Genomic DNA, 72089 nt, shown 5'->3' on the forward strand with positions numbered 1-72089 from the left:
GACAAGTGTTTCCTGATGTGGGTCTTAGTCATATGATAACCTGCAGTTGTAGCTTTTGGTTATCTGACCGAGGCCGTCCACTGGCTTACAGCTACACCCTTTTAAAAATTGTGGCTATAATTAAACGTGAATAGCCTTCAGATATACAAATTATGAAGGAGAAAAAGCTGTTGAAGGGCATACGATATATTAAAACTTGAATACGCAGTGTTAATATGGTGTCCACACATAAAAAAAAACAGAGAGAAATAGAAAAGGTTAAAGGACATAGGACGAAATGCTTTTCAATGTAGTATGAGTTACGAAAATAGATAAAATACTAGCAATGTTGTCGTGGGTTAATTGTAGGAAAAAATAGAGGACAAATATATGATACTCACATACGAAATCATAAATTAATATTAAAATTTAGACAATGAAGTTTTGTAACATCAACAGGGAGAACAAGAGACCACATTGTATCAATCGCATCTGCTAGAAAAATGACAGGATGGATAATGAGAACCTTCAAAACTAGGGATGCCAAGCCCATGATGACACTCTTCAGGTCGCTTGTTCTATCTAGGCTGGAATATTGCTGCACATTAACAGCACCTTTCAAGGCAGGTGAAACTGCTGACCTAGAAAATGTACAGAGAACCTTCACGGAGCGCATAACGGAGATAAAACACCTCAATTACTGGGAGCGCTTGAGGTTCCTGAACCTGTACTCCCTGGAACGCAGGCGGGAGAGATACATGATTATATACACCTGGAAAATCCTAGAGGGACTAGTACCGAACTTGCACACGAAAATCACTCACAACGAAAGCAGAAGACTCGGCAGACAATGCAACATCCCCCACTGAAAAGCAGGGGTGTCACTAGCACGTTGAGACAAGACAATAAGTGTCAGGGGCCCGAGACTGTTCAACTGCCTCCCAGCATACATAAGGGGGGTTACCAATAGACCCCTGGCTGTCTTCAAGCAGTCACTGGACAAGCACCTAAAGTCGGTACCTGATCAGCCGGGCTGTGGCTTGTACGTTGGATTGCGTGCAGGCAGCAGTAACAGCCTGGTTGATCAGGCTCTGATCCACCAGGAGGCCTGGTCACAGACCGGGCCGCCGGGGCGTTGACCCCCGGAACTCTCTCCAGGTAAACTCCAGGTAAACAGATGAGAAAAAAAACGGTACTGAAAGGTTGCTATGTTTCTTCACAAATAGAGTGGTAGACCGTTGAAATGGCAATGTGTACTACAACCATTGAAACTAGCAACCACTTCCTGTTAATCTTCCATACCTCCTCTAGCATACTTCCTCCTAACTACCCCCGACACCTCTTTCACACAAAATTCATTCTCCTCAACTGACCCTTCTCTCCAGACGCCATTCCACACCATGCTCCACATCACTATCATCCCCACTCCTTTTTCCAATAGCTCTAACCACCCATTTCAGACCCATTTTCCAAGCTTTTCTGACCCTACAGTCACTATCCACCTACTCCAAATAGTTTCCTTCCCAAACTTCTCATGCCTCATCTATTTCCCAACTAATCCAGACATCCCATTAGCTGTTTTAGGAAACTGGTCAGAGTCGCAGCTCTCGTTAAACTGGCCAGGGTTTCGATCTTGGCTGTTAAAAAAAATTACAATACCTTCCTATCCCTTTTCCTTATCCTCTCCTCCCACAGTGCATCCCATTCACTAGTTGCACTTTCACCCAATCTTCTTCCGTACCAACAATAATCCAAAGATTCGTTAAGTTATCCCATAGGAGAGAAAAACTTGCTATACCACTCGCCTGCCAACACCAACAGCCAGACCCAAAACAAGATGATTATAATAATTATAATTATAATCATGGGGGAGCGCTAAACCCGTAGGATTATACAGCGCACGTGGGTGGAGGGGGGGATGGAAGGTATTCAGGCTCAATTCAGAGAACCGAAGCACAGATCCAATTCCCGAGATCAAGAGCCCCTCACCAGAGTCAAGGAACCTCCCTTATAGGGCCAAAACAAGATGAGAGAAATAAACATTAGTTTCTTGTCCAAATGCAAGTGGAATCTCAAGCAAAAGTAGCAGACTAAAACATCGGTTAAGGGAAGCATTACCAGAAATCTTAACATTTATGGAGAAAAGGCTAACAGGTATGAACAATGCAATATTCCCATAGGGATATCAAATAATGCAAATAGGAGGGTAGCTTTGTTGGTCAGGAATCATTGAATCTATGAAGACATAGGTGGGATAAACAAGTAATTCTATGACAGCTTAGTAAGATCACTCACAGCTGGAGGAATGAGAGTAGGCCCAAGGTAATTATAAGGCCAATAGCAGCACCATGATAAGCATCATAAAAAAGGGACAAGTAAAGCAGAGAAAAAACTGGAACAACTAATTATGCATGACAAAAACACACACGCGCGCGCATGCATACACACTCGTTCTCTCGCACGCACGCATTTATGTTAAAAATAATGAGCCAGTGGCTTAACCAAAGACACAGAAGGGGGTAGGGGGAACAAGACATGCTAGAGCACAGAAAGAAATATAGAAAGTAAAGGACAGAAGAAAACAGAGATGCGAGTGGAACACCTCCCTCCACCTCAATATATATGCAAAAAAAAAAAAAATAGTAGAGTGCAGCATAAGTTTCTAATGAAGTTAAATATCATCACTGAAGATATGAAGCCAACTAGAAGTGACATTCAAAAGTTACCATATGGAAGCTAATCTCGAAATTTCTTCAATAAAAAACAAAACCAATTCGGACCTTAAACTAAGAAACACCAGCTTTGAATGTTTAAAGTCAACTTTATGTAGCTAGTGCAGGGACCAATATCCTATAAAACACCTAAATTTGCATTATCCCTTTATCACCGTTGAAGGATGAAGCCAGTCAGGCGAATTCACATATAATCGCTTGAAAACCACTATTTCGATTTTCCCAATTCTATTAAATGGGTAAATTGGCATCTACATAATCCAAAATCAGTTCCAACTTTTCTCCATTGTGCTAAAACCAAATTAAAAAATGCAAATCATAATTTACACATTCGAAACTACCGTCACGCTTCATTTAAGGAAAACACACCTGCACTAAAACTTTGAAACTGATCCGAAAGTGTATTTTCGATTTATCTAACAGAATCCAACAATTCCAAGTTTAATAAATGTCAGTAAACTGTCAGTTTACATTTACACATCCTAAACCCAAACGGCATTATCCTCTTCTGAAAATTCATCAGCCATTAAAGAATCAAGTTGTTCAAAACAGGCATGCTTAAATTATTATACTAAAAAACATCATACAATTTAAAAAAAAATATCAAACATGTACCAATACTCAAATAACAATACTAAGATCACTTCAAAGTAGGATACACTTTTGCTAATAATAATAAAGCTGATCAGATTAATTTTCTTAAGTTATCATTCAGAAACCAAAACTGCATCGACACGATGCCTAACCCTTCTAGGGTAGGGTAGGTGCCTGAGTCCGAGCCTTTAGCTCATAAGACTGTCATTCCCATTTGCTCCCTTGGGGCGGGGATGGCAGACCAGAGAGGCCTAGCTTGTGGCTAGGCCTGGGGACAGTTGGTCCCAAAGATGAGGAGGTACTTGTGCCTCCTCCCATGGGAGACTTAGGTCTCAGACACTCCCTAAAGAGGGAGCCAAGGCCGGGCCACCACTTGGAAAAGGCCCGGGCCGGGAGAATACCGGCTAATCTTTAATAATAATAATAATAACCAAAACTGATTTTTTTTATATAAATTGGCTAGGAGGCACCAGCACATACCTATAGTTTCATTAACCTTCCCCTACTTATAGCTGACCAGCGTTGAATATTTGATAATCAGATGCGGTCTTCTCAAGCTCTAACTGAAAACCTTGGAAGAAAAGAACACTACCTGAGTATACGACCGACTCTTGGAATAAAATTTTAAAGCGCCATAAAAGCAAGAGTTTTCACCGTTTCTTAGTTTTATTTTCTCAATTTCTATTTCAGTTTCTCTACAGTTCTATAAGAAAAAAATATTTTTGTCGTTTTGTCCTACGACAGTGATGGGTAAGGGATCGAAGTAAAGTTTTATAAACTGGGACCTACACAGCCCAAGGTCAAACCAAAAGCGTGTCTAATTAAGATATAAGGTATTAAGAATTTCATCAGAAAAAGAGATCCAATTATTCCATGTAAACTAAATTGTTTAATAAACATGGCGAATTAAAACTTAAAACAAACCATAATCGATGGGAGCCTTCCTTGGAGCAAAGCAGCTATCGCTGAAATTCTTTGAAGCTGATTATAAGAGGCGTTCTCCACTTATTGCTCAGAATCCAACAATCTGAAGTTTAACCAGTATTGTAGAATTAGATTTGAGACACTTACTACACTTAGCTATGTTAGGAAATTGACAAATTTCGATTAATATAGCCTAAATTTATTCAGTATTATCTTGTCCATGATATTCATCAGCTATTAAATATTGATTCTAAGTAGGATATAGGAGTGTTGAAATTTTTAATCTAGTTAGAAAATGCTTTCTCAAGTAATCGGACGAAAACCAGATCCGGGAATAATATGTATAAGAGACCAGCACATGTCGAAAGCTGTAAATTCATTTAGGGCAAAATTGACGTGTTGTGTTGTGTGAAAAAGTGAATAAGAGACTGTCCGGATTCCGTATGTTAACCCGTGTAAATATGACATGAAAATGCCGCAATTAAACACCCGCACACAGACAGTCATGGCGACCAAAAACCCGGACACTAAGGGTCGCAACCATAAAACACCCAAATCCAAGGGAAACGGAAGAGGAGGAGGAGAACGCAGAGCAATCAAACCCCCGAACACAGACACTTGGAAAGGGTAGGTCACGGTGACCAAAGACCCAGAGAAGAGAAGGGGAACTCACGGCGACCAACGACCCGGACACAGGGGGTCACGGCTGAGAAACACTCAACCAGCAGTGATAACTCCTCCCTGCCCCCGCACCAGTCTCTAGCTTGTCTCGCGCTATCTTCCGCCTCGATCCCAACTATTCACGCCAGGGATCGTGACATATCGTTCAAAATCCAATAGTTCTTGTTGGTTGGTTAATGGGGTTTTAAGCCTGTCAACTACATATATCCTTTGATGTAGTGGAGGGAGGATCCATACATAGCTTTAAGAAGAGGTATGATAAAGCTCATGGAGCAGGAAGAGCGACCGAGTAGCGGCTAGTGAAGAGGCGGGGCCTGGAGCTGTGAATCGACCCCTGCAACCACAACTAGGTGAGTATAACTAGGTGAGTTCACACACACGCCAGGAGCTGTAACTCGACCCCTGCATCCACAACTAGGTGAGTACACACACGCACACAGTGTGAGAAATACACCTCTCGGGAAATACACCTCTCGGTTATTGTAAAAGAATTTCAGAATATATGAAAAAATTAAATTAACACCCAATTCATCCAGGTTATATCTTAGAAAGTTTCAAAATCAGTAGATATACATTACTATATATTCTTTATAGTTTCCAGCTTTAGGCTTGTCAAAAACAAAATTTATGTGTAGAAGGGGCCTCTCAAATGTAACTTTGATTGGGTGGTTTGCTAGGTCTAATGCCTATGGCATGCACAAGGGTCATTAAGGCTACAAATTACATGTAAACCGCCAATTAAGAATACTGCAATGCCTAAAATACTAGCGTCAGCATTCTTCAAATATATTAGTTCGTCAGGACTCTTGAAACATTATGGTTCCCTTTCTCACAGGATGAGCATGGAATACACAATAAACTAGTTGCTCAGGCGAGCCAACTGAAACTTCCAGTTTCCCCGCACTCTTTAAACATAATAGTTTCCACCAGCACTCATCAAACATAATATTTCCCTCAGCACTCTTCAAACATAATAGTTCCCCAAACACTCTTTATATATAATAGTTCCTCAGCCCTCTTCAAACGTAATGGTTCCCCCAGAACTCTTCAAACATATCAGTTCCCCCAGAACTCTTCAAACGTAATGGTTGCCCCAGAACTCTTCAAACATATCAGTTCCCCCAGAACTCTTCAAACGTAATGGTTGCCCCAGAACTCTTCAAACATAACAGCTCCCCAAGAGCTCTTCAAACGTAATGGTTGCCCCAGAACTCTTCAAACATAACAGCTCCCCAAGAATTCTTCAAACGTAATGGTTGCCCCAGAACTCTTCAAACATAACGGTTACCCAAGAACTCTTCAGAACGTAATAGTTCCCCCAGAACTCTTCAAACAACAGTTACGTAACCAAGAACTCTTCAGAACGTAATGGTTCCCACAGAACTCTTCAAACATAACAGTTACCCAAGAACTCTTCAGAACGTAATCGGTACCCCAGCACACTTCAAACACTATTAATAATTAAAAAGATTTCTATTCAACATACACTCACCAGCACCAAACATGTATCAAGTGCTGAAACATATGTCAATGCTTTTCTGTACTTGATAAAGCCCCTTATAGGTGACGTACAGGATATATACCCTGAGAGGTGCATTTCTCTCAGCATGTGTAAGCTGAGAGTTGACTTTAATACCTATTTTAGATATTAAAGTATTCTTCCCAATGGAAATGAGTCACTTTGACTTTTTGGGGTTATCCTAGGTAATTTGGACATATGTTACTATGTATGATAGCTGCACTTATGTACGTAAATAAACTTAGGTGCAAAATTGATGACCTTAGAGCTGTTGATAGGCTTTAAACCCCACTAATCAGCCAAGCAACTTGTAAGTAAATTTATTCAGGTATAGGTATACAAAAGTACAGTTACATACATTATCATACATAACAGCATATGTACAGATTACTAAAGATAACCCAAAAAAAATGTCGAAGTGACTTATTTTGGGGTCTTTGTAATATCTTATTGAAACCCTAAAAGTTAAAATATCAAAGTAACTGTGGTAACATAATATATAATCTTTACTGTAAGTGCCTTCCACCACCTTAGTAACTAAAAAAAGTTAGTGAAATCACTGCATGAATGAGCATCCTCTGCAAGGCTGGGTTTGGTAAACAGTTCTTGGTATAATCTAGGAAAATGTTATATAGATTAGGGAAGTAGCACAATGCTCTTGCCATGATCTCTATGACAGATTATCAACCGTAATATAAATTACAACAACTTGTTGTTGATGATGATGATGATGATGATGGAAAGAAACAGAAATAATAATAATAATAACAGTGATGATAAGGAAGAATGAGAAAATTAAATAGCAAATCAGAGAAACAGCAATATTTACAAAAGAAACAAAATAGCATAACAATTATAACATCTTCATAACTACCAAAAACAGAAAATTATACTTATACAACAATTGTTATTATTGTTGGGAAGCGCTAAGCCCGTAGGGACTATACTCATTTGTGCTTTATAGTTATCTGTTTACAATAATGTTTTATCACTGATTTCATCATTGCTTAGTTAATCCTAAGTTAATTTTAAGCCAGCCCGTAATGCTATGCACATAAGTGGCTTTGGCATGCTGCTCTTACCTGTATTTTTTTGTACCTCTGTATGTATGCTAAAATTACTAAATAAATAAATAAATAAATAAATAAATACAGCCGTCCGGGGAACGGAAGTCAACTTGGTTTAATCCACAGAAAGGGAGAGCAGCTGTCTGCATCCTCCCTTGAAGGTCATCCATGACACAGCAAGAAAGAATTGTTGATGATAACAGATTCAAACAGCACTGATTACGACAATTTTTGCCACTGAGTGCATAGCGATAAGAGATAAACTTGAAGATGAACAAGACCACGCCATTTGTAACTAAACTCAAGTTGTCTATCACCAAAAAAAAAAAAAAGTACCTTCCTTAATCTTATCGCTAGTGTACAAATAATAATAATAATAATAATAATAATAATAATAATAATAATAATAATAATAATAATAATAATAATAATAATAATAATAATAATAAAAGGCTTGCAATCTTTCTCTCGCGCGCACAGCCAGTGCGATATGTAGTGTTTCACGCATTCCTAAATGTATATCGTGAATTTTTTCCTGCATTAATAAATACTGCTCTTGGAAATTTACGGGAGTTTTGGCTACATATGTATTTGCCTGATATTTATAATACGTCTGATGTTTGTTAACTGTTTTATATATATTGCAATTATAAGTCAGATTTATTTGATTGCATACAATTAACGTCAATCTTAGCAAGAAATGCGCTGAAGTATTGTACAAGACTATCTGTGCAAAATTGCGCCAATGTGGCGCGAATTCTCACTAGGTTGGCTATACTGTGGCTGAGTAGGTGATTGTGAGCCAGGGAAGACCTCTATACGCTCAGCTATAGGTGGCGGGGAGCAGCAACAAGGGAGCATCGCGCACCTTCAACAGCTTCCCTTAAAGCTGTGCAATCCTTTATGTATCTCATTTTCTGATTCAATCCCAAAATCTCTGTATCAAATGGATGTAACTTTATATATATACATACATACATACATATATATATATATATATATATATATATATATATATATATATATATATATATATATATATATATATATATATATATATATATATAATATATATATATATATAATTATATATATATATATATATATATATATATATATATATATATATATATATATATATATATATATATATATATATATATATATATATATAAATGTGCCGAATAGGTAAAATTGGTCAACTGGCAAGAACTCATTTAAAATTTTCTCTTATACGTTTAAAGATACAGTTTTTTCAATTATGTTAATGTAAAAATTACTAATTTTATAACAAAAGAACCTTAGAAAAACTTACCTAACCTTATTATAACAAATGCAATTTAATTTAACCTAATCCAACTAAATATATTTTAGATAAGTTTACAATAATTTAATAATAAACGAACACAGTTAAATATATTTTTTCGCTAGGTTCAGAATGATTTTTGCGAAATTATTGCATTCACAAATTTTCGCTTGCCTTATTCGGCAAGAAAAGCGTTGCTATGTAAGCCAAAATCGCAAGTTTTACCTATTCGGCACGACACACACACACACACACACACACACACACACACACACACACACACACACACACACACGACACCTACAACCACAAATAGGTGAGTACAAATAGAAGGTAGGTTACTGAAAGCAGTGAAGAGTTTTTACGAGGATAGTGAGGCTCAAGTTAGAGTATGTAGGAAAGAGGGAAATTATTTCCCAGTAAAAGTAGGCCTTAGACAAGGATGTGTGATGTCACCGTGGTTGTTTAATAAATTTATAGATGGGGTTGTAAGAGAAGTAAATGCGAGGGTCTTGACAAGAGGCGTGGAGTTAAAAGATAAAGAATCACACATAAAGTGGGAGTTGTCACAGTTGCTCTTTGCTGATGACACTGTGCTCTTGGGAGATTCTGAAGAGAAGTTGCAGAGATTGGTGTATGAATTTGGTAGGGTGTGCAAAAGAAGAAAATTAAAAGTGAATACAGGAAAGAGTAAAGTTATGAGGATAACAAAAAGATTAGGTGATGAAAGATTGGATATCAGATTGGAGGGAGAGAGTATGGAGGAGGTAAATGTATTCAGATATTTGGGAGTGGACGTGTCAGCGGATGGGTCTATGAAAGATGAGGTGAATCATAGAATTGATGAGGGGAAAAGGGTGAGTGGTGCACTTAGGAGTCTGTGGAGACAAAGAACTTTGTCCTTGGAGGCAAAGAGGGGAATGTATGAGAGTATAGTTTTACCAACGCTCTTATATGGGTGTGAAGCATGGGTGATGAATGTCGCAGCGAGGAGAAGGCTGGAGGCAGTGGAGATGTCATGTCTGAGGGCAATGTGTGGTGTGAATATAATGCAGAGAATTCGTAGTTTGGAAGTTAGGAGGAGGTGCGGGATTACCAAAACTGTTGTCCAGAGGGCTGAGGAAGGGTTGTTGAGGTGGTTCGGACATGTAGAGAGAATGGAGCGAAACAGTGACTTCAAGAGTGTATCAGTCTGTAGTGGAAGGAAGGCGGGGTAGGGGTCGGCCTAGGAAAGGTTGGAGGGAGGGGGTAAAGGAAGTTTTGTGTGCGAGGGGCTTGGACTTCCAGCAGGCATGCGTGAGCGTGTTTGATAGGAGTGAATGGAGACAAATGGTTTTTAATACTTGACGTGCTGTTGGAGTGTGAGCAAAGTAACATTTATGAAGGGGTTCAGGGAAACCGGCAGGACGGACTTGAGTCCTGGAAATGGAAAGTATAGTGCCTGCACTCTGAAGGAGGGGTGTTAATGTTGCAGTTTAAAAACTGTAGTGTAAAGCACCCTGTTGTTAGGTAAGACACATATGCAACAGTTAGGTATCTTTATTATGAAACGTTTCGCCTACACAGTAGGCTTCTTCAGTCAAGTACAGAAAAGTTGATAGAAGCAGAAGATACTTGAAGACGATGTAATCAGTCCATCACCCTTAAAGTTTTGAGGTGGTCAGTCCCTCAGTCAGGAGAAGAGCATTGTTCCATAGTATGAAACAATATGGAGAAGAAGTGACAGGATGGAGCTTTTATAGCGCCAGGAGGTGAGACGTAGGCCACTAGGAGAGGTAAGAACTCAGATGTTGAAAGGTTAGGTCCCTCTCAAACCAAGCCCCTCTCACTAGTGGAAGTTGTCGAAGTTGATCTGTACCAAGATACCCTTGTGTTGCAGTGTCTGACAGATTGAACATTAAAATGGTATAAAATACCGACAGGTTGTTAGGTAAGACACATATGCAAGACAGTGATGGAGTGAATGATGGTGAAAGTTTTTCTTTTTCGGGCCACCCTGCCTTGGTGGGAGTGTGATAATAATAATAATAATAATAATAATAATAATAATAATAATATATATATATATATATATATATATATATATATATATATATATATAATATTGTGTAGTATACTACATTGAGGATCATAAACAACATACCAAAACAGTGACATCAACACCGATATGCAAGTATCTCTCGGTGTATATAATGCTGAGTTTACTTTAATTCATTCTAGGAATTAGATAAGATTAGATAAATGATCCTTGACTGACGTTAAAGAAGTTAGATGCAGCCTCAACGGCCCTCATGTAGTCTACAGGCTTTTAATACTAATTTACCAATCCATGGTGTACCGTAGCTTGACTGGTAGCGTACTCAGCTCGCACTTTGAGGTCCGTGGCTCGATCCCCGGTAAGGGTTGAAACAATGTGACATATTTCCCTAAAACACCTGCTGTCCCTGCTCACCTATCAGTGAAATAGGTACCTGAGTGCTAGTCGACTAGTGTGGGTCCCATCCTAGAGAGGGAGAGAGAGAGATCTGATTGAACGCCCAAGAGCTTAAACAAGAGCAAATAAGTAACTCAAAAAAGTCAGTGACATTTCCATTGGGGTCCTTGACAACATGCCGAATCTAGATATTTGACACGAATAGAAATAAGCTACATTGCTTGCGTACACTCTATTAGTATACTATATTAACGATGATTGGAATGCAGTACTAACAATTACGAGCAATAAGCAATAATAACACATAAACGGAGTTTCTTGCACGTTTCCTTTATAGTTACAAAACAACTTCGCCCTTTAAAGGAGAAATGTTGCAAAACCATGGCTGGATTAATATTATTACTATTGCTGCTGTTGTTGCTATTATTATTATTATTATTATTATTATTATTATTATTATTATTATTTGGAAGCGCTAAAACTGTTGGAAAAATAGTGTCTAGGAATCAGACTTGTTCCAAGGAAGGGAACAGTACCTGGAACAGTTCACTACTAACTCACAAATTAAATTCGTCTCCTCAATATCCTGACTTATTTTTGAGGGTTTTCTTTCCCATTCTCTCTCCCTTGAGAGATGATGATGGTCCAAGACTGACTGAAACGTCCAATTTATGGGTTAGTTATGAGTATATATTCCTTTCAAGCAAATTTTCCTCCTCTTGGCGACCGCCTGAAAATATCAATATCCGGACAGTATTTTGTTCTCTATATTATTATTATTATAATCAAAAAGAAGCGCTAAACCACAAGGGCTATACAGCTTTGCTCTCTATAAAGATGTTCAAAATAAATAAACTAGTAACAATGGAATATGTAACCTGAATCCACATCTAACAAAGATGTTATATAGCTTAGGTCGTGGCCAATTAAGTTAGGAAATCCATTGTGGGACAACAGATAAAAATCAGGTGATAACATCAGTGTACATCCATATATCTTCCCCTGTTCCATTCTTCGTTCCTCGCCTAATGTTCGCTTTCTTTTATTTTTCAACTGTTGTGCATATAGTTTTAGCTGTCACATTCAACATTATATGTAATTTCTTGTTTGTATTTTTTGAAGGAGGGGTATTAATGTTGTAGTTTTATAACTGTAGTGTAAGCGCGCCTCTGGCAAGACAGTGATAGAGGGAATGATGATGAAAGTTTCTCTTTTTCGGGCCACCCTGCCTTGGTGGGAGATGGCCGATGTGTTAATAAAAAAAAATAATTTTTGCCACAATTGAGTCTCTTACCCTTCTACTTGAGCTATCCTGCTCTTCGATATTCAGCAACTGGTAACTAAACAGGCATCTAGTGCCTAGTACCGTGTACCTCGCTCACCTTACATCTATTTGGATTAATTTAAGCTATTAAATATTACAAAATAAAGATCTTGTACGTCATATCACATAAACAATGTAACACCTGTAACTTCCCCTTTGTTATCCTAAGTAATCTATACATATGCTGCTATGTATGATAATTTATGCAACTGTAAAAACTTACTTAGTAGGCACTTTACACTCCTATGTACAATGTGTCCATATAACTGAAATATATATACGCTTTAAATTGAATATAAAAGATATTTCGTTTAATTTTAAAAGAATAACAAAATATGAAGGAACATTGCAGTAGGCATATTGGTCAATGTTAAGCAGGTCTAACTCACTCACCCACACCCCATCATATACCTGTCTAACCTATATTTAAAGCTGCCCAAAGTTCTGTTCTCAATTACGCGAATACCTTAATAGAAAAAAAAACAGGTTAGTAAATTCGTCAAGCAAGAACACCCCTCTGTAAAACTATTTAGATTCAATTATCAAATTGGCTTCGAATTGCATCCTCAATTATTGATTCCATCAACTTTCCCACAATTGAGGTTATGCCGATAGTTTTGAATTTGACACTTGGGACCCATTTCTCACCTTGTAGTAAATAGGTATCACATTTGCCATTTACCACGTACCCGGTGCAATACTCAGTTGTAGTGATCCATTGCTAAGTTCCTCTTTGCATTACTTAAGAACCCTTGAAAACAGCTCATCAGGGTCGGGTGAGTTATTTAGTTTCAATGTACCAAGTTCTCTGAGGACCATGTCACGAGCAACTTTGATCTTGTGATTTTGGAATTTCATTTCTATTCTTTTGTGAAAATCAGAGAAAATAAATGGCAAAAAATGATACACATTTCTTTATCACTAACAGTAAGCTGACCTGATATATATATATATATATATATATATATATATATATATATATATATATATATATATATATATATATATATATATATATATAATATATATATATATATATATACACATATATATATATATATATATATATATATATATATATATATATATATATATATATATATATATATACAGTTTGTCTTTTATTCCCTCGCAACCTTTATTTCATATTCTTTTGACGTTTCTTATTCCTTTTCTGATATTTCTCTCCTAAAGTTATTATCTTGGTCAACAAGGCCACCCTCTCGTCATTTGCGGTAGTTTATTGTATTGCTCACCCCATTCAGGTCCTTTATGTTTTATCTCATTTCTTTTGGGAATAGATGCAGTTCGGGGGTGCTACATTATTATTATTATTATAATCAAAAAGAAGCGCTTAACCACAAGGGTTATACAGCAGGGGGGGGGGGGGTGCTACGCTTTGGAAAAAAATTAAACTGACATTTCTCACCACCGTCTCCCCTGCCTCCCTTTTCTTTTGTGTGGGAAATAACAGCTAAATAAGACTTTTAGCTTTCATATATTTATGATTCACAGTCTTTCTTGAATTAGATAAACCAAGATAAGAGAAAGTAAAAGTATATGCAAATGTACTCCCCTCGCTTCTCGGAGACACTCTGGAGTTACTAATCTCTCCAGGGATGTTTTTGACACCGGTGAGAGGCTCTTAATCCAAGGAACTGGACCTACTCTCCCTTACGATAGATCGAATTTGAATGACTCGCATTCCCCCAGGCACTATAGGATCCCTACGGTTTTAGTGGCCCCATGACTAAAAATAATATGGGGCCAGTGAGTGTCGAAGCACGACGATGACAGTAACAATGGTAGGTTATGTAGACGTGCCGAGAAAGTTACCGTCTAGAGCTTCCTGTATATCAAGTGGATTGTGAACCAGCTCCCGCGTGCATCTCCAGTGTGTCTGCAGTCCTCACCATCGCCACGACGCCTCCGCCACATACACCATCACTCGAGTCCAGGATGAATGCGGCCATATTGGTGCTACTAGTATTCGCTGCCAGTGTTTCTGCTGAGAAGGTAAAAACAGTCTAAAAAAAAAAAAGCCTCGCATTTTGACATTCATTAGTTAATATGAGTCCATGTATTACACATCAGTCAAACTTCAATGAATGTTCAGAATTGTATGACTAATACTTTTAATATGAACAGTAATTCAGCCAGGGTCAAAGTTGTCTTGGAAATCTGTATTAAAGTGAATTTGAGCAAGACTGGGGCGTTACGCTCCTGAATATGTGTACATATATTTGTTTATCTTTTTTTTTTACATATCCCCGAAGGGGAATCCTTAAGTGATTGCCTGATTTTTTTCCCTACAAGGTTTTCATTTAAAACTCGAGAACGCTTCATCCAATCAACTTCCAATTTTCAAGACACACACACACACACACACACACACACACACACACACACACACACAGCCAAGCACGTAAAGAAACTAGAGAAAGTGCAAAGATTTGCAACAAGATTAGTCCCAGAGCTAAGGGGTATGTCCTACGAGGAGAGGTTAAGGAAAATCGACCTGACGATACTAGAGGACAGGAGAGATAGGGGAGACATGATAACGACATATAAAATACTGAGAGGAATTGACAAGGTGGACAGAGACAGAATGTTCCAGAGATGGGACACAGAAACAAGGGGGCACAGTTGGAAGTTGAAGACACAGATGAATTACAGGTATGTTAGGAAGTATTTCTTCAGTCACAGAGTAGTCAGGAAGTGGAATAGTTTGGGAAGCGATGTAGTGGAGACAGGATCCATTCATAGCTATAAGCAGAGGTATGATAAAGCTCACGGAGCAGGGAGGGTGACCTAGTAGCGGCCCGTGAAGAGGCGGGGCCAGGAGCTATGAATCGACCCCTGCAACCACAACTAGGTGAGTATACACATACATTGGTTTAGAAAGACACGTAAGCAAACACTATGACATATTTATTAGAAAACGTTTCGGTCCTGGGACCTTGATCACCGAAACGTTTTCTAATATACATGTCATAGTGTTTGCTTACGTGTCTTTCTAAACCAACTTGTCGGTATTTATTACCAAGGTTTATACTATACACACACATACACACATTAACTAAAACACACACACAAACTAAAACAAACACACTAAAACACACACACACACACTAAAAGGGAGAGTGACCTAGTAGCGATCAGTGAAGAGGCGGGGCCAGGAGCTCGGACTCGACCCCCGCAACCTCAACTAGGTGAGTACAACTAGGTGAGTACAACTAGGTGAGTACACACACAAACACACACACACACACACAAACACACACACACACAAACACACACACACACAAACACACACACACACACATACTAAAACACACACACACACACACACACACTAAAACACACACACACACACATACACACGTGCTCATATACAACAGGCCTAGTGTCTAATCGACATGTGCCTAGGACAAAATGGTAACACACACACACACACACACACACACACACACACACACACACACACACACACACACACACACACACACACACACACACACACACACACACACGCACACACACACACACACACACACACACACACACACACACACACACACACACACACACACACACAGCACGCTAAGTGTCACTCGACAAATGCCTTTGACAACTAGTAAACTACTACTACTACTGCACAGCTGTGAATCGATCCCCCTGCAACCGCACACATATAACAGGAAGGTCGGTGCCGTTGTATAATGTATCAAGCAGTTTCCTTGTATAATCAAGCTAGGTAGACTCTAGAAACCACATAACCTACTGTCGGAAAGCCTCGGATATTAACAAGATCGGCATCTAAAATTAAATTGAAGTGAAGGCTCATCTGCACCAGACGATTAGCTTGAAAACGAAGACAACTTGGTGCACTTACCAGACACACTATGATCTGAATGAATATCAAAATGGTATACAATACCGACAGGTTCGTAGGTAAGACACATGGGCAACATTTAGGCATCTTTATTCCGAAACGTTTCGCCTACACAGTAGGCTTCTTCAGTCGAGTACAGAAAGTAGACAGGAGCAGTAGAGATGTGAAGACGATGTAATTAGTCCATCACCCTTGAAGTCGTAGATTTGAGGTTGTCAGTCCCTCAGCCTGGAGGGACTACTCTGCACCTCTCCTTCGACAATGTTTAAGTCTCAGCACTGTCGCTTGATCTTCAGTTAGTTCCAGACTTTGGAACAGAACTTCTCCAGGCTGGGGGACTGACAACCTCAAATCTACGACTTCATGGGTGATGGACTGATTACATCATCTTCACATCTCTACTGCTCCCGCCTACTTTCTGTACTCGACTGAAGAAGCCTACTGTGTAGGCGAAACGTTTCTGAATAAAGTTGCCTAAATGTTGCCCATGTGTCTTACCTACCACACTATGATCTATACGGTATATGTTGACATGAGTTTCATAAATACACAGGAGTATACAGAGAGATGTGTATTCCTCACTGTATGTACACTGAATGCTTAATTCATGTTTTGGGACTTAAAGTATTCTTGATATTAATGTGCAGTGAATTTTGGCATTAATGACCTTTGTGCAGTCGATAGGTTTTAAACAGCAAACTAACTAACATTTCCATGCCAACAGCATTCGACCAGTGATGTGGACTTCAAAACCCAACATGGTGCGAGGGACCTTACACTTGGCTTGCCAGTCTCTCCTTTCCTTGCCTCTCCATACCATCAGCTGGTGTTGCCAGGATACAACCCTCTCCTCTCTCTGCTACAACTATCCTTGGCAGGAGGCCTGGGAACACAAGGACTGCCATTTTCATTTCTACAGAGCTTGAATGAACTAGGATTTCCAGCTACTCAGTTGCAAGGCTTAGGACACGGACTGCCAGGTACGCAGTTTCAGGGTTTAGGACAAGGCCTACACGGAACACAGTTTCAGGGTCTGGGGCAGGGACTAACGGGCGCTCAGTTGCAAGGTCTAGGACAAGGACTGCCTGGAACACAGTTGCAAGGTCTGGGACAAGGGCTACCTGGAACACAGTTTCCGGGTCTAGGTCAAGGACTACCTGGAACACAGTTTCAGGGTCTAGGTCAAGGGCTACCTGGAACACAGTTTCAGGGTCTGGGACAAGGACTACCTGGAACACAGTTTCAGGGTCTAGGTCAAGGGCTACCTGGAACACAGTTTCAGGGTGTGGGTCAAGGACTACCTGGAACACAGTTTCAGGGTCTAGGACAAGGACTACCTGGAGCACAGTTTCAGGGTCTAGGGCAAGGGCTACCTGGAACACAGTTTCAGGGTCTGGGACAAGGGCTACCTGGAACACAGTTTCTGGGTCTAGGTCAAGGACTACCTGGAACACAGTTTCAGGGTCTAGATCAAGGGCTACCTGGAACACAGTTTCAGGGTCTGGGACAAGGACTACCTGGAACACAGTTTCAGGGTCTAGGTCAAGGGCTACCTGGAACACAGTTTCAGAGTCTGGGACAAGGACTGCCTGGAACACAGTTTCAGGGTCTGGGACAAGGACTGCCTGGAGCACAGTTTCAGGGTCTGGGACAAGGACTGCCTGGAACACAGTTTCAGGGTCTGGGACAAGGACTACCTGGTGCTCAGTTTCAGGATCTGGGACAAGGACTACCTGGTTCGCAACTACATGACCAAGAGTTACATGGTACACCGTTACAAGACCCGAGAGGCCAAGAACTGCTGGGCTACCGAAGAGGACTCAACGGGCAGGAAAGACGGGGCAATGGCTTAGCAAGGCATAACAGACGTTACAACCGGGGTGTGGGCCAACTATCCAGTAGCTTTGGCATTTCTCCTTTGTTGGAGCAAAACGATGATCAGCAAGAGTCGATGGAGGATATATTCCAGTTAATAAATCTACTTCAGGACTTAGAGTCTAGAAACTCCATACCTCGACGTCCAGAAGACCAAGGAAGGCTCGTACAGCAGAAAAACGACAAAGACCTGACTCTTCTCTTGCAAAAACTAAATCCTTTGCATTCATTACCACTAAATAGCCGTTCTCCGGTTGCTCCCTTAGTAAGTGACCCTCCTCAGATCTTAGGTCTCAAGCCCTTTGGCCTCGGCCACACGCCAGGTGTCTCGAGGGTAGCGGCGGATCGGACTGTGGAATATAAAAAAATTCTGCCAGATACTGACGGTGCAGTCGATCTCCGGGCCTCACGAAATGTCCCATTTCGAGAGCCCTTGGGAACCAGAGTTCTGGATCACAAGGATCAGTTCAGATTTCCAAATTATCGCTAACATGTGCATTATGTAAAAATAATTACCTAAAGAAACACAATGGCAAAATTGTAAAGATTACATAATTTCGCAGCACCCCTACTTGTTCTGGCTTACAATAATAATGATTATAATAATAATCATTGATTACTATTATAATCAAAGGGAAGCGCTAAACCCGTAGGATTATACAGCGCCTGTGGGAGGGGTGGAATGTGTTCGGGCTTAATTCAGGGAACGAGCACAAATCCAATTCCCTAGATCAAGAGCCCCTCACCAGCATCAAGGAACTTTCCTTGAGGGGTCTGGTTTATTGAACAACGCAAAACGAAGCGATGAGGATAATCCCAAATACGGGAGAGAGAGGTCAGGTGAAACCCGAAAAAAAAAAAAAAACAGGTAGTAGTGAGATCATTTGTGAGAGGCGAGTGAGCCGGGCCGTGTACTGTAAGAGTGAGAAGGGTTGGACATACTTGCAGCCGTGATTTGAACAGTGCAGGTGTCCAACACCATAGCATACAGGGCCACATTATGAGTTGGGAGAGAGCAGAACTACTTATCAGAGGGTGATTTACTTAGAAGTAGATGACTGGAAGCCTTTATGACTTCCATTTCAAACACTGCTACACAAAACTCAGGGAGCTTTAGCCAAATTGATTCTACCCAACCAAAATTGCAATCAGAACACGTTTGAATGAGCACTGGAGGGCCTACCGGACCTGCCCAGGCTAGGAAGGTGCTCAACGACCAACTCTTTTCACTCTTGCGATACACCTGTCTTCTGAGTTGCAGCTATTATGACTCGAGAAATCGTAATGACACGATTGGAAACAAACCACGGTACGGGCGGGAAGTTTTACGACTCACCGCGGGTTAAAGCCCCGCCCGTACCGTGGTTTGCAGCTATTATTAGCTGAAACCATTGACACAACGTCTTCAATAAATTTCTTGATTGTGCATATGTATCTTATACCAACACTACTAAAATTAAATCCATTATTCTTGTAAAATTATTATTATTAGCAGTACCAGTAGTAGTAATTATAGTAATGGGAAGCGCTAAACTCGTAGAGTTCATAAAGCACATGATAAATTGAAGGTAATCATTATGAATGTATGAAGAGTAAGTATGGAGTCTATGGTAGAACTCCTAATTCTGTACCCAAACTAACTAGGGGACAAATAAAAATTCAGGTCTCTAAACACTGCACTAATGTCAACCATACACTCCGGTATCCAGTAATTTGTAAGTGTTGCTGGATGAACGAACTATCGTTCTATAATGGATGGATCCCTTACCGATACACCTGGCTTTGTTTTTGTTTTTTTTAACTAGGAGGATTAATCAATCTTCCACTGAAAGGATTATTGCATATTTGTGAGAGAAGTGCTAACTAGCTGGGGATGAAGATAAACTCGGGGGAAGTTTCTGTATTTATTCCAGTAAACGAGTGTAAGCACTGAGTGTTTCCTAACATGTGTTGTCCCTATTCACCTAGAAGTAGGTTCCTGGGTGTTAGTCGATCGGTTTGGGTGGCATCCTGGGGGATATTAAAATAACCCGTGGAAATAAGACAGACAATCCCTTATGACGCACTGACTTTATTGGGTTATCCTAGGTGGATAACAATACCCCCCCCACCTGGAGTTAAAAATCCGAACAAATCTTTTCTTTAACATTTAATGCACTAAATCTCAACCAAGGAGAGCATACGTAACCCAAGATCCAAAGTCAGAAGAGATGTTATATATGTAAATGTTATTGGGACGGCATATTATTATTATCATTGGGAACGTTAAACCCGTAGGATTATACAGCGCTTGTGGGGGGGGGGGGAAGTATTCAGGCTCAATTCAGGTAACTGGAGCACAACTCTAATTCCCTAGATCAAGAACCCCTCACCAGAGTCAAGGAACCTCCCTTAAGTAAGTAAGTAAGTTTATTCAGGTATACACAAATACAGTTACATAGAATTATCATACATAGCAGCATGTGTGTAGAGAACCTAGGATAACCCAAAAAAGTCAGACAGAGTGACTTATTTCCATTGGGGTCCTTTTACCTTATTATTATAATATAAAGGTTATAATATTTTCTTATTATTCTACAATGAAGATAACATCTTATTATCATACTAAAAAGACTATCTACTACACCAAGGTCATTAAGACTATCTACGATACGAGGGTCATTACTAGGAATAAGGTAAAATTTACACGTATGTTAGCTAAAAAATAGAAAATCATTCCCCTCCCTTTCTGTAGCTACATTCATCAGACACCTTTTGGCACTCTTCTTGAACTGGTTCATGCTATGACTGGCTTTGACATGTGCGGGTAGTCTGTTCCATTCCTTTATTGCTGTACAATAAAAGGTGTTTGACGCCTGGCCACTGACTGTGGGTACTACAAAGTTGTGGTCTCTCCCCCTAGTACTATGATTGCTTTGGTTCCCATTATTATAATTATGGGGGAGCGCTAAACCCGTAGGATTATACAGCGCATGGCTTTGGTTCCCAACCTTGACAAAATTGACAGCAAGATATTCTGGACATTGTGAGCAATTTTATGAACATGATTTAGCTTCAGTTGTTTTACTCTGTCTTCAACATTCAGCATATCCAACTGCTGTAATTCATCCTGGCCTACATGTTCTCTTGAGGGGCTCTTGGGACGGCATAGGGACACATGGTATTCATTATATACGACATTATTACATAGAAACTTCCATGCTCACCCAGCATCAACTGCCAGTGCTCCACCTTGTGTTGGTTGGGTCTAAGGATCGCAACGGCCTGATGAGTTGGTAATGGTTCCATACTCTGATATCAACTGAACACTCTATACCGTCCCAATCATTAGATCTCATTACATACGCCCTGTATGATCCATAAAGCTTTAGCACCGAAAAGGTATGTAATAATAATAATAATAATAATAATAATAATAATAATAATAATAATAATAATAATAATAATAATAATAATAATAATAATAATAATGGTCCACTGTTCTCCTTGAGCGCTTATGACTCACGAAATCGTAATGACACGATTGCAAACAAACCATACCACGGGTGGGATTTGAACCCGCGGTCAGAGAGTCTCTCTGACCGCGGGTTCAAATCCCGCCCGTGGTATGGCTTGAGCGCTTATATTTACTGTACTTCAACATACCTGTATACCTTGTACATGTACTTGTGGAAATAAAGATAATAATATAATATAATATCTTTATTTACTACAAGTACCTGTACAAGGTATACAGGCCTAGCTGACATCAATATAACAAAAAAGGCACAATACCGTGACTGGAACAATACACAAATAACCCGCACATAGAGGAGAGGAGCTTACGACGACCGAAACGTCGTCTCTTAGCACTAAACCCGCAGAGTTCATACAGTGCCTAGGAAATGGGAGTCAATCAGTTTCTATCAAAAAGGAGGACAAATCCGATTCCTGGGATCATGAGTCCCTCGCCAGCATTAAGGAACCTACCTAGAGGCAACAGGAAGTCAAATTCATTGGATCAAGAGCCCCACACAAGCAATAAGGACATTATTATTATAATCAAGGGGGAGTGCTAAACCCGTAGGATTATACAGCACTTGTAGGGGGGGATGGAAGGTAGACTCGATTCAGGGAACTGGGGCACAGATCCAACTCCTTAGATCAAGAGCCCCTCACCAGCGTCAAGGAACCTCCCTTGAGGGGCAAGTTCACGTGAATGTTGCATGCCTTTTTATTTTGGTTTACTGTCTCTGGAGTATCGTTTACATATTTAACTTATTACAATCAAAACTAAGCACTAAACCCACAAGGGTCATATATTATGATCAACGGGGAGCGCTAAACCAGTAGGATTATGCAGCAAGTCATACAGCACTGATGGATTAGTCAGGTGGCCTATTTAAGAGCAGTTGTCTCTAGTAATTTGCTAGTGATCAGGCAAGCTCTTATTACATTCATGGAGAAGCACTAAACCCATAAGCTCTAGAGTGACAGCTCCATCCCATCTGTTGGAAGCATTCATATTTTTCACCAAATTTAAATTAGTACTTTTAACATTGTCAGTTAGAACAGAGTCGCTGTATGAGTACAAAATATTCTATTATTATCAAAAAGGAAGTGCTAAACCACAAGGGCTATACAGCGCTAAAAATTTCTAAAATCAATCCCTACCCACCTTTGAACCCAACAACAGAAGCTTCCTGGCCCAAGGCTGATGGAAATATAACTACAGTGGACCCCCGCATAACAATATTAATCCGTTCCTGAGAGCTCATTGTTATGCGAAATTATCGTTATGCGAATTAATTTTCCCCATAAGAAATAATGGAAATCAAATTAATCCGTGCAAGACACCCAAAAGTATGAAAAAAAAAATTTTGCCACATGAAATATACATTTTCCTACACACAAAGAGAAGGATACATGCACAATAGTAGAGTAGTACATGCACAATATATATTGTGCATGTACTACTCTACTAAATGAAGAATAAATGACACTTACCTTTATTGAAGATGCAGCAATGACTGATGAGACACTGTGTCCTGGGAGTGCCTTTTCCTCCTGAGTACTGTAGGTCCTGTTTGGTATTTTCTTCCAGAACAGGCCTTATCACACTGTGTATGCCACTACGATTCTTAAATCTCTCAAACCAACCTTTGCTGGCTTTAAATTCACCAATATGAGCACTAGTTCCAGGCATTTTTCCCTGTTCACCTGGGTGTTAGTCGACTGGTGTGGGTTGCATCCTGGGAGACAAGATTAAGGACCCCAATGGAAATAAGTTAGACAGTCTTCGATGACACTGACTTTTATGGGTTATCCTGGGTGGCTAACCGTCTGGGGTTAATTGTTTCTTGGTATTCTCAATAAGCCACACCAACAACGGTGCTACAGCAGCAGCAGCAGCTGACAGTGCTACAGCAGCAGCTGACAGTGCTACAGCAGCAGCAGACGGTGCTACAGCAGCAGCAGATGGTACTACAGCAGCAGCAGCAGCTGACGGTGGTACAGTAGCAGCAGCAGCTGACGGTGCTACAGCAGCAGCAGCAAACAGTGCTACAGCAGCAGCAGCAGCAGCTGACAGTGCTACAGCAGCAGCTGACAGTGCTACAGCAGCAGCAGACGGTGGTACAGCAGCAGCAGACAGTACTACAGCAGCAGCAGCAGCAGCTGACAGTGGTACAGCAGCAGCAGCAGCTGACATGCTACAGCAGCAGCAGCTGACAGTGCTACAGCAGCAGCAGCTGACAGTGCTACAGCAGCAGCAGCAGCAGCTAACAGTGCTACAGCAGCAGCAGCTGACAGTGCTACAGCAGCAGCAGCAGCAGCTGACAGTGCTACAGCAGCAGCAGCAGCAGCAGCTGACAGTGCTACAGCAGCAGCAGCAGCAGCTGACAGTGCTACAGCAGCAGCAGCAGCAGCTGACAGTGCTACAGCAGCAGCAGCAGCAGCTGACAGTGCTACAGCAGCAGCAGCAGCAGTGCTACAGCAGCAGCAGCTGACAGTGCTACAGCAGCAGCAGCAGCAGACAGTGCTACAGCAGCAGCTGACAAGTGCTACAGCAGCAGCAGACGGTGCTACAGCAGCAGCAGACGGAACTACAGCAGCAGCTGATGGTGGTACAGCAGCAGCAGCAGCAGACGGTGCTACAGCAGCAGCTGACAGTGCTACAGCAGCAGCTGACAGTGCTACAGCAGCAGCAGACGGTGCTACAGCAGCAGCTGACGGTGGTACAGCAGCAGCAGCAGACGGTGCTACAGCAGCAGCAACAGCTGACAGTGCTACAGCAGCAGCAGTGCTACAGCAGCAGCTGACAGTGCTACAGCAGCAGCAGATGGTGCTACAGCAGCAGCAGACGGTACTACAGCAGCAGCAGCTGATGGTGGTACAGCAGCAGCAGCAGCTGACAGTGCTACAGCAGCAGCAGCTGACAGTGCTACAGCAGCAGCAGCTGACAGTGCTACAGCAGCTGACAGTGCTACAGCAGCAGCAGCTGACAGTGCTCCAGCAGCAGCAGCTGACAGTGCTACAGCAGCAGCAGCTGACAGTGCTACAGCAGCAGCAGCAGCAGCTGACAGTGCTACAGCAGCAGCAGCAGCAGCTGACAGTGCTACAGCAGCAGCAGCAGCAGCTGACAGTGCTACAGCAGCAGCTGACAGTGCTACAGCAGCAGCAGACAGTGCTACAGCAGCAGCAGACAGTGCTACAGCAGCAGCTGACAAGTGCTACAGCAGCAGCAGACAGTGCTACAGCAGCAGCTGACAGTGCTACAGCAGCAGCAGACGGTGCTACAGCAGCAGCAGACGGTGCTACAGCAGCAGCAGACGGAACTACAGCAGCAGCTGATGGTGGTACAGCAGCAGCAGCAGACGGTGCTACAGCAGCAGCTGACAGTGCTACAGCAGCAGCTGACAGTGCTACAGCAGCAGCTGACAGTGCTACAGCAGCAGCAGCAGACGGTGCTACAGCAGCAGCTGACAGTGCTACAGCAGCAGCAGACAGTACTACAGCAGCAGCAGCTGACAGTGGTACAGCAGCAGCAGCAGACGGTGCTACAGCAGCAGCAGCAGCTGACAGTGCTACAGCAGCAGCAGTGCTACAGCAGCAGCAGACAGTACTACAGCAGCAGCAGCAGCTGACGGTGGTACAGCAGCAGCAGCAGATGGTGCTACAGCAGCAGCAGCAGCTGACAGTGCTACAGCAGCAGCAGACAGTGCTACAGCAGCAGCAGACGGTGCTACAGCAGCAGCAGACGGTACTACAGCAGCAGCTGACAGTGCTACAGCAGCAGCAGCATCAGCAGTTGACCATGGTACCACAGTATTTCGATAATATTTCTCACCCTTTTTACCACAGGGTTGGCACTAGAAGCTTTCTTGGGGCCCATGGTCACTTATTTTGCAGATAAAATCACCAAAAACACTGTAATAATACGAAATGTTCCGATTGTATGCTTGGATGTTACCGCGGAGGCTGGCTGGTAAACAATGCCACCGGCGGAACATGTGAGGCTGGCTCAGGCCGCACATTAGACGCGTCTCGGACGAATAGCGTTGAGCGGTTTTAGCAGTATGCGAGGCAAAATCTTAGCGATAAAATGTATCGGTATGCGGATTTAACGTTATGTGATGCCAACGGTATGCGGGGGTCCACTGTATTGTATTAATATATTCAAAAAATGCTAAGCATAAATATGCAAAAGGTTTTTAGTAGACCTAGCAGCAGTTGTTGGATCAAAATATCGAGTTCGCGCTAATACCCAGCTAGCAATCGTATTAACAAAGGTAACAGTTGAAAACATGCTACTTAAAAAATGATGGGTTGAAAACTTGTACCTCAACAAAGACTGAAGTGTTTGTTTTCTCGCTATAGTATATTCATCTCTTACAATGGTAATACTGTAGTTCATTATTTTAAATAAATATTCCAAGCAACTGGCAAATTTCTGAATTTGGCATTGATTGATTATTTGACTAGTTCTTTCCCTGTACATATTCAATTTAACATATTTTAATAATTAAATGGTTAGAAAAAAAAATTAATTTGTCCAAATTTAAATGTTATTTCTATACAACTTATGATTTTCATGACCATATTGAAATTGGAGCCAAAGCTGGATGGTGGGTTTTAAAAACAAATAGGGTTGAAACATAATTCTTAGAAATATTTTATTGAAAAATCTTATTTAGAAACTTGTAGAAAAATACAAGAAATCTAACAGAATAGGAGTCTACAGATTAGTCCCTGTGACACATAGATACTTCAGATTCTGGCCATATTTTTGTAGAAAACTAAGTCAACTGATGGTGTCCACTGGAGAGCACTGTTACAGATAACAATATCTGGATCTTTTTTCATATTTTATAATTATAATTTATCTATGTATAAGCACACACACAATACTTGGAATACCCTATGTAAAAAAAAAAAAAACTATGTGTGGGGATGGGTTAAGATAGGGGGTCATCTGAACTCATGTCAGTGCACTTCTGGCAAGACAATAACTGAATGAATGTTTTATTTTTTAGGGAGCCATCCTATCTTAGTGGAAGCCATTGTATTATGAAACACAAATGCGCACACACACACACATACATATGCAGAGACAAAGTGTCTATCAACAAGAATCATTGACAATTGATAACTAATACACAGTGGTAAAGTGCACCACTGAGTGCTAGACACAAATGCAAATGACAGAACAGGTGAAGAAACTATTGTGTGAGCCAGATACCTTGAAAGCAGCTAGACCAAACAATCTCTCTCCCCAGGTCCTGAGAGGATAGGAAGCACTATATGAGCCACAAGCAACAATTTTCAACAATTCATTCAACATGGAGTAACTGCCAAAGGTCTGGAAGACAGCAAATGTGATACCAATATTCAAGAAAGAACAGACAAGTTGCATTAAACTACAGGCCAATATCACTGACATGCATAGCAAGTAAAGCTATGGAGAAAATTATCAGAAGAGTGGTGGAGCACCTAGAAAGAAGTGGGTTCAGAGATAACAATTAGGGCAGCTGTAGAGATAGCAAATCCTGTCTCACAAACCTACTAGTTTTTACGGCGCTGTAACAGATATGATGGAGACGTTACATATTTTTGGACTGTAAGAAGGCTTTCGACAGTATTGTACAAGAGACAAACAAAAACTACGAGCAGGCAGGAATAACAGGGAAGGCACTACAATGGATCAAAGAATTTTTTACAGGAAGGAAACTAAAGTTATTATCCTAGGTGTTGGAATGGGTGTGAGTAACAAGTGGGGGTTCAACGAGATTCAGTATTATGACTGGTACTATATTTTATACATGTGAATGACATGATGGAAGGTATAGAGTAAGCGATATCCCTGTTTTGCAGATGATGTTAAACTAATGAGAATACAAACAGGTGAAGAGCAGGAAAGACTGAATGAACCTGGATAGGCTCCACGTCTGGTCTGAGAAGTGGCTACCGGAATTCAGCCAGCCCCAGAAAGTGCACAGTTATGAAGAAAGGAAATAGGCAAAGAAGAGTATTGACTTGAGGGGAAAGGGGGGTGCAAATCTCACTCAAAGAGAAGGCTCTCAGGGTGAGCACTGTACAGACATTATCACTTCAGGCACATCTGAACCAAACAACTGCTGCAGCAAATGTGTGTCTGGCAAGTCTAAGATTAGCCATTACAAACCTAAACAAGGATGCACTCACAACACTGTATAAGTCATGTGTCAAGCCCATCTTGGAACATAGAGCACCAATATGAAACCTATACCTTGTCTATCATATGAAGAAACTGGAGAAAATGCAGAGATTTGCAACAAAACCATGAAGAGATTAAGGAAGCTAAACCCGATGACATTCCAGGAAAGGACTAGGAGCGATGTGGTAAGTTCGTACAAAAATACCAAGAGGAATTGATAGGGTGGACAGCGACAGATTGTTTGAGTCAGGAAACAGGAGCACAAGGGCACAGGTGGAAGCTGAAAACACAGTCACAAGGATGTCAGGAAATATTTCTTCAGTATTAGTTAGGAAGTGGAATGCATTGGTCAGTTAAGTGGTAGAAGCAGGATTTCACTCACACTCTTTCACTCTTACTCACACTATCTCACTCTCCCCCCTCCTCTCACTTTGAACTCTGAAGGGATGAGGGAATTTCTGAATGCAGTGCAATGGGAAAGGGGAGCTTAAGAAAATGCAGCAGATGAGATGAAGTACCTAGGTGGGAAGTAATGGGAGGCAGAGAACTTCATTCCCAGAAGAGAACCCTTAGTTCAAACAGAATTGCAGAGGAAAACAAAGAGAAGCACAAGAGTATGGAAACACAATAGAAAACATATGACAGGCAAGAACAGGGATATAAATAGATTAGCCAGAGGCAAACATGTGAGAGGCTTAGCAACAATTTGAGAATGACAATGGCAAAAGCTAATAACCAAAACTGTTTCACTGCCACATTAGATGACAGTAAAAGATCTGATAATTCAACTGAGGGAAGGAGCTCACAAAAAATGACAAGGAAGTGTCTGAAGTGTTAAATAAATGATCTGAAAAGGTTTCAATGGAAACAAAGGCAATGCCAGAGGACAGAGGTAAAATGGAGTACATTGATGGGTAATGACACCATACAAACAACAAGGGATGAAACTTGAATACATTAAAAAGCAATGGGAGCTGACAAGGTGTCACCATAGATTTTACCAGGGAGCAGCATTATCCAAACAATTAGCTACGGTCTAAAAGTCAACACACAGGACAGTCAGATTTTAAAGACAGCAAATATAGTCCCTAGATTTAAGAAAGGAAATGGGCAGGAAGCACTGAACCACAGACCAGTTACACTGAAATGTACATCATGCAAGGTAATGAAGAAAATAAGAATGGTAGATCAGTTGGAGAAGTCATTTCATAAACAATAGCCAACACAGGTTCAGAGATGGCAAGTCTTGTCTTACCAATCTGTTGGAATTTTATGAGACAGGAGAGAGGGATGGATGGCATTTTCTTAGACTTTGAGAAGGCATTCGATATTGTACCCCACAAAAGACTGGCAAAAACTTGAGGCACAAGCAGGTATAACAGGGAACAGTCTGGTGGATCAAAGAATACATAGGGAAAAAGAGGCAGTGGCTCCAGGAAGAGATGTCACAACCAGGATTCTGCAAGGATTGCTATGAGGACAAGTACTGTGTCTGATTTATGTGAATGACATATCTGAGGAGAGCGAGTCATATATGTCTGTTTGCTGATGATGTAAAACTAATGAATAAAATCAGATGAGGATAGGGAAAGGCTGCAAATAAATCTAAACAACCTGAAATATTGGTCACATAAGTGGGCACTTGAATTTAATCTCAGCAAAGGCAAGACAACGAAGATTGGGAAAGGGGCCAGAAGGCCAGACAAGGAGTTAAAATCCGAGGATAGACTACAGACCTCACTCAGAGAAACTCACCTCAGCCAAATAAGCTCTGCAGCTATACATTTCTGAAAACAATTTGGTTCAACTTGGGTGATTAACCTGTCACACATTCTCCTGTGTGCTAATTATTAGTTTATTGTTCCAGTCACAGTATTGTGCCCATTTATTCTTCTACATAGCTAATTACTGCTAACTGGTAAATCTTTAGAATAGTTTTCAGGAATATCAACAGAGAGTCATTCCAGACCCTTTATATAATATATGCCAGGCCCTTTTGGACAATGCAGTATTAGTACAGAGCACACACCTGAAAAACTATGCTAAGAAACAGGAGACAATGCAGAAGTATACAACAAAGCTTGTTCCAGAGCTAAAGGGCATGAGCTATGAGAAGCTAACACAACTGAATCCAATGACCTTGGGGAACAGAAGAACCAGGTGAGACATGATAACATACATAATACTGAAATGGAATGATAGGGTAGATGGGAACAGGCTGTCCGAGAGGCAAAATACTCGAGAGCAAACCTGGAAGTTAGACAGATTAGCCAAAGGGATGTCAAGAAGTATTTTATCGGTGGTCAGAAATTGGAATGATCTTGGCAAAATGGGGAAGGCGGGCTCAATACATAATTTTAAAAGTGGGTATGACAGGTCCCACTAAGCTAAGAGGGAGTGAATCTGGCAAGCCACAAGCTGAGAAGTGGGGCCAGCTCCTGCGACTACAAACAGGCGAGGTGAGTACAAATGGGTGCTAGTGAGTGCACACACGCATGCACACACATACACATGATAAAAATATATATGTAATATACATACACACGTACATACACACAAATATATACACATACAGAATATGCATTTTTGCCAGAGCTTATAAAGGAACAATCATTCTGCCAAACAAGCAGAGCATATACTACATATATTTTTGTTATAACTGTAAAAATAAGTCTGAACTTCACAAAAGTAACATATTTCTTTGATGCTAAATAATACAAATTCAATCAATGCTGACCTTTAAATACATTGGGTAGAATTAAGCTATATTACTTAAATTCTAGCAAGGATAGGTCATTTATAATTAAGACAAGCTTTTCTAAAATAATTTTCATAGCAGTTCAGTTCACGAGTCTTTGCTTATTAGGTAAGGCACACACACACACACACACACACACACACACACACACACACACACACACACACACACACACACACACACACACACACACACACAAACACACTTTTGTCACAGAATCATGTTTAGTAACTGCCTGAACTTATTATCTGTTTCACTGCTCACACTTTGGGACTATAATGTACCCTATGGATAGGCCAGACAATATACAAGACACACGTATTATCACAGGGTATGGAATGGTGCATTTTGTTTCTCCAAAAAGGATAACATGGAATGTGTTCAAGCGTAGAAAAGCTACCTTTTATCACAGTTTTCTTCAGATCTTTAAGTACATACCAGATCATAATATTTTAAACTGAGAGCAACAAAGCAAAATATAATACAAAATTCACTAATGACAAAATACAAATGCTTGCATACACAAAGCAAGTTACATTTTCAGGGCCTAGTTTGTCCCAGCCATGACTGATGGCAGGAGATGGGTACAGAAATACACAAAAATACAAAATAATTACAGAAACTTTCAATGCCCCAATATATAAAAATGCAGAAAATGTACACTGCACTTTTCAGACATAGCTGATAGCCCAAAAAAAAAGGTAATACAGTAATAATTACAAATTTTAATCAGCAACACATATGGCCACCAGCTAAAACAGGTACCCAGACAGTGATAAGCAAGAGGCAGATGCCACTAACACACAGTATTCTTAGGCATAAAATGTAAAAACATGAGATCGCTAATTATTAACTTAACTTAGTAATGCCATTGTTTTAATACATTTAAATGAGAGAGGTTATTTGCACTTCCTCAAAAAAGCTGCCTTTTTGTTATCTAACAAATGACTCTAACAAATGAGCTAAGAGATAACTGCTGCTAACAGTAATTATATAGCCAACACAAGATTATCCAAAAGCAAAACCTGTATATATGATCTGCAACATCGCAATTAAAATTAATATTTATAAATTTATTTCCTCAAACTATTATTATTCCACAAAAATTAAAAAGTGTCTTGGACAATCATACAGGTTTGCCATACGGATAACTCTTCAAGAGTTGGTATATCTAGTAAATGGTACTATCAACTAAGCAAAATTATTTTAAACTGACTAATTTCCCTTAGCAGTACATGTAATGAATAGGAGATGGAACATTTTGAATGCATTCATCACAGCCATATCAAGTTGCATCATCACACTGTCCTGAATGAAGAAAACAATGAATTCATCACAGCTGCCACCTTTCCTAGCTATGACACTATGTCAGGTCATTAAATTACGACTTGCCTCACGTCACATAACTCAGGCATGTTTCTTAGGGTCGTAAAGACTATGATATGCTCCTTGGTCATGGAACTAAAGTACATTTTCCCAGGTCATAGTTAAGACTAATGGCTACACAGCAGTGTTGTACCATGGATATTCAGAGTACATATAAAATAACTTCTAATAATATTTTCTATAGGAACAAGAGCTTTCCAGAGCTCATACAATAGGCTTAAAGTGGTCAAGAAAGTACATCATAATGGAAAGAGATTGCAAAATCTGAGGCACTAGCCCAACCATTATTTCAAAATGTGCCACCATTGTTGGGCTAACGGTGACAACAATAGGAAAGTCACTGACCAACAATGCCTGCAAAATTACATTTACTACACTATTTGATGTCTACATCTAAGGATAGCTGAGCAACTACAGGTACAAGTGAGCCCCACAACCAAGACAAGACTTAACAGACAGTTCTTTGTTCAACATACTCAGAAGAAAAGCACCCAACAAAGCACAATAAAAAAAATCTAATCATGTCTTTCATTGAAAAGGATAAAAAAAAAAAAACTGAGATTATAATAAACATATCAACAATAATATTTAAAGAAAATATTGGTGAAAAGTTTCATTGAACCAGAACTGCCTTATATGAAGAAAAATATACAAAAGTCCCCTTGTACAGAAAAAAAATATATACAAAATAAAAGTCCATCACCACAAAAAGATAGGAAACATGCTTCTATTACATTGACAAATAAATACCAGAGGTTTAGAAAGATGGAAATTAACATTACCCTATACAATAATCAAGGTAAGAGTTCACAGAAGCAGAGAGCAACTTGAGAAGGCCAAAATGTGCAAATTGAGTATGATTATTAGTAAAAATTAAAAAAGTACCAAATGTTATCACAGCTTTTGAGACTTTCAATGTTGATAAAATATATCAAACCTCCCACCTTCATAATGGCAATAATATTCAACTGTCAAATATGAGGTCTGAGATACATAACATCCCTTTTCAGACAGGTCAGAAACATTACACATGGATTAATAGCAAAATTAAAATGGAATGATGCATTTAATCAATAAGGAATACAAGTTTTCATGACCTTGTATGAAGTCTTTTAAATTTAATTTTGCCTTAATTTTCCAGTACTAAAAACAAAACCTTTTTTGTATTTTCAAGTATAAAAATATGATATAAAAGCAGATAATACTGAGATTCTGTTTAGGTCATTTAGCAAAAAATATGCTGTATCAAATTCAGGGAGATATGCTTTGGCTAAAGGATATCAACTAAGCCCCCATCCATTTAAATATATGTATATACATGTAACCTTAACCTAATGGAATGTTGAATGGAATGGTTAGTTGCAATTGGCACTGGGCTAAATAAAGCCCAACGTGGAAGTTTTCCCCTCTCACTTTGATCAAATTGTTCAGATATTGTGCGATGCTAGTCAGCAGACACATTGTGAGCAACAAGAGCCAAAGCTGCCTCAGAAACATTCCTGTTATCATCTACAGCTGGCTTCACTTCCTTTACCTGACCTTTTCGTAATGCCTCAATAACCTCTTCAGGATTGGCATTGTCATCCTGTTGTGCAACAAGTTTGAGATAGTTTAGATAGGCATCATAGTTATTGGTAGCCGCTAAGTTGAGCAAAGAAAAGTAGCTGTTATTAGGAGCCATTACTACTCCCTCACCTTTTTTTAATTTAATCTTTCCATCTTTTGGTGCTATTAGCACAGGCTTTTCTGATTTGATCTTAATTGATGCAGCAAAAGATCCCGAAGAATCAGAAACAGGAATAATCAACTGAGTGGTTGTTTCACCACCTGCAGAAGCACCAGTGAGAAAATGATCAGCTGCATTTTCCTTAGCCGATGGAATTCCCCGGCTCTTTCGAACAGCAGACAGTCTCCGAAAGAAAGTTCTTCGAGGGATACGGTATTGTGCTATAGCTTTGGCTGGAGTCAGATGGCCCAAGAGGACTGCTTCAATTCCTTCCTCTAGGTCCAAATGTGTGTATGTTCTCTCACAAGACTTTCCACCAACTCCTCCACATCGTTCCTTGGTTACGCCGTCAACTGGGGGTTGATTTATTTGCTGAAATGGTCGAGAAGGGTCGCAGATTTCTTGTGTTAGAGAAGGCTGAATGTTAGATGCAACAGTTGAATGAACATCATGCTGCACAGTTGAAGGCACTTCATTTGACACCCTTTGAAAACATTCATCTTCAGTTTCAGCATCACCCAAGGGATCTGTAAATAGTATAACAAATATTTATATATATATATATAATAAATTTATATTTGTATAAGAACATATGTACACAGGAGATAAAACTTAGTAAGGGAGAAGTTTAAAAAAATAATTCCCATACTCGCTCAGAAGCCAATTTCTTAAACTGTACCAATCTCCCATTTGTTTACTTAGCAACATAATACTACATTACATTTAATAGTACATAACTCATATATAAACTCAAGTATTAAACTGCATTATATTTATTATATAATGCAGAGAATTCGTAGTTCGGAAATTAGGAGAAGGTGTGGGATTACCAAAACTATTATCCAGAGGGCTGAGGACCGGTTGTTGAGTTGGTTCGGACATGTAGAGAGAATGGAACAAAACAGAATGACTTCAAGAGTGTATAAATCTGTAGTGGAGGGAAAGCGGGGTAGGGGTCGGCCTAGGAAGGGTTGGAGGGAGGGGGTAAAAGAGGTTTTGTGTGCGAGGGGCTTGGACTTCCAGCAAGCGTGCATGAGCGTATTAGATAGGAGTGAATGGAGACAAATGGTTTTTAATACTTGATGTGCTCTTGGAGTGTGAGCAAAGTAACATTTATGAAGGAATTCAGGGAAACTGGCAGGCTGAACTTGAGTCCTGGAGATAGGAAGTACAGTGTCTACACTCTGAAGGAGTGGTGTTAATGTTGCAGTTTCATAACTGTAGTGTTAAGCACCCCTCTGGCAAGACAGTGATGGAGTGAATGATGAAAGTTTTTCTTTTTCAGGCCACCCTGCCTTGGTGGGAACCAGCCAATGTGTTAATAAAAAAAAAAATAATTAAACTTACACCCTTTATTAATACTCAAATACACTCAACACCTCTTCACACTACTACTTTCCCTCCCCAAGCCCCAATATTCCCATGAGCCATTCCCTCCCCTTCATCAGCCATGCAGGATATATTTTTTTTTTTTTTCAACAAGTCGGCCGTCTCCCACCGAGGCAGGGTGACCCAAAAAAGAAAGAAAACAATTTTCTTCTTCTTATTCTTTTTAGTAATCTTTACAGGAAAAGGGGTTACTAGCCCATTGTTCCCGGCATTTTAGTTGACTTTTACAACATGCATGGCTTACGGAGGAAAGATTCTTATTCCACTTCCCCATGGATATAAAAGGAAAAGTAATAAGACCAAGAACTATTAAGATAAAATCAAAGAAAACTCAGATGAGTGTGTATAAATAAATGTGTACATGTATGTGTAGTGTGACCTAAGTGTAAGTAGAAGTAGCAAGACATGCCTGTAATCTTGCATATTTATGAGACAGACAAAAGACATCAGCAATCCTACCATCATGTAAAACAATCACAGGCTTTCGTTTTACACTCACTTGGCAGGACGGTAGTACCTCCCTGGATGGTTGCTGTCTACCAACCTACTACCTACTGCAGGATATATACCCCTGATATTATTTGTATACATCACAATAATAATAAAAAGGCTTGCAAATTAACTGAGGTAAGTAACAGTTCATAGCTTATAAATAATAGTAGTAACTCATAATCTAATCCTGTAAGAGACAGAGAGAAGATCGGGGAAAGAGAGGGAGGGGAAGAAAGCTATAAATTTATCTTTATTAAACATACAAGCCATGCAGGGTAATATTTTGTGAAGGTATTCAGGGAAATCAGTTAACCAGACTTGAGTCCTGGACATGGGAAGTACAATGCTTGCACTTTAAACAAGGGTTTGAGATATTTGCCGATTACAGTGATATCTAAACTGTCGTATATGCACGCCTCTGCAAAGACAGTGATAGTGCCAATGATGGTGAAAGTGATTCTTCTTTTTTTGGTCACCCTGCCTCGGTGGGTGACGGCCAGTGTGTTAAAAAAAAAAAACATGCATAGTCTAATGTTCACATTCCATTTACAGGACAATGCTGCAATACCAATTAAAACTTGAGAGTCCTAGCAGAGCTGCAACAGAAGCTATGAGGATGAAAAGAGAATGTTTTGAAGAATGAAAAATATACTTTTTGAGTGGTGTGATGAACCCCTGAGTTACCTCTCAGAATTAATTACACTATTTTGCTAGTATATAGACTTCCCTATCACTTTTGGCTCAATATGTCTCCTCTTTTTTTCATAACACACTGGCCATCTCACACCAAAGTAGGGTGAACCGATAAAGAAACTTTCACCATCACTCACTCCAATATCTTGTCAGAGGTGCACCAACAATATAGCTCATATGCCTCTCCAAATTGCATCAACCCAACCCATCCCTTAGAGTCCAGGCACTGCCCTTCTGACCTCCAGGACTAAGTTTTCTTGAATCCCTTCATAATGTTACCGTGTTCACGCTCTGACAGCACATCAAGTCATAATGATCACTTGTCTCCACTCATTCCTATTTAACACTAACACTAATGTGCGCACACACACGTGCACACATGCACACACACGCACCCATACACACACACAGAAGGGTCAGGGGCGACATGATAACAACATACAAAATACTGCGTGGAATAGATAAGGTGGACAGAGACGAGATGTTCCGATGAGGGGACACAGAAACAAGGGGTCACAATTGGAAGCTGAAGACGAGTCATATGGATGTCAGGAAGTATTTCTTCAGACATAGAGTCATCAGGAAGTGGAATAGCCTAGCAAGTGATGTAGTGGATGCAGGAACCATACACAGCTTTAAGACGAGGTATGACAAAGCTCAGGAAGCAGAGAGAGGACCTAGTAGCGATCAGTGAAGAGGCAGGGCCAGGAGCCGAGTCTCGACCCCTGCAACCACAATTAGGCGAGTACAATTAGGTGAGTATACACACACACCTGTTGGATGTCCAAGCTCCTTCCATACAAAACCTCCTTTACCCCCCTTCCTCTAACCTTTCCTGGGATGACCCCTACCCACCTTCCCTCCTCTAGAGATTTATAAACCCTGCATGTTATTCTATTTTTAACCCCCCCCCCCCCTCAGCCCTCTGATCTTCACATAATATTCACACCACACATTACTCTCAGACGTGACATCTCCACTGCCTCCAGCCTCATCCTTGTGTCAACATTTAAAACCCATGCTTCAAACCCATATGTGTTGGTACCACTATGCTCTGATACAAACCCTTTTTGCATCTTTAGATAAAAAATTTTTTTGTCTCCACAGATACCTCAATGTACTGCCCACCTTTTCTTCTTCGTCAATTTGATGGTTCATCTTATCTTTCATAGACCCATCTGTCAACACGTCCACTCCTAAATATCTGAACACATTCACTTCCTTTGTACTCCCTGCTTCCAAACAGATATCCCTCCACTCTAATGAAAATTGGGACAAGAAAAGGCATCTTTTCTTGTCCCAATTTTCATTGTGGATGCCTGTTGCTTATTGATGTATCCAGCTGAACCATACAGTTTCCCCTAGTCATAAACCAAGGTAGAGCAACTGGGAAAGGTGGCTATTGCTGGTCTATTGAACCATTAACAGAAAGTAAGTTTTCACACTTCAGAAACAATGCATTCTCTTGAAAAAAGTACATTAAAAATTATTTTATTAATTAAAAAGCTTTCCTTTCCTTAACTGCAGTTTATTTGACTTTTAAAGATGGGTTAGAAGGTAAGAAAAATGATTAACAGAATGACGAGTTTAAACGCAAGGTAAAGGAGAACAAATTAGCTTAGGTAAGGCTTTTTATTGTAAAAATGATACAAAGAAGGCAGAATATATGGAAAGAGAAGAAAAAAAAAGAGGTTAAGGTGTACTGAGAGTACAAAAGGAAAGCAAATGAGAAACTGAGAAACAGTAAATTTTGACAAGAATAAGAAACAGTATTATAGAGATAAATAAGATGAGAAAACCTGGAGAGCAAATAGATAGTGCAGTTAAGGATAAAAAAAGAGGTAAGATCTTAAATGGGGATCTAAAAGTACAGAAAGATAAAAAAAAAAATTATTTTGAAGTGTTAAACCTTTGGGGGTCACCAGGCTCTCTCAGAGACTTGTTCTCAGGTTCGCCAAAATTTCAAAAAAAAAAAAAAAAATTCTTGTGAAAAGATAGAGAATCTTTTCCCGGTCATAATGACACCAAAAGTATGAAATTTGATAGAAAACTTACGGAATTATGCTCTCGCGAAGTTAGCAGTCTTGACGATGTTTACGCATCGGCGATTTTGCCCGCTTTGAGCCCTATTTTCGGCCAATTCCAGTGTACTAGTCGACAAAAATCATAACTATTTCGCTAGAACTCCATTTTTTTCTATCAAATGAGTACAAGAAACCACCCATTTACCGATTTCAACTATCCAATAAAGTGGTCAGAATTTAGCAATTTTCCCAATTTCACACAAATTTCAAAAGATGCCAATTTCCAAATAGGGTCTAGAATAAACAAGAAAGACATTCCTGACACTAAAATAACATTTCCTCTCTTCATTAGTCATGTACCCAGGCCCCTCTTACATTTCTTTTGCTTTCCACTTTGATTTTTTATTCTCACAAAAAAAAATAAGAGTTACTGTTATGCAGACTACTGCATTAGTGTAGAAATGGTATAAATAATATCGGTGCACTTGTGAAAGAATATTAGACTCACCAGTTGACGTGTATTGGACGCTTAGCATGATTTGTTTATTTTTGAACTTTGGTAAAAATCAAACATTTCTGCTACTTTGAGCTCAATTTCAAGGTACTTTTCATTGTAAAACCAGTCAAAATCATCTCAATTTCTATAATATGTCTTCCATTCTATACAATGAGACCAGGAAAACTAGAATACAACAATAAATACCATACGAAAATACAGTGCAAAGTCACTGTTTTAAACCAAAAAAACGGTCAAAGTTTTTTTTTCTCATTATACACTGTGCTGCAGGATTTTTTTTATACTGCGCACACTGACAACATAGACCCATTCTTTCATATGTAGGCCTACCAGCTTTCTCTTGCTAGATTTGAGGGCGCTAGAATTTGTGTGTACTAGTACGTCAAAAACCCTGGCGCATAAGCCGTACTAGTACGGCCGAAACCCCGAAAGGGTTAAGGAAGTTTACAGGATGTCCCAGGAAGAACTGGAAGGTGATGAAGTGGATACCTGACAGGCATATATGGAAGTGTTAATTAGAGCGAAAGGAAAAGTGTTTTTGGGTATCTGATGTGATGCTGAGTTTGAGCAAGGTAACATCTATGAATGGTTTCAGAAAACCTGTTAGGCAGACTCAACTTCTGGAGGTGGAAAGTACATGCCTGTATTCGAAAGGACTAGTAACAACACAGTTCAACGGCTCCTTTGAATTGTAATGTCTATACATTTCTGGAAACACAGCTAGGAATGAGTTATGGTGAATGTGTTCCTCTACCTGGGACACCCTGCCTTGTTGGAAAATACCAAATGTATTAAATCTAAATAACTTTTTCTTGATGACTATTAGCAATATAAATAATAATTTTCTCAGTAATATGAAAGGATAGGCTACATGTATGCTTGTTCATACTACAATATCCATTGATTATAATTTGAAAGCAATTTTGATAGAAAAAATATAGTGCCGAGTGCAATAGAACTAGCGTTTGAAATTGTCTACCGAATCAGCTGATAACTCTGTTAAATATTGCATTCTTAAATGTGCCTCAACAGGAATAACGATACAGTACTTAAAAAGGCTGTTACTGCTATTGTTTCGTTTTTGCACTCAAAAGTACTGAAGAAGTATATAAAAAATGGAGAAAATGAAAAAGCAAAGAAATGTAGTTTGAAAATATACCCAGGAGGTGTACTAAATAAAAAATTGATGCAAGTGGAAGAAGCCAAGCAAGGTAAGGTGGTGTACAGAATAAATAAATAAAAAATTATGAAGTTGAAGAACTGAAATCCTTCTAAAAAGAGGCAACCAGGTTTTTATGTTTATTAATGCACAGAAATAATGATGCAAAGGGTGTAATATAATGTAGAAAGTACCATGATGTACTCTTGCAATTCGATGGGTCACTTGACTTGTGATGTGTATGCACTTCCAGCAAGACAGCTAGAGAATGATTGATGACTAATGTGTTTCATTCTTTTGAGTTGCCCTGTCTTAGCAGTAATTAGCCATTTTGTTAAAAAAGCAGAATTTATATAGGAAGAGAATGTCAGAAAAGCTTAATATCAGGCAATTCTTCTGGATAACAAAAGATAAACTTAAAAAATTCATTAGCACTTAAAAAATTCATTTGGAATTAACCTGCAGCATTACTGTACCAAGGGTGAACCTAAAAAGAATTATGAACATACCTATGGAATTGGAATCACATTCAGCAGGATTTATCGGTGACTGGCCAGCAGACTCGTCTATCTGAAGCTCTCCATCTGTTTCATCAGCAGCTTCTTGTTTGAATACCTTGAAAGAAATTAAAAATTATAAATGCGACAGGAAATGGTATATTCAACAAACTGGCTGTATCCCACCAAGGCAGGGTGGCCCAAAATGAAAAAGGAAAGTTTCTCTCATGTGTGGTGTGACCTAAATGTAAGAAGTAGCAAGATGTACCTGAAATCTTGCATGTTTGTGAGATGAAAAAAGGACACCAGCAATCCTACCATCATGTAAAACAATTACAGGTTTCTATTTTACAGTCACTTGGTAGGATAGTAGTACCTCCCTGGGTGGTTGTTGTCTACCAACCTACTACAGGTCCGCCATCACAAATCAGGCACTCAGACATCCAGTTTCATCAGTTATTGGGCACTAATTTCAGCTAGCATAATTCCAAATTTCCAGGGTCGCCACAAAAACCTGCTGGTACTGTTTGGTGGTGCTACTTGTTGCATGAGTCATTCCAATTTCTTTTTCTCCATGGTTCCAATGAATAAAAGAAATGCTTCTCGTTGTGTAAAGCACCTACACAGTACATTGTCCATTAAAGATAAGGTGGCTTTGAAGCCTCTGTCAGTTGCTATGAGCTCAGTCTCGTGATGCAGGGGAATATGGTCTATTATTATGCTAATATCAACACTACGGCTTATTTGCCCATCACAATTGATCCAATATGACATAATAAACAATATAAATAACATAAAAACATGTTAAATACTCCAGAATGAATAACATTTGGCATAATACCAAGCAATTCGATGGAGGTATGAAGAGGATATGGGATACAAGTACCATTCTCCTATCTCTGTCTTGGGGGATTATATTAGAGAAAACTGAGTACAGTGGACCCCCGCATACCGTTGGCCTTACATAACGTTAAATCCGCATACCACTACATTTTATCGCCAAGATTTTGCCTCGCATACCGCTAAAAAACCCGCTCAACGCTGTTCGTCTGAGACGCGTCTATGTGCGGCCTGAGCCACACTCACATGTTCCGCCGGTGGCATTGTTTACCAGCCAGCCTCCGCGGTAACATCCAAGCATACAATCGGAACATTTTGTATTATTACAGTGTTTTTGGTGATTTTATCTGCAAAATAAGTGACCATGGGCCCCAAGAAAGCTTCTAGTGCCAACCCTACAGCAATAAGGGTGAGAATTACTATAGAGATGAGGAAAAAGATCACTGATAAGTATGAAAGTGGAGTGCGTGTCTCCGAGCTGGCCAGGTTGTATAATAAACCCCAATCAACCATCGCTACTATTGGTGGTACAGCTGCTGCTGCTGCTGTACCACCGTCAGCTGCTGCTGCTGCACTGTCAGCTGCTGCTGCTACTGCTGTAGCACCATCAGCTGCTGCTGCACCACCGTCAGCTGCTGCTGCTGCTGTAGTACCGTCTGCTGCTGCTGTAGCATCGTCTGCTGCTGCAGTAGCATCGTCTGCTGCTGCTGTTGTACCACCATCAGCTGCTGCTGCTGCTGTTGCTGTAGTACCGTCTGCTGCTACTGTAGTACCGTCTGCGGCTGCTGTAGCATCGTCTGCTGCTGCTGTAGCACTGTCAGCTGCTGCTGCTGTAGCACCGTTGTTGGTGTGGCTTATTGAGAATACCAAGAAACAATTAACCCCAGAGGATTTGCCACCCAGGATAACCCAAAAAAGTCAGTGTCATCGAAGACTGTCTAACTTATTTCCATTGGGGTCCTTAATCTTGTCTCCCAGGATGCAACCCACACCAGTCGACTAACACCCAGGTGAACAGGGAAAAATGCCTGGAACTAGTGCTCATATTGGTGAATTTAAAGCCAGCAAAGGTTGGTTTGAGAGATTTAAGAATCGTAGTGGCATACACAGTGTGATAAGGCCTGTTCTGGAAGAAAAAGCCAAACAGGACCTTCAGTACTCAGGAGGAAAAGGCACTCCCAGGACACAGTGTCTCATCAGTCATTGCTGCATCTTCAATAAAGGTAAGTGTCATTTATTCTTCATTTAGTAGAGTAGTACATGCACAATATATATTGTGCATGTACTACTCTACTATTGTGCATGTATCCTTCTCTTTGTGTGTAGGAAAATGTATATTTCATGTGGTAAAATTTTTTTTTCATACTTTTGGGTGTCTTGCACGGATTAATTTGATTTCCATTATTTCTTATGGGGAAAATTCATTGGCATAACGATAATTTCGCATAACAATGAGCTCTCTTGCACGGATTAATATCGCTATGCGGGGGTCCACTGTATAGCACAGGGCTAACCGTAATATGCTCGTACTGCACCATAAAACTGAAACAAAAAAGCTATTTTCTCTACATAGATTATCACACACAGCAGCATGTGTGTAGAGAACCTAGGATAACCCAAAAAAGTCAGACAAAGTGGTTTATTGACTCAAGAAATCGTAATGACACGATTGCAAACAAACCATACCCCCGGCCGGGATTGAACCCGCGGTCTAGTCTCAAAACTCCAGCCCGTCGCGTTAGCCACTAGACCAGCTAGCTGGTCTAGTGGCTAACGCGACGGGCTGGAGTTTTGAGACTCTAGACTGCGGGTTCAATCCCGGCCGGGGGTATGGTTTAAAGTGGTTTATTTCTAGTACGTGGCTTGGGCTAGCCTTATGTGATTTTTGGTAAATATTCGATTCCCAGCCAGGGTAGAAACATTGGGCGTGTTTCTTTACACCTGTTGTCTATGTTCACCCATCAGTAAATGGATGCCTGGGTGTTTGTGGACTGGTGTGGATCTTATCCTGGGACACTGACCTAATTTCCCTGAAATGCTTAGCATAACAAAGGGCTTTCTATATAGTAGTACATGTATGTCATTGATGTCAGTTAGGCCTGTATACCATGTACGTGTATGTGTAGTAAATAAAGATATTATTATTAATTTTTTTCTCGGTTGTTTGTTGGGCAAACTTAATGAAACTTGGGCAATGTATGATGAAAAGACGCTTCTTAACATACACCAAAAATGAAAGAAATCAGACCATAAATAATGGAGTTCACTTCTCAGCCATTAGCAGCCCCATAGCAGCATATTTTTGTATGTTTTTTATGGTTGTATTCTCATTTTTTTTTGGTCTCATTTGATAGAATGGAAGATATATTACAGAAATAGATATGATTTTGATTGCTTTCACAACGAAAAGTACCTTAAAATTGTGCTCACAGTAGCGGATATGTTCGATTCTTTAGCAGTGTTCAAGAGTAAGCAAATGACGTCACCATCTAGTATGTGTGCGCCTGCCAGTCCAAATTCCAATATGTACGCGGTCAAGAATGGGTTGACATTATTTATACAATTATTACAATAATGCAGCAGTCTGCATAACAGCAAATTTTCTATTTTTTTGTGTGAATAATAATTCCAAATGGTAAGCAAGAGCAATATAAGAGGGGCCTGGAGCCATGACTAATAAACAGAGAAAATGTTATTTTAGTGCCAGGAATGTCTGCGTTGTTTATTCTGGACCCTATTTTGAAAATTGGCATCTGTTGATATTTGTGTGAAATTGGCCAAACTGCCAATTTCTGACCACTTTATTGGGTAACTGAAATAGGTGAATGGGTGGGTTCTTGTACTCAGTCAACAGAATAGAAGTAAGTAAATAAGTAAGTTTATTCAAGTATACACAAATCCAGTTACATAGATTATCATACATAGCAGCATATGTATAGAGAACCTAGGATAATCCAAAATAGTCAGACAAAGTGACTTATTTCTAGTACTTGGCTTGGGCTTGCCATATATGATTTGTTTGTTGGGCTATTTTATTGAAACTTGGGCACTGTATGATGGAAAGATGCTTTTTAATGTACACCACAAAAAAAAATGGACGATAAATAAGGGAGTTCACTTCTCAGCCATTAGCCGCCTCTTTGCGGAATATTTTTGTATGGTTTTTATGGTTGTATTCTCGTTTTTTTTGGTAGAATGGAAGATATATTACAGAAATAGATACGATTTTGATTGGTTTCACGATGAAAAGTACCTTGAAATTGAGCTCAAACTAGTGGAAATATTCGATTTTTGCCGATGTTCAATGAACTTTGTGCAAGTTGGTTAATTTAATAAGCATATTCTAACCGAACCACTCTGTAATCCAGCACACTACAGGTCGGAATGATGTTGGATTTGTGATGGAGGACCTGTACCTAGGGAAATAGTATATATTTCACTTTATTTTTAGCCAATTCAATCATTATTAAAATGTTTAAAAGCACTTGGGTACAGAACTGTAATCACGAAATACTGTTTTTAATTACAGTTCATCTTCAGTACTGTAAAACCTCAATTTAACAGTTTTTAAATTTAATGGATGAAATCTGTGGCCAGACAACATTCAGAAGCAATGGACATAGTCCATTAAATACAGAAATGTCTGTCATTGTTGCAGTCCACTAGGTAAATTTATTTCTGAATTTAACCCTTAAACTGTCCAAATGTAGATCTACATTTGCTTGCATAGCACTCCGAACATAGATCTACATTTTTTACATTCTTTCTTATGGAGAAAATCAAGGTCGGAGCGCTATGCGCACAAACATAGATCTACTTTTGGGCAGTTTAAGGGTTAATGGACCCAATCCATTAAATCCGAAAATTGTTCGTTACTCTTACAACCATGTAAAAATATTCTCATACAGTAATATGGATTTAACAGACCCCCCCTCCCCCACAATCCCCAACAGTCCATTAAATTGAGAGTTTACTATATTAGCAAAAACCAAAACATCACTTTTTAACAATACTGTATACAATACTGAACAAACAAATGTACTGTAATTAAATTGATTGAATTATAAGCTTTTGGATGAATGTATCATCTTCTTAGTTTCTCACCTCAATTGGCACTGCTGGAACTGCTGGTGAGGGTTGAGATGTTTCACTTGGTGGTGTATCATTCAGGGAAGCAGGTGGTGTGAGAGGCAGAGTGGCTGTGTGTTCTTCATGACGGGACCGCTTCTTTTGTGGACCCAGATTTGTTGTACCTACTTCCACCCTCTTCATACTCCCAGTGGACATGTGTCTCACCATTCCTGACCCTGTTCTTCCAGTACTCATACCTCTATTAGTTGTCATTCTGGGATGATTGATAACTGTGGTTGGAATAGTTATTGCACCTAATGTGTTAGCTACTGGATTAGGCACTGAGACATTGCCAGGAGCATGCTCCAAGAGAGGAATGCATCGTTCAAGCAGCTGACGTTTGGTGAAGCTGTTGATGGCATTAGAGTCTGCCAACCCTTTTACCCTGAGAGTTTCTGCAACTTTTAGAAGAGCTGCTAGTTGCTCTTGACTTACATTAACCTCTCCCCTATACATAAATGTCACAAGTGCCTCCACTGCTGAGTAAGGTAAATCATGCAGCAAAATTAGTGGATGTGGATGGCTGCTGTGATCCCGAAGAATATTTTCAAAATATGAAGAACACGCAGATAGCACCACTTTATGGCAGTCTAACCTCTGACCCTCCACCACCAAGCTAACATCCACAAATGTTCCTGCCATCCAGAGCTTGTGAAAAACATGTTGTAGTGTTGATTGGTAGTTATTCCAACGTAAACAAAACTGCTGCCCAGGATCCATCTTTCCTCAACCCTCACCACATAATCTGCAAATGAAAGTTCACATTTTTAAAACAACTGATCCATCAAAAACATGATTACTGCAATATGATACAATCATAATTTAAAATACTGTGACATTAAACTCCCCAGAAGTAAACATTATAATATTAACTCACTCTAGTTAACTTATCATTTAACAAGGCCACATTTAAATAACCCAATATAAAGTACATTATTTAAATTTAAAGTCTCTGTCAAGAAATTTAAATTAATATTTTTCACAACTCCACAAATACACTAGCAATTGGGTACTAAAAACATTTACTGGTAAGGCTAGTTGTATCAATGGAGCCCATTTGCATTTGTCCATATTAAAGTGCATCTGCCACTTCTTTGAACACAACATTAACTTATCCAGATCCTCATGTAACACTCTGGCATCATCAGAAATTATTTGTTAGCCTATTTTTGTGTCATCAGAAAACATGTTCATGTCACTATTTACTCCCACATCTATGTCGTCAATGTGTACTGCAGCCCACTAGTGATCCCTGTAGAACATCACTAGTAACACGGTGGCCTGAGGCCTGGTAGGCAACACTCGTTTCACGTGTTGAGTGTCCATGGTTCAATCCTCGGCAAGGGTAGAAACACTGGATGTGTTTCCTTGCACCTGTTGTCCCGTTCACCTAGCAAGCAAGTAGGTACCTGGGTGTTATTCAACTGGTGTGAGTCCCATCCTGAGGGATAAGATTGAGGATCCCAGTGAAAATAAGACACAGTCCCTCAATGATGCACTGCCTTTCTTAGGTCATCCTCAGTGGCCAACCCTCCAGGGTTAAAAATCCAAACAAAATCTTATCTTAACAAGTCCCCATTCTAATCTCTCATTCATGCAAACCTCTCTGTTGCTATATCACTCTTATCTTATCAACCATGTCTCAATCCAGGTGATAATCTCTCCGATTCCAAGTGGCTCTCTTGCTTCAAAAGTCACTTCTGTGGAACTCTATCAAACACCATACTGAAATCTACACACACAATATCATATTTTTTTGTATCTTGGTCCACCACCTCAAATATCTTAGTGAAAGAGGTTAGTAATGTGTAAGGAATGAAACACCAATTTGTAAAACTGTATTGAGATTCACTGATCAAATTATAGTATGTATATCTTTCAAGGTCCAGTAAACCTTCCATATAATGGACTTCAGAAATATTTAACAATCCACTGGGTTACTCAATCTGGAAACAATGGGCAAAGTACAATGGTTACAGAATAGCCCATTATTGTTACAATCACTGCAAAGCACTCTTCACTATCCACCACAAATGCCATTATCAGCTACCTGCTCCCCCCCCCCCCCAGTTAGTCCATTATATGAAGGGTTTACTACAGCTTTGAATTATGTCTGCAATTATTGATTTCATCAAATTTCCTATAATTGAAATTAGACTGATTGGTCTATAATTTGGAGCCAAGGGCCAATCACCTGTTTTGTAAACAGGTATCACAAGTGCAATTTTTCACTTACCTGGTAATATACCAGTTTGTAGTGCTTTGTTGCACAGACTAGCTAACAGTTTACTATGTTGCTCTTTACATTCCTTTCACACCCTTGAAAACAGGCTGTCAGGGCATGGTGACGTATGTGGTATCCCCGAAGGGGTACCTTTAAGAAGGTGCCTGGTTTTTTGTCTTTCTCCAATTTCATTTTGATCTCGACTCAAAAATTCCGAATACATTTGGCTTCAAATTTTTAACACTTGTGTACAATAACAAGAACCAAATTCTTGGAACTGGAATGTTCTTATGATGAAAGTTGTTGAACCCATTCTCATCCTCCAGGAATGACTCAGATAACTCCCAAAATCCTCAGTGGTGTAGTGTCAAATGCGTAAAAAAAGGTACCAAAAATTCAACAACAGCAGAGAGTGAAATTCAAATGGATAGGTGCATGTTTGACAATTTTGTGTAAAAGTGTGAAATTTTTATTCCCATTAAATCACATTAAATAATTTTCAGCTTACCTCTTCTGAACAGATTTAGTATTTAAGAACTGATGCATCTTAGGGCCAGGATAGTACCTATTAAGTTTCGTTTGCAAGCAGACAAATTTGTTGCAGTATTAAAATAGCGAAAAGCTTGCGATCATTGAGAGCCATGCCATAACTGAAAGATGACACATCTGATCAACTACAAATTTTCCCCACTGGTGTGGTTTCCTGAACACAGGGCACCTCTAGTGTTAGTGTGTTTTCCTTAAAGGAAATATTCTCTTGATGTCAGGCTGTGTAAGGTATCATGTGCCAACTTTATTAATCAAACTGGCTTCTGCAAAATAATGTAACTGGAGAATGTCTCTTCTGATGAGAGTTAGGTCACAATGCTTGACCTTATTTGATTTCCTTAGGTTAAATCAACCTAATATTCTTTTATCTGTCTATAACATCTATAGGCCCTCAAGAAAATTCCTAAAAATTCATGTTATACATGTACATACATCAAACTTACATAAAACTTATTTATTTACTTACTTCTTAAAAAAATGGTCAATCTTACTTGGAGAAATGTTTGGACTCATTTTAGCTTGTGTAGGCTCCAATTTGCCTTTTTTGGAAACTCAAAATTTAAACCGTTTTTCATGCAATAATTTCCGTGTGACATCTGATTACCTTCAACCCTTCCGAACAGATAGCTTAATAATTCAACTTCCGAGCAGCTTCAAGCTTAATGTGCTTATATATTTTAAGATATTGGTCTTTATTATAATTCTGATCTTGCATAATTTATTTTCAAGTTGATTTTTATGCTTACACTGGTCAACCAGATTTAACTTTTTATCCACCTCAGAAACCACATTGGTTATTTTAAGTTAACTTTGATGTGTTGGTCACAACTCTTCCTTGTTTAGTGTCTATCATGCAAGATTTTTTTTAATTGTATAATCATTATTTTAGCTAATTAAAGATGAAGAACCACATGATACATGTTACCTAACAATAACGAGTATTATATTATGCAAAGAAATTAAATATGGTACATGCCATGCCAAAAACGTAAATTCATTACATACGGTACTGTATAGGCATAACAAACAAAGTTCCACAGTCATACAAACATATTGTACATCGCACTTTTCAGGTTTTTATGTGGTACTCTATCAAAAGTCTTACTAAAATTCAAATAAACAATATTGTATTCATTATCATGATTCTCTGCTTCAGATGTTTTACTGAAGTAAGTGAGTAGATTTGTCTGGCAAGTCAGTTCCTTTTGGCCCCTTCTGAGTTCTTTATTCTTTCCATATTTATGTAAGCCGTTGGAACTTGCCACCACTGAATGTTACGTTATTCCCTACTGCCCACTGGAAAAATGCTTATACCTTGCAATTTTTGTCTTCTACTGAGATGGTTTTCATGCTTATTTTGGTCATGCTTATTCTGTGTCAAAGTTTTATCTATGCTCCTATAAGTATGAGAAACAGTTGAAGAATGAGACACTTATCCAACATTACATCACATGAGAAACAAGTCAAGGTGCCAGGACTGTGCCTTATGGTACTGAGCTTTTTACTTTGCTAATGCTAGACTTTTTACTACTACTGTTTATTTCTCAGAAAGTCAAATAGGCATCTGCCTACTTTCCCCATTATATACCTATCACCCTCATTTTACGTACAATCCCTCTGATCAAATTCATCATGTGCTTTTGTAAAAGCCATGTATACCACATCTGCATTTTGGTTTTCTTCCTGTCCATGACTCTTTTTATGATAGTTTATCTATACTTCAGTGATGCCTTGATAAGTAAAACAAACTGCCAAGTAGTGTCGCTTAAGTTAATATTTTGGGTAACTTTAAAAATTAATTAAAGTGATTTCATCACAATTCACAAGTTGTTGTTCGGTCAGAAGTTTCAAATGCTTTCTAAATGGCACAGAGTTTTCCCAGCAAACACTAAGCTATTTTAAAGCTAAATTAAATTGCTCCATAACTCATTTTTATATTTTAACAAATCACCAAACCTGCCATCTAAATAACTTGCTGATATTAGTGATTTGAAAAGCTGGAGACTGCCTGACATCTTAAAAATAGGTGTGAGAATAACCTGCCCCAGTAGGGGATAATTCTCCATTCAGTTAAGACAGCTGGCTGACAGGAAACCATACATATATGGGAGAAGTCAGATCTAGTACTCTTAACAAGTGGCATTCTACCGGGATCAGTGTTAGATCCCTTACCATTTAGTTTATGTAAACCAAAGATGTAGAAATAAATGAACACAATCAAATTCACTGAAAATAATAAACAGGCGAACACAAATTCTGAGACAGGCTTAATGTTGTGGTCTGAAGTAGTAAATTCTATGTAAGGTTTTCAAACCTTCAAATCGTGGTATCTATAAAGAAAATAATGTAGAACCTAATCAACACGAGTTTTTTTTTTTTAGGAGATATGGTTAGCAGAAATTTGAAACCAATGCAACACATTGTCTCCAATAATGGTACTGTACTGTTTAGCCTCATATGAAGTATATATACCGTAGGGCAAATCAAATTCGTATCTGCTACTCACAACCACCTGGCAGTAACCACTGTAACAAGTCGTCGTTCTTCGTGTCTCTGCATGCCACTACCACTTAACCACCACCATTATCACTCCAAAACTACCATCATAACCACCACGACCACCTGGTCCACACCTGCAAAAGTCGTCGTCGTCGTCCAGTCTTGTCAGATGCCACGAGCAACACAATTACCACGACAATTACAAGTAACTATCAGAACAACCGCCAGCCAGCACTACCACGAGCACCTGGCCCTCACGGCACCTACCCCAAAACTTCATTCTACCTTCCATCCACACAATAAACACCAGTATTACGTTCACAACAAACTACAACCAGCTAGTCAATTTAACTGCAGGTCAGGTAAACACTGTCGTTCACTTTACCGCCAGTCAAAATAAAATAAAGATTTAATATGTAGTTTCCAGCGGTTGTGGCAACTCTTCACCTGGAAGGGCTGGATGGCCAGTCACTCGAACTGGCGCTCAAACGAGGCTCTTTAGAGCTTATTTTACCTTTTCCAAACGTCACTACAAGTTTAACTGCAGCATAAATACACTTCAGGTATGTTCATGTACCTGAGAGAGATAAAATATGTCAACACCTCAGAGGAACAATTTAAACTAAGGCACAATTACCTGAGACGCTGACCGTCCCGGTGTTCACAACAAAAGTAGCGTTCCAATAATCTCCGCGCCAATGTTTACCTACCAATATGAACTTTCAAAATATTTTCCCCTGAGAGGAGTAATATCCGGGGAGGCTGTAACGGCACCACTGCACTATAGAAACTTTCTGGGGTGACTGCGAGGAGAGGTAGAGATGAGTGCGGTGTGTTCAGGAGAAGTGGTGGTCGGTGTATGAGTGTAGGCGGGTGGCACGCAGCCACGCATGGCACTGCTGCCCGCGTACACCACCAACCCGCACACTACCACTACTTCTCACACCTCAAACTCTTATTTCTCCACCTCACACGATTTCCACCACCTCCCTACACACTCGACAACATTCCCCATCCGCAAGCATTGCATCAGCTGTTCATTCAGAGTCAAGAATTGGGTTTAAGAGGTGTATAAGACAAGGTGATGTGAGCGAAAAGTGTGGAAGTGAGCGAAGGTTTAGGAGCGCGTATGGCTTCCCCAGGCGCGGGGGGACGCGTCCTGGCCTGCGGGCATGACAGGGATACTCGCCCGGGCCTCACTCACTACACTACACATGTCTTCCTCACTACCATAATCTTATCCTGTTTTCTACCTTTCTGTCGTTGGTGAGCTCTAGGCTATACAAAACATTTCCTTATTATTACACTCCTTCCTCGGCAATATTCGCAGGATCATTCTTATAAAAAAAAAAAAAATAAATCGCATGTTGATGACAATAGAGTAATTACTATTTTCCTTATATTTTAATTATATGAATGGTTTAATAATTTCAAAATATTCGTAAGAACGTAATATACCTCTGCGTAAAATCCAAAATAATTGCATGTGTTTAAATACAGGTAAGGACAACAGGAGGCGCCTTGGAAGATAACTTGTAAGACAAGCAAGTGAAGACAGCTGGAGAGAATATGGCGCGGCCGCTGTGCTCACCTGCCTGGCCGGACACACGTGGCAGCACCTCCGTGACACCTTCCTGCCCTCCACATCCTTAAAATATCAATAAATTTATCCCTTAAACTATCTCCTGTCGTACGACTGTAAGAGAGCGAGGCCTGGGAGACAGACGGGTGTCCCGCGGGTGCCAGGGATCATATTCTCCTGCGTATTAACAGTCAGCTGGAAACAAAGGGTGTTGGAGTAGGGCTTCGCTTTGTCTCATATCCTGTGATCCCCACATGGTGGTGGGGGCAGCAGGCTGCCCTCCTGGCTCTCACCTGGGCAGTAATACCTAGTTCCCTCTTTACCCTTCTACCTGGCCCTCTGACAGAAAGTGGGCAGAGGTTTCCGCTATGGATGGTGTGGAGGGTTGAGTGTCATGCAGAAGGCATGCGAGGAACACTGGACGTGCCTCAAGAAGGGGTGGAGGCAGGCTTGACACACAGCTGTAAGAATAGCTATAACACCGCCCACGAGGCCAGGATAGTGTAAACATAGTCATGGCCATTAAAGAAGTAAGGCCAGAAGCTAGAACTCGACCCCCGCAACTACAAACAGATAAGTACAAATAGGTAAGTACAGGATGCCGGAGATGTCCAGTGAGACGGAAGTGGCTAGGGAGGTAGCCCTGGGACCTCAACTCCCACCTTCCCAATACTCTTTTAACGCTCCAGTGTTCGAAAATTAGATTCTTTACATTCACTTAAGACATTTAGATACTGACACAGCCTAGTTTTTCTACAAGGCTAAAATGAGATGCGAAATTTATAAATACAGTCTACTAAGTAGCAATATTTTTTTCCTGCTTTATTAGTCCTATGGCTACAAGGAAACTACATTACATCAAGTGTGTTAACAGTCCTGCATGTTATCTTGTGTTATATATGGTGTGCTGGTCATCATAATAGAGAATAAAAAGGCACAATACCGTGAGTGGAACAATACATAAATAACCCGCACAGAGGAGAATGAAACTTATGACGACGTTTCGGTCCGACTTGTTAATGGAGTGAAACGTCGTAAGTTTCATTCTTCTATGTGCAGTTGTCGGTGTAGTGAATCATAATAGTTCCAGGGGTCAGCAAGACGTGGCTGGACGCCTGTCTTGTGTACTTCTTGGATCACTACTTGCACTAATTGATATCTTTACACTAAACATACAAGGAGTGTCTGTTCTAAATGCTTTAGGTCGGTTATTATATTAATAACATTTTCCCATAAGTTGCATCTACATCTGATGTGGAATATTTTTTTTTATCATTTATCTTCGACAGTCATTCATGAAATGGAACACAAACAATATTTACATTACCGTAGCTAAACGATTGTGATAGAATCAAGAATTGAGACCCATTACAAGTGGCGTCTCACAGGGGTAAGTACTGAGTTCTTTACATAAGAAATGAGCAATGCAGCAGGCCTACTGGCCCATGCTAGGCAGGTCCAACAGTACAGTACCAGCAAGTTGATGAATAACACATTTGTCTATGTCGACAAGATGATTTGCAAATGGTCCAAGTCGGACCGAAACATCGTCATAAGCTTGTCTCTCCTATGTGCGGGTATAACCATCAAGTGAGCCCTTCACAATCTACATGTATAGCGACACAAGAAACCATACCCCGGCCGGGATTGAACCCGCGGCCAGAGAGTCTCAAAACTCCAGCCCGTCGCGTTAGCTAACGCGACGGGCTGGAGTTTTGAGACTCTCTGACCGCGGGTTCAATCCCGGCCGGGGTATGGTTTGTTTGCAATCGTGTCATTACGATTTCGTGAGACACAAAAAAGTTCGTCGAAGAAGAAAAAATACACCGACAAATAAATCTGAGGACCCGAGAAAATTTCTAAATTATTAGAAGTCGCCATAGAAGTAGCAGATGCAGTTCAAAGTAAGGTTCTGGTTAGAAGACATCTAAAACAATGCAACAGCGCATGAGTGCTGGAAATCATACAGATAAGAATGACAAGACTGTTAGGAAAGACACATATGCAACAGTTAGACAACTTTATTCCGAAACGTTTCGCCTACACAGTAGGCTTCTTCAGTCGAATACTATCTGATAGTTCCTGACTATGGAACTGAACTTCTCCAGGCCGAGGGACTGACAACCTCAAATTCTACAACTACAAGGGTGATGGACTGATTACATCGTCTTCACATCTCTACTGTTCCTGCCTATTTTCTGTATTCGACTGAAGAAGCCTACTGTGTAGGCGAAACGTTTCGGAATAAAGTTGTCTAACTGTTGCATATGTGTCTTTCCTAACAACCTGTCGGTATTGTATACCATTTTGATGTTCAATGACAAGACTAATGCCTGTATCAATTTTCTTATATAAAAACAGGTTAAAAAGACGTAGAAATAGAGGAAATATTACTGAAATGTACAAATAGAAAAGATACATAAATTTAGAATTAAAAAATGATATAGGAAAGCAATGATTTGATAACATTTTAAATGAATGAAACAAAGAGACAAGTAGTGTCGTGGAAGGTAGCATTTTGGATTGTTGTAAGACAGGTTGGAGAAGTACACGAGTGTGGGTGTGAGCAGGATCTGCCTAGTATGGGCCAATAGGTCTATTAAAGTACCCGAAAGTATTCCCCTCAAAGACGCTACTTATCATTATGTAATAAAAAATATAAATTTGAGTTATAATAAATTGTAATAATGTTGGTAGAATTACCGACAATATGTTAAGTAAAAGGACACAAGTGCAACTAATGTGATAATATATGTCAATATAAAATGTCACATTAGTTGCACTTGTGTCCTTTTACCTAACAATTATATGAAAGTTTATTTAAACAACATTTCGCCTATACAATTGGCTTTCAAATCAATAGAATATACTTAGTGAATATAAATTATATGTTACCCCTTATCTACAAGTATTGGCGCATGGACGAGACATGATCCTAGGAGTGAACAAGACAATGAGGCGACAGTGGACAGGAAACGACTTGGCCCAACATCCCCTGAACAACAGGTGTGTTGCTGGCGCTACTACAGGCGCCCACGCTTATGGCTAGAGCCACGCTCTCACCTCTCCAACCACCCACTCACTGGCAGTCAACACGTAGTTAAGTAGCGTGTATGTCTCGCGATTGGTGGACGGAGGTTCAAGCCTTCACCAGTTCTTGCGCTGAATGTCCCACACTAATTTAACCCCGCGTGTATATAATAAACAAACTGTTTATGAAACCCGTATAGTAGATTATTATTATTATAATCAAAGGGGAAGCACTAAACCCGTAGGATTATGCAGCGCCTGTGGGAGGATGTGGAAGACATTCAGGTTTAATTCAGGGAACTGGAGCACTTATCCAATTCCCTAGATCAAGAGCCCCTCGCCAACATCAAGAAACCTTCCTTGAGGGGAGTATAGTAGATAATGTGAAAATTGGACAGCGTTCTAGACGGTTATGGACTGTTATCATCTCAGGACTTGATAATGATGGAAATATAAACACATGCAATATAATGTGATCCTTTATTGACAACGTTTCGCCCACACAGTGGGCTTTTTCAAGTCACAAACAGATCTACCTGGGTGGAAGGTATGAGAGTATTTATAGTCAGGTTGATAATGATACAGAAATGACAGAAACTACATTCAGCTTTCAGTTCCAATTTGTGAATAAGTTTTGAACTATTTCAGCGACGGTATTGTGACTTTTATTCCTCTTGAGAGGATGTGACAATGAGAACCAAACAAATGCTACTAGACAACGAAACTGCGACAGATACTGACCCAGTACGACACCAGGTCCGAGGTGCCTGTGGAAGGGTGATTAAGTCCCTCTTGGGAGAAAGTAAAGTAGGGAGAGGTCAACCCTGCGGGCGTAATTACCTGACTAGGGGATGTGTGGAAAAGGCGAAGGAAAGGGGATGCAGGGGGTGACGATAGGGGGAGGGGATTCAGGGGGTGACGAGAGGGGAAGGAGTTTAGGGGTGATAAAAAGGGAGTACTAAGAGGAAGGAGAGCGCAGGGGTGCTGAGAGGGAAGAGAGTGTAGATGTGTTGAGAGGGGAGGAAGTGCAGGGGTGATGAAAGGGGAGGGGTAGAAGTGATGAAAGAAAAAGGGGTATGGTGATTAGATGGTAGGGGTGCAGGGGTGATGATACGGGGGCAGGGGTTATGAGACGGGGGGGTGCAGGGGTGATGGGACTGGAGGGGAACAGGGGTGATGGGACGGGAAGAAGCGTCACCAGGATAGACAAGGGTGACTCCCACACGATTTTTGCTTCGTTTACAGTGGTACACCAATTTACTCTTCTGTGCTGTGTTCTGCATATACCCAAGAGTATATGGTCGCTATTGATATTTCTGTGTAAATACTGTAATACGATATCACATTAAATTAAAAACACACTGACACCTTTGGTTTGTGGTTCATGTATTTTATAATACAAACATTCAGAGCCGGATTAAGATTTTGTAGGCCCCTGGGCTACAGGTCCTGCGAGGTCCCAGGGCTACAGATCCTGCGAGGTCCCTGGGCTACAGATCCTGCGAGGTCCCTGGGCTACAGGTCCTGCCAGGCCCCTGGGCTACAGGTCCTGCCAGGCCCCTGGACTACAGGTCCTGCCAGGCTCCTGGGCTACAGGTCCTGCCAGGCCCCTGGGCTACAGGTCCTGCCAGGCCCCTGGGCTACAGGTCCTGCGAGGTCCCTGGGTTACAGGTCCTGCCAGGCCCATAGGCTACAGGTCCTGCGAGGTCCCTGGGCTACAGGATCTGCCAGGCCCCCCTAGAAATATTTTGAAAACGAGAAAAGTTAAAGAAATATTAAACTTATTTTTACAAGACTAACCACAATTAAAACTGAAACATTTGCTTTGCATTGGAAAAATTCAGATTCAGGAAGTATAAAGGAAAGCACTGGTTTGGAAATAGAATTGTGGATATAAATGCTCTGGAAAACGTACAAAGGAGGATGACTAAGTTGATCCCATGTATCAGAAACTTTGTGAATATCAAATGGTATAAGAACATAAGAACATAAGAACGAAGGAACACTGCAGAAGGCCTACTGGCCCATGCGAGGCAGGTCCAAGTCTCCTACCGGCTTAAGCCAATGCACCCAACCTAGTCAGGTCAGGTCGCATTGACTTAAGGGAGGAACACGGCAACCGACCTGGTAGCACAAGCTATCAGGCCTCAATAGTCTCTGATGACTATTGAGGAAAATTAAAGCACATGGAATAGGAGGAGAAATTTTTTCCTGGATAGAGGCATGGTTGACAAATAGGCAGCAGAGAGTTTTCATAAATGGGGAGAAATCAGAGTGGGGAAGTGTCACGAGCGGTGTTCCACAGGGGTCAGTGTTGGGCCCCCTGCTGTTCACAATCTACATAAACGACATAGATGAGGGCATAAAGAGCGACATCGGCAAGTTTGCCGATGACACCAAAATAGGCCGTCGAATTCATTCTGACGAGGACATTCCCGACAGGTATTGGAACAGAACTTCTCCAGGCTGAGGGACTGACAACCTCAAATCTACGACTTCAAGGGTGATGGACTGATTACATCGTCTTCACATCTCTTCTGCTCCCGCCTACTTTCTGTACTCGACTGAAGAAGCCTACTGTGTAGGCGAAACGTTTCGAAATAAAGTTGCCTAAATGTTGCCTATGTGTCTTATCTACCATCAGAAACTTTCCCTCTGAGGATAGACTGAGGACCCTGAATCTACAGTCTCTAGAAAGGCGTACAATTATGGGGGGGATATAATTGAGGTGTATAAATAGAAGACAGGAATAAATAAAGGGGATGTAAATAACGTGCTAAAAATATCTAACATAGACAGGACTCGCAGCAATGGTTGTAAGTTGGAGAAATTCAGATTCAGGAACATAAGAACATAAGAAAGAAGGAACATTCACTTAAGGAAGGAACACAACTACAAGATTGATGGACTGAACACATCGACTCCAGGCTGAGGGACTGATTACCTCATACTCCTCCTCTCCTTACGCCTTCCTCTTTATATTGGACTGATGAAGCCACTGTGTGGCGAAACGTTTCCTGAATAAAGATTCCCATATGCTGCATAAGTGTCTCAATCTTCAACTTGTCGGTTTTTCAAACCGTTCATCACAACTGACCTAGTAGCACAAACTAGTCAGGTCCAACTCACACCCACCCACACCCACTCGTGTATTTATCTATCCTATTTTTAAAACTACACAACGTTTTAGCCTCAATACTTGGGAGTTTGTTTCACTCATCCACAACTCTATTACCAAACCAGTGCTTTCCTATATCCTTCCTGAATCCGAATTTTTCCAACTTAAAACCATTGCTACGAGTCCTGTCTAGGTTAGATATTTTCAGCACGTTATTTACATCCCCTTTATTTATTCCTGTCTTCCATTTATACACCTCAGTCATATCCCTCCCCCCTAATTCTACGCCTTTCTAGAGAGTGCAGATTCAGGACCCTCAGTCTATCCTCATAGGGAAGATTTCTGATACATGGGATCAACTTTGTCATCCTCCTTTGTATGTTTTCCACTGGGGAATCCCGCCTACCAGTGACTTTGCCCTCGTCTGCTGCCCGTCCCTATCCACTGACGCCTATATAACCGCCAGTCTTCTTGTCTTTGCTCCAGATTCTCCTCCACCACGATGCTGTGAACACTAACTCCAAGGCCGAGGGACTGATTACCTCATCTTTTGTATATAGTTCTACTGTCTTCCTATTATGTCCTAGAATCTGTATTGATAAAGCCACTGGATGGCGAAACGTCTACTACAATAAAGATATCCAGATGTTGCACATGTGTCTTAACTTTCATAATACGGTGACCAAAACTGTGCAGTATAATCTAAATGAGGTCTAACCAAGGATATATGGAGTTGAAGAACAACCTGAGGACTCCTATTATTTATGCTTCTTGATATGAAGCCAAGGATTCTGTTAGCTTCATTGTGAACACTTATGCACTGTTGTCTTGGTTTCAGATTACTGCTAACCAGGACTCCTAAATCTTTTTCACAATCCGTAATATTAAGATCGACATGGATATAGGAAAGCTCTGGTTTGGTAATAGAGTTGTGGATGAGTGGAACAAACTCCCAAGTACAGTTATAGAGGCTAAAACGTTGTGTAGTTTTAAAAATAGGTTAGATAAATACATGAATGGGTGTGGGTGGGTGGGTGAGTTGGACCTGATTAGCTTGTGCTACTGGGTCAGTTGCCGTGTTCCTTCCTTAAGTGAATGTAACCTGACCTGCCTAGGTTTGGTGCATTGGCTTAAGCCGGTAGAAGACTTGGACCTGCCTTGCATGGGCCAGTAGACCTGCTGCAGTTACTTCTTTCTTATGTTCTTATGATGATACTAGGAAGTCTGTTCTGCTAACCCACAATTTTATTGCCAAACCAGATCCTTCCTAGATTATGTCGAAATCTGAATTTGTCTAACTTAAATACATTTCTGCTAGTACTGTGTTAGATATTTTCAACACGCTTTTTATATCCCCTTTATTTATTTATTTATTTTTTCATTTGTACACTTCAGTCATATCTCCCACAATTTTACGTCTCTCTAGGGAGTGTAAATTCAGGGCCCTCATCCTATCTTCGTATGATGTGCAAGAAAGGTATAAAATACCGACAATATGAAAGTTAAGACATATGTGCAACATCTGGATATCTTTTTTGTAGACGTTTCGCCATCCAGTGGCTTTATCAATACAGATTCTAGGACATAATTGGAAGACAGTAGAACTATATACAAAAGATGAGGTAATCAGTCCCTCAGCCTTGGAGTTAGTGTTCACAGCATCGTGGTGGAGGAGAATCTGGAGCAAAGGCAAGAAGACTGGCGGTTATATAGGCGTCAGTGGATAAGGACGTGTAGCAGACGAGGACATAGTCACTGATGCCTATATAACCGCCAGTCTTCTTAAGAAGAACATAAGAACGAAGGAACACTGCAGAAGGCCTACTGGCCCATGCGAGGCAGGTCCAAGTCTCCTACCGGCTTAAGCCAATGCACCCAACCTAGTCAGGTCAGGTCACATTGACTTAAGGGAGGAACACGGCAACCGACCTGGTAGCACAAGCTATCAGGTCTAACTCACACCCACCCACATCCACTCATGTATTTATCCAACCTATTTTTAAAGCTACACAACGTTCTGGCCTCTATAACGATACTTGGGAGTTTGTTCCACTCATCCACAACTCTATTACCAAACCAGTACTTTCCTATATCCTTCCTGAATCTGAATTTTTCCAACTTAAAACCATTGCTGCGAGTCCTGTCTAGGCTAGATATTTTCAGCACACTATTTACATCCCCTTTATTTATTCCTGTCTTCCATTTATACACCTCAATCATATCCCCCCTAATTCTACGTCTTTCTAGAGAGTGCAGATTCAGGGCCCTTAGTCTATCCTCATAGGGAAGGTTTCTCATGCATGGGATCAACTTTGTCATCCTCCTTTGTACATTTTCCAGAGAATTTATATCCATTCTGTAATAAGGTGACCAAAACTGTGCAGCATAATCTAAATGAGGCCTAACCAAGGATGTATAGAGTTGAAGAACAACCTGAGGACTCCTATTATTTATGCTTCTTGATATGAAGCCAAGGATTCTATTAGCTTTATTGCGAACACTTATGCACTGTTGTCTTGGTTTCAGATTACTGCTAACCAGAACTCCTAAATCTTTTTCGCAATCCGTAATATTAAGATCTACATTATTTAGTTTATATGTGGCATGGTTATTGTCCTGTCCAACATTTAGAACTTTGCATTTGTCTATATTAAACTGCATCTGCCACTTCTCCGACCACTGCATCAGTCTATTCAAATCTTCCTGGAGTGCTCGAATGTCCTCGTCAGAATGAATTCGACGGCCTATTTTGGTGTCATCGGCAAACTTGCCGATGTCGCTCTTTATGCCCTCATCTATGTCGTTTATGTAGATTGTGAACAGCAGGGGGCCCAACACTGACCCCTGTGGAACACCGCTCGTGACACTTCCCCACTCTGATTTCTCCCCATTTATGCAAACTCTCTGCTGCCTATTTGTCAACCATGCCTCTATCCAGGAAAAAATTTCTCCTCCTATTCCATGTGCTTTAATTTTCCTCAATAGTCTCTGATGTGGGACCCTGTCAAAAGCCTTACTGAAGTCCATATACACAATATCATATTCATTACCATGATCTACCTCCTCAAATACCTTAGTGAAAAAAGTTAATAAATTCGTAAGGCAGGAACGCCCCTTTGTAAAACCATGCTGAGATTCGTTGATTAATTTATGCTTTTCAAGGTGGCTACGAACTGCCTCGGCAATTATTGATTCCATAAATTTTCCCACTATGGAGGTTAGGCTTATTGGTCTATAGTTCGAAGCTAAGGACCTGTCACCTGTTTTGAAAATAGGTATCACATTTGCCATTTTCCACTTATCTGGCACCATGCCAGTTTGTAGTGATATGTTGAAAAGATTAGCCAAAGGTGTGCTAAGCTCCTCTTTACATTCCTTTAGAACCCTTGCATACAGTTCATCAGGGCCTGGGGATTTGTTAGGTTTTAATTTATCTATTTGCCTAAGGACCATGTCACTTGTGACCCTAATAGTGCACAGTTTATTATCGTCCTGTTCTACATAATTTATCATTACTGGAATATCGCTGGTATCCTCCTGTGTAAAAACTGAGAGGAAGTATGTGTTAAAAATTCTACACATTTCCTTATCACTGTCAGTGAGCTGACCCGAGGAACTTTTGAGTGGGCCTATCTTGTCCCTGATCTTACTTCTGTATACCTGAAAGAATCCTTTTGGGTTAGTCTTCGATTCTCTTGCAACTTTAACCTCATAATCTCTTTTTGCTTTTCTAATTCCCTTTTTTATTTCTCTCTTTAACTGAATATATCGATTTCTCAATTGCCCCTCTCCTCTTTTGATTTGCCTATATATGCCTCTCTTTTGACCAATCGAGAGGCATATATAGGCAAATCAAAAGAGGAGAGGGGCAATTGAGAAATCGATATATTCAGTTAAAGAGAGAAATAAAAAAGGGAATTAGAAAAGCAAAAAGAGATTATGAGGTTAAAGTTGCAAGAGAATCGAAGACTAACCCAAAAGGATTCTTTCAGGTATACAGAAGTAAGATCAGGGGCCTTACCTGGAGGTTATTCCGGGGATCAACGCCCCCGCGGCCCGGTCCATGACCAGGCCTCCCGATGGATCAGGGCCTGATCAACTAGGCTGTTACTGCTGGCCGCACGCAGTCCAACGTACGAGCCACAATCCGGCTGATCCGGCACTGACTTTAGGTATCTGTCCAGCTCTCTCTTGAAGGCAGCCAGGGGCTTATTGGCAATTCCCCTAATGCTTGATGGGAGGCTGTTGAACAGTTTTGGGCCCCGGACACTTATGGTGTTTTCCCTTAGTGTACCAATGGCGCCCCTACTTTTTATTGGGGGCATTTTGCATCGCCTGCCCAGTCTTTTACTTTCGTAGGGAGTGATTCCTGTGTGCAGATTTAGGACCATTCCTTCCAAGATTTTCCAAGTGTAGATTATGATATATCTCTCCCTCCTGCGTTCCAACGAGTGCTTCCAAGCGTTCCCAGTAGTTAAGGTGCTTGACAGAACTTATACGTGCAGTAAAGGATCTCTGTACACTCTCTAGATCTGCGATTTCACCTGCTTTGAATGGAGATGTTAATGTACAGCAGTATTCCAGCCTAGAGAGAACAAGTGATTTGAAAAGGATCATCATTGGCTTGGCATCTCTCGTTTTGAAAGTTCTCATTATCCATCCTATCATTTTCTTTGCACGTGCGATCGTGGCACTGTTGTGATCCTTGAAAGTGAGATCCTCAGACATTACTACTCCCAGGTCCCTTACATTATTTTTCCGCTCTATTGTATGGCCGGAGTCAGTAGTATACTCTGTTCTAGTTATTATCTCCTCCAGTTTTCCATAGCACCACCACGATGCTGTGAACACTAGCTCCAAGGCTGAGGGACTGATTACCTCATCTTTTGTATATAGTTCTACTGTCTTCCAGTTATGTCCTAGAATCTGTATTGATAAAGCCACTGGATGGCGAAACGTCTACAGTAAAGATATCCAGATGTTGCACTTGTGTCTTAACTTTCATCTTCGTATGAATTTTTTTTATATACAACGGATCAACATCGTCATCCGTCACTCCAAAATCGACTGACGAAGTCTATTGTGTAAGCGAAACGTTTCGGTAATAAAGATGCTTAACTGAGGTACGTGTCTTATTTGTGATGAATGGTTTTGAAAACCGACTAGTTGAAGATTGAGACACTTATGCAACATATGGAAATCTTTATTAAGGAAACGTTTCGTCACACAGTGGCTTCATCAGTCGAATATAAAGCAGAAAGGTGTAAGGAGAGCAGGAGTTTGAGGTAATCAGTCCCTCAGCCTTGAGTCGATGTGTTCAGTCCATCAGTCTTGTAGAATGTACATTCTACAAGATGAAGTCACTGTGTGGCGAAACGTTTCCTTAATAAAGATTCCCATATGTTGCATAAGTGTCTCAATCTTCAACTTGTCTTACTTATCATAGTCATCTTCTTGTCGGTATTATATATCATTATTTAAACGACACTTAGAACATAAGAACGAAGGAACACTGCAGCAGGCCTACTGGCCCATGCGAGGCAGGTCCAAGTCTCCTACCGGCTTAAGCCAATGCACCCAACCTAGTCAGGTCAGGTCACCTTGACTTAAGGGAGGAACACGGCAACCGTCCTGGTAGCACAAGCTAATCAGGTCCAACTCACACCCACCCACACCCACTCATGTATTTATCCAACCTAATTTTAAAGCTACACAACGTTCTGGCCTCTAGGACCGTACTTGGGAGTTTGTTCCACTCATCCACAACTCTATTACCAAACCAGTACTTTCTTATATCCTTCCTGAATCTGAATTTTTCCAACTTAAAACCATTGCTGCGAGTCCTGTCTAGGCTAGATATTTTCAGTACACTATTTACATCCCCTTTATTTATTCCTGTCTTCCATTTATACACCTCAATCATATCCCCCCTAATTCTACGTCTTTCTAGAGAGTGCAGATTCAGGGCCCTTAGTCTATCCTCATAGGGAAGGTTTCTGATACATGGGATCAACTTTATCATCCTCCTTTGTACATTTTCCAGAGCATTTATATCCATTCTGTAATACGGTGACCAAAACTGTGCAGCATAATCTAAATGAGGCCTAACCAAGGATGTATAGAGTTGAAGAACAACCTGAGGACTCCTATTATTTATGCTTCTTGATATGAAGCCAAGGATTCTATTAGCTTTATTGCGAACACTTATGCACTGTTGTCTTGGTTTCAGATTACTGCTAACCAGAACTCCTAAATCTTTTTCGCAATCCGTAATATTAAGATCTACATTATTTAGTTTATATGTGGCACGGTTATTGTCCTGTCCAACATTTAGAACTTTGCATTTGTCTATATTAAACTGCATCTGCCACCTCTCCGACCACTGCATCAGTCTATTCAAATCTTCCTGGAGTGCTCTAATGTCCTCGTCAGAATGAATTCGACGGCCTATTTTGGTGTCATCGGCAAACTTGCTGATGTCGCTCTTTATGCCCTCATCTATGTCGTTTATGTATATTGTGAACAGCAGGGGGCCCAACACTGACCCCTGTGGAACACCGCTCGTGACGCTTCCCCAATCTGATTTCTCCCCATTTATGCAAACTCTCTGCTGCCTATTTGTCAACCATGCCTCTATCCAGGAAAAAATTTCTCCTCCTATTCCATGTGCCTTAATTTTCCTCAATAGTCTCTGATGTGGGACCCTGTCAAAAGCCTTACTGAAGTCCATATACACAATAAGGATATAGTATGACCTGATGACGTCTATTATGTATATTTCTTGATGCGAAGTCATAAATCCTATTAGTTTTATTGCATTGTTATCTTGACATCAACTTGTCGGTTTTCTAAATCATTTATTCAAACTGTTGTCTTGGCTATAAATTACTGCTGACTAGGACACCTAAGTCTTTTCTCTCATCCACATTGATTGAGATCTACATTATTTAGTTTATAAGTACCATGGTTATTTTCTTTTCCCAGGGTTAGAACCTTACATTTGTCCACACTGAACTGCATTTGCCACTTCTCCGATCACGACATCAGACCATCCTGACTCACGAAATCGTAATGACACGATTGCAAACAAACCATACCACCCTGCTGTTGCGATCTGGTGTTCTACTAGGTTAGACAAATACATGGGTGGGTGTGAGTTGGACCTGAGTGGTTTGGATCAGTAGATGACTTGGACCTGCTTAGCACGGGACAGTAAGCCTGCAGCAGTGCTACTTCTTGAAATATTATTGAGTATTTCACTAACTCTTCATCTAGTTCCACTTACCACCCTGAGACTGATGATATAATGTTCTTATGCTTCACCTTCATCTTTAGGTGCCATCTATTAGTAATGCTCTGTCTCCTTGCATCTCAAACAGCTTGTCCTGGAGAGTGAGAGAAGTGAGGTGGGGAGACAGGAGTGTGGTGTGGTGGCAGCGGAGGGTCTGGCCGGCACCCACAAGGGACCCCAGGTAGCAGAGCCAGCCGGACCCGCCCGTCACAAAGACCCTACCTGCCTGCCTGCCTGCCTGCCTGCCGCCTGGCCCCGCACCACCACACACACTCAACCGCAAACACCTCCACCACACAACCGTCTCCTCGCACACCTTTACAGACATTCTTACCTTCACTCCCACACACTATGACACAACCCAAGGGTTGTTGAAGCATCAAATTGAGCCTAGGTATTGTATCTCGTACCATGCAAACATACGAACAGAGGCGCGTTGTAGTAGACCTATTGCCCATGCTCGGCAGGTCTTACACTAGTTAAATAATGGACGCATATGCAACTAAGTGAGACATTTACTAAGGAAACGCTTTGCCAATCAGCGGCTTTGTCACCCCAATATGTACATGACACTGAATCGACTCTCAGACACCACGTTAGTGTTTTTAATCTATATTCTTAGGAAAGATTCATGCTAAATGGAATTAACTTTGTTCTGAGTTGCTTAAGTCTTTTGTTTTCTGTTAACAAAAGCATTATACTAAACAATACGTAAATAGATACAGATGCTTTAGTAACGTTTAAACTGAAGAAATAATACAAACTTTCTTTGCATAAAAATTATTGACACTCAAACGTAGTTATGAAGGGAACGTTAAACCTGGAGGACCTCCGTGTGTCCACTACCTGTGGCACTCCCGTAAATCTTACTGTCATTAGTCACTCTTTCTCTTACAGTTTCTAGAATAAAGGATCATTGCAGTAGGCCTACTGGCCTATGCTAGGAAATTCAATCCTTCTCACTAGTGATGAAATACAGTATATCCCATCGGTTCTCTGAACCATTTATCTACACTGCTCACTAGCACATTGGTGCCGGTCAGGGGTTCTCGACCCAGTAAATTGGACCTATCCTCCCTTGCCTTGGATCAACCCTGATTGCCTTCCATTCTCCCAGGCGCTGTGTAACTTATGCAGGTTTACTCATCCCCATAAATGCAATAATAATACTGATCAAAGAAGGATCTGTATATCAGTGATATACAATAAGAAAAACGATGAATTAAGCACATGTGCAACATTTGAGCATCTTTAGTTTGTAGACGTTTCGCCCTCCAGTGGCTTTATCAATACAATGCATGGACATAATCTGAAGACTAGAAAAATATACAGAAGACAGCGGAAGACGAGGTAGAGTCACAGCCTTGAAGCAGGTGATCAGCAGCGTAATTTTGAAAAATCTGAAGCACAGTCAGGAAGATTGGCGCTAATGTATAGAATCTGGGAAGTGCAGGATTGCTAGGTTTTAGCTATATATTTTTTTTTTTTGCTGTGCTCGGTCTTCTGAGGTATATATACTAAAATTTGACTGAAGTGCTTTGCATAACACGTAGCTTCCTGTAATGTAGTATGCTTAGAGTGGGTTTCGGGGGTCATCGCCCCCGCGTTGGTGAATCAGGACCTGATCACCCAGGCTGTTACTGCTGGCCGTACGTAAACCGACGTATGAGCCACAGCCCGGCTGGCCGGATACTGACTTTAGGTGCCTGTCCAGCTCCTTCATATAGACAGCCAGGGGTCTATTGGTAATTCCCCTTATATATGCTGGGAGGCAGTTGAACAGTATTGAGCCCCGGACACTTATTGCGTTGTCTCTTAGCGTACTCGTAGTGCCCCTTCCATGGAGATGAACTCTTCTCCAAGCTGAGGGACTGACCACCTCAGTAATATAGGTCAATCACCCAAATTGTATAAAATACTGTATTCTAATTTATAGAAATAAAGCTTGTTTGAGGAAGGTTTTGGTAGCTGCATGTCAATGATTCATAGGTGTTACTGCCCCTAGAAGGCTGTGTATTTTGGAGTTGCAGTCAGTCGTCTTGAGGATCACTGTCTTGCCTCATTCCACAGCAGTGGTGGCGGGCATACTGTCGTTCCCGGCGATATTCCTCTCATATGCTAACTTTTTCTCTCTTACTACTTTATCCCATCATCCCATCAATCGCTGTTCTTCCTTCCTGCGCCCACTTTCCTGTAACATCGTCGAATGATGGGTTGCAATGGTGGTGAGTGTGTTTCGACAAATTATGTCTGGCCGACCTATGTTGCTCCCTTTGCTGTTGTTGGAATATAAGTATTGAAATTTCATGGTCAGTGTGACTTCCCGTTGCAGGTTGGCAGTCGTGATCTTACTCTAAGTTCTGGAACGCACTCAATACGTGTATTTCGTGAAGGCATCTTTAGCGTATGCTGAGAGATCGTCTGCGCCTTTTGGAGGTGTCAGGAGGCGACAAGAGAGATGGGTTAGGTAAAAGGACACAAGTGTAACTAATGCGACCGGTAATGGTAACGGCTTGACAAAGCTCCTGGAGAGCGAAACGTGTTGTCATAGTTAAATGTCGCATTACTTGCACATTTGTCTTTTTACCTAACATATTGTCAGAAATTTTACCAACATACGGTGCCCCGTGGCCTGGTAGCTAAAGCTTTCACTTCACACGGTGAGGATCCGGGTTCGATTCCCAGCGAGGGTAAAAACATTGGGCATGTTTCCTTACACCGGTTGTCCATGTTCACCCATCAGTAAAGTAGGTACCTGTGTGTTAATCGACTGATGTGGGGTCTCATCCTTATTATTATTATTATTATTATTATTATTATTATTATTATTATTATTGCACGAAAAGTAATTTGTTTAATAAAATTGACAAATTAAAACTCACAATTCTTTAACACCAGCGTTAAAGTTCATTAAGTTACTGCACAGAATCCAATAATTCCAAATTTATTAACTATGTTAATAATTCCAAATTTATTAACTATGTTAATAAATTGGCTCTGTGGTACATTTAGACATACATAGCGTAAATATTCAAAAAACTTATTATTGTTTTCATAAGATGCGTCAACAATTAAAGATTGAAGTCTTTGAAAACGGCCATACCTATTTTTTTTACAGGAATAATTGTCATCTGCACATCCCAGATATAATTCCTACCTTCTTCTATGATATACCAGTGTTGAAAGTTTGAAGCTGATCGGAAGAGGCTTTCTCAAGTTATCACGTGGAAACTAAAATCAGGAATGGTCTGTATACAGTTGACTAGAGGATATAAGAATATAAGAACATAAGAAAGAAGGAACGCTGCAGCAGGCCTACTGGCCCATACGAGGCAGGTCCAAGTCTCCTATCGGCTTAAGCCAATACCCCAACCTAGTCAGGTCAGGTCACATTCACTTAAGGAAGGAACACAACAATTGGCCTAGTAGCACAAGCTAATCGGGTCCAACTCACACCCACCCACACCCACTCATGTATTCATCTAACCTATTTTTAAAACTACACAACGTTTTAGCCTCTATAACTGTACTCGGGAGTTTGTTCCACTCATCCACAACTCTATTACCAAACCAGTGCTTTCCTATATCCTTCCTGAATCTGAATTTTTCCAACTTAAAACCATTGCTAAGAGTCCTGTCTAGGCTAGATATTTTCAGCACGTTATTTACATCCCCTTTATTTATTCCCGTCTTCCATTTATACACCTCAATCATATCCCCCCTAATTCTACGTCTTTCTAGAGAGTGCAGATTCAGGGCCCTTAGTCTATCCTCATAGGGAAAATTTCTGATACATGGGATCAACTTTGTCATCCTCCTTTGTATGTTTTCCAGAGCATTTATATCCATTCTGTAATACGGTGACCAAAACTGTGCAGCATAATCTAAATGAGGTCTAACCAAGGATATATAGAGTTGAAGAACAACCTGAGGACTTCTACTATTTATGCTTCTTGATATGAAGCCAAGGATTCTGTTAGCTTTATTGCGAACACTTACGCACTGTTGTCTTGGTTTCAGATTACTGCTAACCAAAACTCCTAAATATTTTTCGCAATCCGTAATATTAAGATCAAGGGTTCATGAACCTTTTCTCAGTTCACCAACTTTGAAAATTTGAAGCCAATGGGATATGAAGGATGTATATTAATTTCTTATCTTGCTCAGTACTCCAAAGTTTACTGCAGGATTGGCTAAGGATGTTCTTTCTTGTGTTTGTGTTAGGATGTTTCAACAGTGTCGTTATTAGCACCCGAGGAACTTCTTGGTGGCAGCTTGTCATTGCTGTCGTAACATTAGTTATATGTGTTGCGGTTTTTACATCTTGGAACTATTATAATCCGTCGTGTACAGGATGGCCACCTCATTTTCTATATCTGCGGTACTGACGACTGGACTCTCATCCCCGGCGAAGTTCCTGTCAGAGAGACTGCTAAACCTATCAATGCACTCAGAAACATGCAGAATGGACCCTTTATAGGCACCACACCACTTCCTGACACTTCTGACAACATTTTCACAGATAAGTTGTTGTACATCTTCGTCACTGCCACACACTGCAGCTGAGGATGCCATCCCACCGACCTTCAGTAGCAATTTTCTCTAACAGGTGCCCTGGGTGTTTCTCGACCTTACTGAAGTTAAGAACATAAGAACATAAGAACGAAGGAACACTGCAGAAGGCCCACTGGCCCATGCGAGGCAGGTCCAAGTCCCTACCGGCTTAAGCCAATGCACCCAACCTAGTCAGGTCAGGTCACACTGACTTAAGGGAGGAACACGGCAACCGACCTGTTAGCACAAGCTATCAGGTCTAACTCACACCCACCCACATCTACTCATGTATTTATCCAACCTATTTTTAAAGCTACACAACGTTCTGGCCTCTATAACGGTACTTGGGAGTTTGTTCCACTCATCCACAACTCTATTACCAAACCAGTACTTTCCTATATCCCTCCTGAATCTGAATTTTTCCAACTTAAAACCATTGCTGCGAGTCCTGTCTAGGCTAGATATTATCAGCACACTATTTACATCCCCTTTATTTATTCCTGTCTTCCACTTATAAACCTCAATCATATCCCCCCTAATTCTACGTCTTTCTAGAGAGTGCAGTTTCAGGGCCCTTAGTCTATCCTCATAGGGAAGGTTTCTGATACATGGGATCATCTTTGTCATCCTCCTTTGTACATTTTCCAGAGAATTTATATCCATTCTGTAATACGGTGACCAAAACTGTGCAGCATAATCTAAATGAGGCCTAACCAAGGATGTATAGAGTTGAAGAACAACCTGAGGACTCCTATTATTTATGCTTCTTGATATGAAGCCAAGGATTCTATTAGCTTTATTGCGAACACTTATGCACTGTTGTCTTGGTTTCAGATTACTGCTAACCAGAACTCCTAAATCTTTTTCGCAATCCGTAATATTAAGATCTACATTATTTAGTTTATATGTGGCATGGTTATTGTCCTGTCCAACATTTAGAACTTTGCATTTGTCTATATTAAACTGCATCTGCCACTTCTCCGACCACTGCATCAGTCTATTCAAATCTTCCTGGAGTGCTCGAATGTCCTCGTCAGAATGAATTCGACGGCCTATTTTGGTGTCATCGGCAAACTTGCCGATGTCGCTCTTTATGCCCTCATCTATGTCGTTTATGTAGATTGTGAACAGCAGGGGGCCCAACACTGACCCCTGTGGAACACCGCTCGTGACGCTTCCCCACTCTGATTTCTCCCCATTTATGCAAACTCTCTGCTGCCTATTTGTCAACCATGCCTCTATCCAGGAAAAAATTTCTCCTCCTATTCCATGTGCTTTAATTTTCCTCAATAGTCTCTGATGTGGGACCCTGTCAAAAGCCTTACTGAAGTCCATATACACAATATCATATTCGTTACCATGATCTACCTCCTCAAATACCTTAGTGAAAAAAGTTAATAAATTCGTAAGGCAGGAACGTCCCTTTGTAAAACCATGCTGAGATTCGTTGATTAATTTATGCTTTTCAAGGTGGCTACGAACTGCCTCGGCAATTATTGATTCCATAAATTTTCCCACTATGGAGGTTAGGCTTATTGGTCTATAGTTCGAAGCTAAGGACCTGTCACCTGTTTTGAAAATAGGTATCACATTTGCCATTTTCCACTTATCTGGCACCATGCCAGTT

At 40.5% G+C, this 72089-nt stretch overlaps 2 protein-coding genes across 5 annotated transcripts; one reads left to right on the top strand and one right to left on the bottom strand.

Moving 5' to 3' along the window:
• Positions 1-14441: 14441 nt before the first annotated feature.
• On the top strand, positions 14442-20343 carry LOC128695280 (uncharacterized). Its single transcript, XM_053785787.2, has 2 exons — positions 14442-14576; positions 17180-20343. Exons 1-2 carry the CDS (start codon positions 14520-14522, stop codon positions 18818-18820), a joined length of 1698 nt encoding a protein of 565 aa, XP_053641762.1. The 5' UTR covers positions 14442-14519; the 3' UTR covers positions 18821-20343.
• Positions 20344-26469: 6126 nt separating this feature from the next.
• Positions 26470-51750, bottom strand: LOC128695465 (protein abrupt-like). 4 transcript variants are annotated; one of them, XM_053786115.2, is made up of 4 exons: positions 51598-51750; positions 45589-46360; positions 40657-40762; positions 26470-34400 (listed from the first exon to the last, which is right to left on the bottom strand). In XM_053786115.2, exons 2-4 carry the CDS (start codon positions 46333-46335, stop codon positions 33592-33594), a joined length of 1662 nt encoding a protein of 553 aa, XP_053642090.1. In that variant the 5' UTR covers positions 46336-46360; positions 51598-51750; the 3' UTR covers positions 26470-33591. The 4 variants fall into 4 exon arrangements, with proteins under 4 accessions (XP_053642090.1, XP_053642089.1, XP_053642091.1 ...); XM_053786114.2 differs by having other exon boundaries at positions 51525-51681; XM_053786116.2 differs by lacking the exon at positions 51598-51750 and adding an exon at positions 51402-51510.
• Positions 51751-72089: the final 20339 nt, after the last annotated feature.

The sequence above is a fragment of the Cherax quadricarinatus genome, chromosome 50 (assembly GCF_038502225.1).
Source record: "Cherax quadricarinatus isolate ZL_2023a chromosome 50, ASM3850222v1, whole genome shotgun sequence".
NCBI classification, from domain to species: Eukaryota; Metazoa; Arthropoda; class Malacostraca; order Decapoda; family Parastacidae; genus Cherax; species Cherax quadricarinatus.

Excerpts from the sequence above, each read along its gene's own strand:
- LOC128695465 (XM_053786115.2), bottom strand. The coding sequence starts at position 46,335 with ATGGATCCTGGGCAGCAGTTTTGTTTACGTTGGAATAACTACCAATCA. Across the intron at positions 40,763-45,588 it reads TTCCAGCAGTGCCAATTGAG|GTATTCAAACAAGAAGCTGC; the intron begins GTGAGAAACTAA and ends ATTTCTTTCAAG. Across the intron at positions 34,401-40,656 it reads ATGTGATTCCAATTCCATAG|ATCCCTTGGGTGATGCTGAA; the intron begins GTATGTTCATAA and ends TACTATTTACAG.
- LOC128695280 (XM_053785787.2), top strand. The coding sequence starts at position 14,520 with ATGAATGCGGCCATATTGGTGCTACTAGTATTCGCTGCCAGTGTTTCT. Across the intron at positions 14,577-17,179 it reads CCAGTGTTTCTGCTGAGAAG|CATTCGACCAGTGATGTGGA; the intron begins GTAAAAACAGTC and ends CCATGCCAACAG.